Genomic DNA, 72,089 nt, shown 5'->3' on the forward strand with positions numbered 1-72,089 from the left:
TTTTAAAAAAGACATCAACAAACTGGAGCAAGTTCAGAAAAGAGCAACCAGAATGGTGACCGGTCTGCAAAAACTATCTTATGAGGAAAGGTTGCAGGATTTGGGATTGTTTAGTTTGCAAAAGAGAAGACTGAGAGGAGACTTATTAGCTGTCTACAAATATCTAAAGGGCTGTCACACTGTAGAAGGATCAGCTTTATTCTCATTTGCACAAGGAAAGACTAGAAGCAATGGGATGAAACTGAATGGGAGGAGACACAGATTAGATATTAGAAAAAACTTTTTGACAGTTAGAGTGATCAATGAGTGGAACAAGCTGCCACGAGAAGTGGTGAGTTCTCCTTCAATGGAAGTCTTCAAACAGAGGCTGGACAGACATCTGACTGGGATGATTTAGCGAATCCTGCTTTGAGCAGGGGGTTGGACCAGATGGCCCAGAAGGTCCCTTCCAACTCTAGGATTCTATGATTCTATGATTAAATAATGTAAAATAATAAACCAACATATACTCACCAGTCTGCCATAGTCCATGTAATCTCAAGTGTCCCACAGTGATCTCATGTGTAGAACATGAGCGGGTGTGTGAACTGGCAAGAGGTAATCGCTCCCACAGTGTATCACTGAGCTACTGTGAGAGTTCACCGGAGTTCATCAACTGATCAGCTCCAGCTCCGGTGCTCTCACTTACGGCACCGCTGTGTGAGAACTTTCCCATGCAGCAGTGGTGCCATAAGGGAGATCACCGGAGCTGATCAACTAATGAACTCCGGTGGCTTCCCAGGCTATAAATATCTGCCCCCAGATGTCACTGCTCCAAGACTTCCTCTAGAGCTGTTATTTAAACACAAGACCATGTGACTCCTTCATTATGTGACTGATCACATGATCTTGACATCACACGGGTCTTGTCAGGACTCTACATGTGGAGATACGGCGAACCTCCTCCCTCCCACTCTATGAAGATCCACTAAAACCAGCCAATATCATAACTTAAACTCCACAACACGTAGTATGCGGGAGTAAAATACTCTGGTTTCATATCTCTGACGCCATTAAGCGCAGTGACACATATCTCCCTTCTATTACATTACCAGTGACTTTGTCACAATATGTATGTACATTTTGGGGCAATTCCTTTCTACATCAGTAATTCAAATTATGTGTAATATTCAGAAATAACACAGGGAGAAAGTATTGAACATATGAAGAAAGAAAGGTGCAGAAAGTCATGATACCAGCTGAAATGTATCAATAATTAGAAAACAGTGATGGATTTCAAAAGTCGGGATGCCAGTTGGCTCACACAAATTTCTACAATTTTTGGGGATTGTACAGATAAGAATAATGATATTAATATTGGTAATTTTGAGATGGACAAGCAGCAGCTAAGGGATTTATTGCTAAAACGTACCAAGACTTGGAATAGTAAAACGCTAGAACAATATATACAAAAAGGCCTTATCCCACGTGGCCTGAGAATACAGGCATTCCCTTTTTTCCCAGTAGAGGATAAAATTGTTGTACAGAAGTGGGAAGAGGCATGTCACAAATGCTCCCAAACATTTTTTGAATTATTGATTTCTCTTGATCATAAAAAACTTGAAATATTAGAGAGTCAAATACACTCAATACAGGATAAATTAAAGGAAAAATTATCCCTTAATGAGTTAACTATTTTTGAGGGAGATCTTAATAAGAGTTTTTCCAAGTGGGAACAAGAACTTAAGGAATCCAAGACCAGCAAGTTTCAAAGAGATCAAATAGATTGTCAAAATAATAGAGCATATAGGTGGAAAACAAAACAAAATCGATCCCGTTCTGAATCAATCAAGTCAGCCTCAAGCAGTTCATCTTTGCAGTCTATGGATATCAGCGATAGAGAATCCTCGACTAATTTTAGGTGATATAATACCCGTCAGGTGACATATGGATGGAGAAAAAATAAATGCCAGGATTTCAAGCAAAGTGATGAACTAAAGGTAATTAACCTTTCCCGATGTTGCACTCACACCAGCACAACATTCGGTAATGTCTTTGAGGCTTACTTTTTGTCCTATGGCAAATATGGATACGTTTATGGTTGCTAAAGATATTTTTCTTTTTGCCCGCAAATTAATTTTAAAGAAGTTTCATGATAAGCAGTCATTGAATACACCTTTTTCAACAGAGGTAGAACTGGAAGCACTCCGGATATTAGAGGAATTACTATTAGAACAACAAGATTCTTCATCATCAAGTAAGTTTCCTAACTTTATCAAAAAGAAGTCCAAAAATTTCCCTCCCATCTCTTTAAATTCGTCAGTGGAAATATTTGTCAGGATGGTATGTAATGAGTTATATCAGTTACAGGTCAAAAGACCTTTTGACAACTTGACAAAAATCGAACGGCAGGCATTGCAGGAACTCAAGGATATGAAACAAGTCATATTTAAACCGGCAGATAAGGGTGGAAATTTGGTGGTCTGGCCAGTCTCACAATAAGAGAAAGAGACATTTAGACAGTTAAATGATGATAAATGTTATTGTAAGCTACCTGCAGACATCCACCTTTCAACAAAAACTGTTTCATGTCCTTGATGTTGCATTGGAGAAAGGATACATTAATAAGAATATAGGGAAGGATTGCACACTTTTTATCCAGTTGTACCTACCATATATTTTTTACCTAAAGTGCATAAGAGCTTAGTGAATCCACCTGGGAGACCGATTGTGTCAGGATGTGGTAGTTTAAACGAACCGGTTTGTCGGTTCCTTGATTATTATTTGAAGCCATGTGTCAATGAATTACCATCTTATATTAAGGATTCTGGAGATGTACTACAAAGATTACAGGGAGTGACAATTGAACCAGATATGCTGCTTATTACCGGGGATGTAGAATCCCTTTATACCTGTATAGATCATAAGAGGGGTATTTCAGCAGCTCGCTTTTTCTTGGAAAATAAAGACATGGATTGGGATTTATTGCAGCTTCTTATTGATTTATTGGAGCACACATTGACCCATAACTATTTTACGTTTAAGGATCGCTTTTATGTACAACAACGGGGCGTGGCGATGGAGGCGTCTTCATATGCCAATTTATTTATGGGATTATGGGAACGAGAACATATGTTGCCCTACCTATCTGATATACAGTGTCCATCAGTTATCAGTTGGATGCACTTTATTGATGACGCCCTCTTTATTTGGCAGGGAAGCTAATTGGATTTGGATATTTTTTTAACATATCTAAATTCTAATGATTGGAACATAAAATTAACCTTTAACATCACTAAAAAGGAGGTGAAATTTTTGTATCTCCATCTAACTGTTGACCAGGTGGGCATTCTTCATAGTACAATTTTCCAAAAGGAAACAAGTACTAACTCATTATTACATGCTAGTTCTGCACATCCCAAACACATGATTAGAGCAATTCCGAAAGGACAATTTATTAGGGCAAGAAGGATCTGTGACTCCAATGAGGAATTTGAAATACAGGCAAAGGATTTGACGAATAGATTTTTATGTCGTGGTTATAAACAATCAGACATTAACCAAGAATACCAGCAGGCTAAGGAAATGGACTGCAGTAAACCTCTTATTAATAAGATATCAAAAAAAGAAGAAATGGGTCTACGAGTTATTACCAACTACCATAGTAGATGGAAGGATATGAATGATGTATTAAATCGTTTCTGACCCATATTGAAACAAGATCCTGAGCTCTCAAAGTTTATTGAGGATCAGCCACCTGTTGTTGCCAGAAAAAATAAAACTATTGGTGAGATGATAATACATATTCATTACGTATCCCCTTGGTCCAACTTTATCTTTAATTCCAAAAGTCCTGTTTGGGGTTCGAGATCATGTGGTGACTGTGGTGCATGTAAATATCTGGTCAAAACTGATATTGTTCCTAATTCGACAAATTTGCGTGTTTTCAAGATTGTTCATCCAATAAATTGTAAAACTACATTGGTGATTTAACACTTAACATGTCCATGTAGATTAATCTATATAGGCCTGACCTCAAGGCAGTTACGTGTTCGTATTTTGGAACACGCAAGGGATATACGGGCTGCTAGATTGATTGATTCAAATAATAAGGGAGATATTGCTAAACTAAAAACTTTGCCCCTGCATTATCAGGATTTTCAACCATCTGGCCCTATCAACTTTGAAGTGAGAGGTATTGATGTGGTTCATTTGGGGATCTGCGGCGGACACCTTATGAATAAATTGGCACAAAAGGAATGCCGCTGGATCACTATTCTTAGAACCATGAAACCATTTGGTCTTAATGATCAATGGGGTTTCTCTAGTTTCTTGTGAGAAATATCTCTGCTTGGTTGCTGTTTGTCCATTATTTGATAATTAATGATAAATATTCTTGAAATTTAATTATCTCTATAAATTTACATGTATTTTATATATTATTTTTTATTCTGTTTTATTTTTTGTTTTTAATTTTTATTGGGGTTTGTACAATTGATATTATGTTGTCATGTGGGTAATCCTATTTTTGGATGGTTGTGATACCTCATGGAAAATGAAATCCGCAGTGCACACGGTGGGGAATTTTCTGCGTGCATTTGCTGCGGTTTCAAATCTGCAGCATGTCAATTCTTTGTGCGGATTCCGCTGTGGTTTGGCAACTGCTCCATGGCAGGTGTCAAACCACAGGGGAAACCCGCAGGCTAAACCGCAGAAAATCTGCAGATAAACCGCATATCTTTTGACCTGCGGATTTAGCCAAATCCGCGCGGAAAATTCAGCAATAATAAACAACAGAAAAGGCGGCACAACGAGCTAGAAATAAATAACATAATGTATGAAAAATCATAAATAAAAGTAATATAATAGAATAATACCCCAGCTCATTGTAGCACAGTGTAGGACATGCTGAAAGCATGCCATTAAATCAGGAGGAAAAACCAGTGCAAAGATGTCCAAAATAAGATGTAATAAAATCACAAATCTTTATTGGAGACACAGGTAAAAATTGACAGTTAGTGAATACAAAAGTGACACAAGAAAACATGCAGGGTGTAGATGAACAGTGCACTTCAGTAAAATGGTATACAATCTGGTTGTATAAAAGAGTATAGATAGCATATGGTCACAAGAAAAAGCTGCAGGGGTTTACAGCGTGTGGTGCTCAGTGTCTCCTCTCCCTGGTATATGTTGGAACCATAATACTTGTCTGGCCACAATGTTATTTTGGAGTTATACTTTCTAGTATGGTGACCAGCCTGGAATTTTTCCTTCACTTCATTTGTGCAGGCCATCCATTTATTATTAACTCTTGATGCTCCCTTTTCTTGTGACCATATGCTATCTATACTCTATACACTTTTGTATTCATTAACTGTCAATTTTACCTGTGTCTCCAATAAAGATTTGTGATTTTATTACATCTTATTTTGGACGTCTTTGCACTGGTTTTTCCTCCTGATTTAATTGGAAAATTCCGCAGCAGAATCCGCAGCGTGTGCACACACCCTTAAAGCTTTCTCAAGACCTTCGCAATCTTGCTTTTGCAAGCACACTGATGTAATTGGTTACAGAAACATTTCCAAACTACTGAATGGTTCAGTGAGCACTGTTTGGGCCATAATCCGGACGTGGAAAGAACATAATTTCACCATGAACTGGCCATGACCAGGTGCTCCCCACAAGTTTTCAGACATAGTAGAGAAAAAAAAGAAGAGTTGTCTTAGTGCCATGGGCCACCTGTAGAGAGCTATGAAAAGACCTGGAATCAGCTGGTACAATTGCTTTAATGAAAACCAACACCATGGCCTGTATACACACATAAGTTACCACAGAGGACTCCATTGCTGAAAAAAATCATGTTCAAGAGTATTTAAAGTTTGCTCAACAAAATTTAGAGAAGCCTGTCTGGTCAGATGAGACCAAGATTGAATGCTTTGGATGTCATAGTACATACCATGTTTGGAGGCGAAAAGTCACTGAATATCATGTCAAAAACACCATACCAATAGTGATGTTTGGAGATGGGAACATTATGGTGTGGAGCTGTTTTTTTATCATATGTCACTGGCAAACGTCATACAATTGAGGGAAGGATGAATTGGCAAATGTACCAAGACATTCTTGACAAAAATCTGCTGCTATCTACCATGATGGTGAAGATGAAACAAGGATGGAAATTTCAGCAAGACAATGATACCAAACACACAGCCAAGGAAACTCTCAATTGGTTTCAGAGAAAGAAAATAAAGCTGCTAGAATGTCCCAGCCAATCACCTGACCTGAATCCAATCGAAAATGTATGTAAGGAACAAAAGCCCAGAGTTCATAGAAAGAGCCCAAAGAATCTTCAGGATTTGAAGAGTTTTTGTATGGCAGAATGGGCCAAAATCACACCTGAGCAATGCATGGGACTAGTTTCTCCATACAGGAAAGATGTCATCACCAACAAAGGCTTTTGTATGACGTATTAATTACATTTCCGTAAGCTTGTTCAATACTTTTTCCCCGTGTCATTTCTGATTATTACATCTATGACACCCCTTTAAGCCGCCTCCTTGTGCAGGGTGTCTGGTAGTTTTCACCTTAATGTGGTGCAATGCCCCCACTCAAATTCTGCTGTGAGCTCTAGGGTAATGCAGGAGGATTTTCCTCTTCTGCCAGGTGTCGACTTGAGAAACTACTGTCCAGGCTCCATACACACGCACAAGAGATGAGAGTAAAGCAGCCCAACAAGTTTATTGTGCAAGGAACTGTGACCAAAGGATATCACACAAACAAAGCAGATAAGCAACCCTCTTAAAGGTAAAGGATGTGCCTTGCAGCCAGCTTAGGTGCTGTGATAGCACATAGCAATCACTTTGGGGGTACAACAGTACATCAATTACACATAAGTTCCCCGATTCTACCTACGCTGCTGGAACTCAGATAAGATTGGCACTTTCCCTTTAAGCGACCACAAGGACACTTCTAATAACACATAATCCAATAATGGCTGCAGCAATGCGAGTAACAGTCCAAATATGGGGCCCAGTTGCCATGGATGTTAACACACATACAGGAACCGTTGGTGCACTTTAATACCACAACAGAAAAAAGTTATTTCAGCAACAGTTCTCTTATTAACTCAACAATGGATCCACAAGTCCTAGCAATAGGTACTCACAACTTGATGTAGCAGGTTTGGGATTACACTGGGATCCAGCTTGGGGCTATAGGGTCTGGATGCTGGAGACACAAGGAATGGATTATAGACTCATTATTTTAGTTAAACCAGATGGTGATGGACATCTCCTGCCAATCTGACTAATCGGCAGATGTATTTGGTTGCAGGATTATCTTCTCCCCACACACACTAAGTGGACCTACTATTGGCACTCACTCTGTGCCTCTGTCTCCTGCTCTCCAGGATAAGACTCTCACATGTCTGAAATGGACGATCACATACATTTCTCTGTCTGCTAGCTCAGCCCTTCCTCTCCATCCTGCTCAGCCAATCAGTTCCTTCCCCTGCTACTCCTCCTCCCCTATGATGCAGAGAGAATCAATGTCTGCTTGGAGTTGTAGTCCAGGGCAGTGCAGAATGAGAATCATTGACCCTTTCCCAACATGCGCCATATATGTATTGTGCTGCAGGAGCGGTGTTCCCGCAATGCAAAATACATATACGGCGGCACCACTATTTACTGAGTTTAGATGACTGTTGTCTCTGACAGAACCATTCCTGCATGTTGCCCCGGGGGGCTGTACCAACCCCCTGCATCGGCGATCTCTTTGATTGGCTGATCAATTCTGACCAGCCAATCACAACAATATCCCAATAAAGTTGGCGGAAAAGAATCAATGTGACATGCTATCAATAACCAATCTACATACCATCTTTACCTCAGAGTTGGCATGCAGAGTGGTTATATACCTCCTCTGCTACCTGAGTGAAAGAAATTCATTGGTGGCCAGTGCGATTTGTTTCCTGCAATCTATTGTCTCCTGTGATGTGCTGTCTTTGTGCTAGCTGCTGTGTGACCTATCTGTGATCACAGAAGCAGCAGTCTCCTAATCCCTGTACTAGTTCGTCCTCCTTCCCCCCACTTCAAAACCTCCCCACTCACAATGGTATTTTTGGTGCACTTATTTGCGCTTGTACTGTGCTGAGCATCAGTGCTCTTCCCATGGCCGCTGTGCTGCTGAGTGCTGATCAGAGTCTGCGCTGAGGGACTTTTTAATTTTTTTGATGCAGTTAGAGTAGCAGACGACACAGTGTAAATGAAGTCTGGTTTTCTTTTCGAAAAAATAATAGTAGTAGTACAGAGTAGCTTTATAGGTAGGGAGGTGGCGCATTAAAGTAGCGGACGTCGCAGTTTTAGTGACGTCTGATTTTCTTTTAGAAAAAAATAGTAGTTAGTACTGAGTGGATTTAAAGGTAGGGATGTAGTACATTACAGTAATGGATGTCACAGTGTAATTGACTTCTGATTTTCTTCAGAAAAAAATAATAGTATTTAGTGCAGTATGTACACATACTGTATGTACATACGTACCTTAATTTAGGGACATCTATGGTTGGATTTCTTTACCTGTTACCAACACCTGATGGGAATTTAATGTCAATAGCACCTTTAGAAATATATTTACTTAGAATATTAGTGATGTGTTCAATTGTTCAATACTTATTTCACCCGCTATATTAATATATATACAGTATATATAATACATATTATATAGATATGTATACTTTGCTTTTGCAAGTCATCTCTTATGACAGCCAAGGGAGTGTCTGTTTCAGTAAGAAGTGGGGATTTAGGAGTGTGGGGCAGGTGAGGCATGTGCTGGTAGTGGAGGATTCAATTATTAAAGTAAAAGATGAGGCAATATATCCCAAAGACCAGATCTTCGACCAGTGAGTTGTCTTCCGGGCACCCAAATTTGATGTATCTCAGATTGGGTTGACCGATTACTAGGAGGGGCTGGTGAGGATCCAGCTGTCATGCAGCACACTGATACCAATGACAAAGTTAGAGGTAGTTGGCGGGTCCTCAAAAGTGATTTCAGAGAATTAGTCCATAAGCTTAAAGGGTCTGTCCTGCCTATATTGATAAGTCTGCAGCCACTCTTTGTGAATATTTCCAGCGCACACACTGTGCACTGCAAGGCTTCACCGGTTTCTGTGCTGGGATCGGCGGTTACGTATGCGTTATGTATACTCCTGGCCACAGCCCATCTGGTGGGCGCGACCTCATTCCATACACTTGTAATGGAGCAAATGGGACACTTTTAATACCATACTGTATTGGAAGAAACAAGCTAGAAATAAGAGGAAACCATTATGGCTAAATAGAGCTGTAGTAAATGACAAAAAGAGTGTTCAGAGAACTAAAGAATGTGGGTAGTTACAAGGAAGTAATAATTAGAGAGCAAAACATGAATTGTGTAAAAATAAAATCAAGACAGCAAAGATTGAGACAGAAAGACTCATTACCAAGGAAAGTAAAAATCACCAAAAAATATTGTTCAACAACATAAATAGTAACCATCACCATCAAAATAATCTGAAACTAAAAAAAGTGTTGTCTCCATCAAATAATGTCAAAGAAATGGTGAAGTGAAGGCCAGTTTATTCAATGCCTTCATCTCTATAGCTTTTCCACAAGAAAATCCAATGATTAGTGATGAGCAGATCTTTTGAAATTCAAATTTGCCGACTTTGATGAATTTTCTTGAAAAATTTGAATTATGTTGAATAAATTTGAACGAATCTTAATACTGAAAAGCTTGTAATTGCTCGGAAAATACTACGGAAGAGAGAGCGAGAAGACGGCACTGAAGAAGAGAGCTTACATGGTGCAAGAAAGAGAGACAGAGAAAGAGGGAGAGAGGGGAAGAGAGAGAGAGGACCCTGCTGACTAAAAGAGCTTATTCCCTACAGGAGAGACTTACCCAGTGACTTTGGAAATGGAAAATGACTCTGCCGTACAAACTGTGCTCCTCTGGGAACCTGTGATCTGTAATGACCCTGGTGCTAACCACCACTGTACCTGTACAAGGTATGATAATCCATAAGGTGTCATAGATACAGGGCATTATGGGAAAACCTGCACAGTAGTTCAATATGACATTAACCTGCTATCGACTGCTTTAACAGTGCAGGAAATAGTAACATAGAATTCTTTATTTTTTGAAACGCAAATTGAATCTCAACGTGTATATTAATTTGTGCATGGTTGACAGCTGAGCTCTGTATGGGCAATGGGGATAAGACTATGCTTTAATATACAATGAAATTAATCTACAATGCATTGAAAAAGTATTCATAGCCTGTGAACTTTTGAAAAAAAATTTCACATTACACCCACAAACTTGAATGTATATTATTGGGATTTTATGTGATAGACCAACACAATGTATCAAGTGTTTGTTAAGTAGAAAGGAAGTATTATATGGTTTTCTAAATATTTTAACCCCTTTCTGACATTGGGCGTATAGAATGCGATGAGCTCATATCTTTTCCGGCACATGTCAGCTGTTTCGAACAACTATGTGCCTCTAACAGCCGCAGGTGGAATCGCAATCCACCCGCTTCCACTCGCTGTCAATCTCTGACAGCGGCATTTAACTCGCGCTTACCGGAAGTGCTCTGGAAATCCCGCCCATCGGTGATCCCGTCATATGATTGTGGGTCACCGATGGGTTGGCATGACAACCAGAGGTCTCCAGCAGACCTCTATGGTTTTCATAGCTGGATTGCTATGAGCACCGCACGGTGATTGGCGCTTATATCAAGTGAGCATTTCTGCTGCACACAGGCGATCTGATCATCGCCTGTGTGTACCAGAGGCGATTGGATTATCGCAGCTTCTAGTCTCGCATTGAGACTATTGAAGAATGCAAAAAGTGAAAAATAATGTTTTTGAAAATATAAAAACATTAGAAAATAGAGAAGTTCAAATCACCCCCTTTTTGCCCCATTAAAAGTAAACAACAAAAAAATCAAATATACACATATTTGGCATCACCACATTCAGAATCGCCCGATCTGTCAATATAAAGAAAGGAATTAACCCGATCACTAAACGGCGTAACAACAAAAAAATTCAAAATGTCAGAATTAAGTTTTTTCGGTCAGCGCTAAATTACAATAAAATGCAATAAAGGCCGATCAAAAGATCAAATCTACACCAAAATCATATCAATAAGAACTACAGCTCAGCGCACAAAAAGTAAGCCCTCACCCATCTTCAGATCACGAAAAATGGAGACACTACAGGTAAGGTTTTTTGCCAAAGTATGTAGGAACGTGACTTTATGTTCAATAATAATGATCGGCATTGATAGTACCTGTTGTTGTCCAGGTATGCAATGAGTGCAGAGAGCAGCAGTCAAATCTTGCAATCGGCGGTATACAGGGTGGGCCATTTATATGGATACAACTAAATAAAATGGGAATGGTTGGTGATATCAACTTCCTGTTTGTGGCACATTAGTATACGGGAGGGGGAAAACTTTTCAAAATGGGTGGTGACCATGGTGGCCATTTTGAAGTCAGCCATTTTGGATCCAACTTTATTTTTTTCAATGTGAAGAGTGTCATGTGACACATCAAACTTATTGAGAATTTACAAGAAAAACAATGGTGTGCTTGGTTTTAACGTAACTTTATTCTTTCACGAGTTATTTACAAGTTTCTCTTTGTTTACAGCCATTGACATGTCGCAGAGGTTAACACATGAGAAGCAGATAGAAATTTTGTTGATGTCTGGTGAACGCAGTACACGGGTCATTGCAGCAGATTTCAATGCAAGACACACTATGCAAGAAAACTATCGCCATTCCCATTTTATTTAGGTTTATCCATATAAATGGCCCACCCAAAAAAGTTTGCCTCATCACTGAACATAATGTTCTGTGTAAACTGAGGGTCCGGTTCCAATTTTTGTTTTGCCCATTCTGTACATTCAGCGCACTTATCTGGGTCACCAACCATTCCCATTTTATTTAGGTGTATTGATATAAATGTCCCACCCTGTTTGAATAACAGGCGCGTCCTGCAGTGCACGTGGTGCCAGTGATCACCATTCAGGCAACGACTGTCGGATAGGGCATAGAGTTTACGGTATTCCTGTGCTCTAAACAGAAAGAAGCACAATGTGTCAGAAAGTGCTAAATGAGTGTGATTTCTTGCTTAGTAATAATAAACGATAATGATAGTACCTGCTGATTTAATAGATGCAGAGTGGAAGATTCACAAAAGGTCCGGATGGACTTGAGGAGAGCAGTGCTGGTAGGAAATCTTGCAGTAGGCATTTGCGCATGATTTGGATTACACAAGGTGCCGGTGGGCGTGTAGACACACTTCGGCACCGGTCCACACTTGTGGTAAGGTGATTAAGCTTGAAGCAATCATACGCTGTAGATGAGGAGAGGAGAAGTCTAAAAGGGGGTATTGAACTCACCAGATACTGCACTCCAGTGGTATTATAGATCCCTGTCGCTGATGCAGTGTATCTATTTGGCAGGTATGAAGTGAGAGTTCAGATAGGCACCATAATTAAAAAGTGGGCAGAATCAGACGCTGCTCCGGCCGGTGGCAAGCGTGATAACAAACTGCTAATAGTTCTGGGCGGATTAACACTTCAGAGGATGGGGTAGTGGCGTCACTCCCAGACCAAAGGTTGGGTCTGTTGAAATAATTTATGCACAATGTAGTTAGATGTTGGAAGATCTATTTCACACAGGGCAGGATCCTATCAAGCTAACTGACACTGTCAAGAGCAGCTTCTCTACACTGTGACACTGAGAAAATGGTGCCAGCAAAATAAGATGGCCAGGGACATGTGACTTTGGCAGCCAATCACAGAAGACCTTGTTTCATGACGTTGTGGATTTTCTCTGTGCCCTAATTTCCTGCCGATATCAACACATATAAGGTTAAGGGAAATCAAAAAGGACATCTCCACAGCCCCTCCCCTCATCAAACAAGTCCCCCTCCATTCCCCACTCATCATACAGCACCACTATGCTGGCCAAAGTAATAACAAAAGCATTAGTGGAAACGCGATGATTTACCGAACTCTGACTGAATTTTGCCGACTGAGTAAAAATGCTCGTGAAACCGAACATGAATCTGAATGTGCTGCATTCTTGCCTATTTGAAATTAGCAAACATTTTCTGAACAAGTTCGCTCATCTCTAGTACTGACTATTTTTTAACATGAGTTTAAATGGGATTGGTTACTTCTGAACACAGCCACTTCCACAATTATAAGTTCACACTTCTGCAAGCAAATTCTTTTAGTTTTTTTACTTTCCTTCTCAAAATGATTTTAGTTTGTTTGTCAATGGATTTGAATAGATTATGGGTGACATTAAAGTTGGAAAATGTTTTGAAATTATTGTTTAGAATTTTCAAAGTTGTTGAGAAGTCTAAGTCAGGATTTTGCTATAAAAAAATTCCAATCTCTTGTGATCCCCCGATACACCATCAAATTCGTTATGATCAAATGGAAAGACCATGGTACCACAACAGGGCCGCCCACCAAAATGCTCTATATAAGCTGCCAGAGTTCTCAGGCAGAAACTGGAGTATCTTTCCATTTGACCTGAATAAGCCGTACGCTCCATAGAGGTGGCCTTTATGGAATAGCTGGCAGAAAAAGCCTTTACTTACACACAAAAATTGTAAGGGTAATTTTGAGTTTGCCAAAAGAGACTCCCCAAAGGTATGGAGAAAGGTAAGTGGTCAGATGAGACCAAAATTGAACTTTTTTACCACCAAGGAAACTTCTGTGTCTGATACCAAACCAACACAGCTCATCACTCAAGAACACCATCCCCACAGTGAAACATGGTGATTGTAGCAACTTGCTATTGGGATGTTTTTTGGCAGCAGGGAAAGCGAAAATGGTACAAGTTGAGGGAAAGATTAATTGTGTGATATACAGGGATATTCTTGAGCAAAACGTGTTTCAGTCTGTCAGTAATTTGAGACTGGGATGGAGTTTCACCTTCCAGCAATAGAATGACTCAAAGCATACTGCTAAAGTAAAACTCAGGTGGTTTATGGGGTAAATGTGTAAAATTTGGAGTCAAACTCAAAGCCCAAACCTTAATCCTATTAAGATTTTAAGATTGCTGTTCAGAGAAAATCATCTAACTTGAAGGCTCTGCAGCAGTTTTATCTTGAGGAATCGTTTAAGACAATTCCACGGCACTTTAAACTGTTTCACAATTGTGACAGTAAACTAATTCGTTTTAAAGGTATTGATACGATAGATGTAGGCATTAGGGGTGGTAAATTGTCTTCTAGATTAGCGCGCCTCGAGTCCCGGTGGATCTGGACGCTCAAAACTGTGCATCCCCATGGGCTTAATGAAAATTTGAGTTTCGTCCCATTTTTGGAGTAGGAATCCAGTTTGTGGCATTTTTCGATTTGTAGCTGTTGCCTTGCCATATGGTTTTAATTTTTATTTTTAATAATAAATATTTTTTATATCATTTTTTTAGTGATGTCTATATGGGTATTCTTGGAGTCTAAGATGCTTGTTGGCCTACGGATGAAGTGAAGCTGGATACGCCTCTTCATCTGGATTTATCCTGTCTTTGAAGATTGATTGTTCATCAAGAATATGTCATCTGTGTGTTTCAGACATTGTATATGTGGCACTGGACATGGCCCATGATTACATATTGTGTGTGTTCACTTGATATGGTTTGTTGCATTTTAGGGAAGACCTATATATGGCTATCATATTCCCCATATGAGGAGAGCTAGATATAATTGAGTTTTACCTTTGTGTATCCTCCTCTGAATATGATAACTCATATATACAGTGGGGAAAAAAAGTATTTAGTCAGCCACCAATTGTGCAAGTTCTCCAACTTAAAAAGATGAGAGAGGCCTGTAATTGACATCATAGGTAGACCACAACTATGAGAGTCAAAATGAGAAAACAAATTCAGAAAATCATCTTGTCTGATTTGGCAAGATTTATTTTTGCAAATTATGGTGGAAAATAAGTATTTGGTCACTTAAAAACATGCAAGATTTCTGGCTTTCACAGACCTGTAACTTCTTCTTTGAGAGGCTCCTCTGTTCTCCACTCATTACCTGTAGTAATGGCACCTGTTTGAACTTGTTATCAGTATAAAAGACACTTGTCCACAACCTCAAACAGTCACACTTCAAACTCTACTATTGTGAAGACCAAAGAGCTGTTGAAGGACACCAGAATCAAAATTGTAGCCCTGCACCAGGCTGGGAAGACTGAATCTGCAATAGGCAAGCAGCTTGGTGTGATGAAATCAACTGTGGGAGCAATAATAAGAAAATGGAAGATATACAAGACCACTGATAATCTCCCTCGATCTGGGGTTCCACTCAAGATCTCACCCCGAGGCGTCAAAATGGTCGCAAGAACGGTGAGCAAAAATCCCAGAACCACACAGGGGGACCTAGTGAATGACCAGCATACAGCTGAGACCACTGTAACAAAGGCTACCATCACTAACACACTTCACCGCCAGGGACTCAGATCCTGCAGTGCCAGACATGTCCCCTTGCTTAAGCCAGTAAATGTCCGAGCCTGTCTGAAGTTTGCTAGAGAGCATTTGGATCATCCAGAAAAGTATTGGGAGAATGTCATATGGTCTGATGAAGTCAAAGTAGATCTGTTAGGTAGAAACAAAACTCGTTTGGAGGAGAAAGAATGCTGAGTTGCATCCAAGGAACCCCATACCTACTGTGAAGCATGGGGGTGTTAACATCATGCTTTGGGGCTGTTTCTCTGCAAAGGGACCAAGATGACTGATCCTTGTGCATGAAAGAATGAATGGGGCCATGTATCGTGAGATTTTGAGTGCAAACTTCCTTCCATTAGCAAGGGCATTGAAGATGAAACATGGATAGGTCTTTCAGCATGATAATGCCAGGGCAACGAAGGAGTGGCTTCGTAAGAAGCATATGAAGGTCCTGGAGTGGCCTAGCCAGTCTCCAGATCTCAACCCTATAGAAAACCTTTGGAGGGATTTGCTGCCCAGTGACAGGCCCAAAACATCACTGCTTTAGAGGATATCTGCATGGAGGAATGGGCCAACATACCACCAACAGTGTGTGCCAACCTTGTGAAGACTTACAGAAAACACTGGACCTCTGTCATTGCCAACAAAAGATATATAACAAAATATTGAGATGAACTTTTGTTAATGACCAAATACTTATTTTCCACCATAATTTTCATAATAAATCTTGCCAAATCAGACAAGGTGATTTTCTGGATTTCTTTTCTCATTTTGACTTTCATAGTTGTGGTCTACCTATGATGTCAATTACAGGCCTCTCTCATCTTTTTAATTGGGAGAATTTGCACAATTGCTGGCTGACTAAATACTTTTTTTCCCCACTGTATCTATTTACTTTCTGGTGACTTTTGCTGGTTACACGCCATGTCTCTGCCTATATATTGTGCCTTTTTCACCAATTTGATTTGGTAACATGCATCTATAATTAGGCAATCTTTTTATACATCTTTTCTGGCTCCATATGAGGCCCTTGATTAATGGTATACAGTAGTTATGTGTCATGTGCCTATACACATTATATAGCGCCATCTGGAATATTAACTGTAATGTTTATTTGTTTTTTTCATTGTTCTTATGTATTGGTCAGTCTCTTTTGGACATTAGTTATTTTATATGCCCCTTTGTGGATGGTATAATTGTACCGCTTTGTTCCACACATGGTGGGCACTAGTGCCCATAGTAAATATGGCGCTTTTGTTTATTTTATTCTTTTGCGCATGCGCGGTTCTCTCTGCTCAGTGCGGCCAGATGATCCGCCCCCCGACCGGCGCATGATGGCTTTGGTCGTCCGGTCACGTGGGGCCCCGCGTCTTCCGGGCGTCACGGCCATTCGTGTGCTGTGCGGAGGGGCGGATCTATGGTTGCCGGGGCAGTGATGACGCACATCCGGTTATTACGATCGGAGTTTTTCCGGCCTCTGTACTATTTATAGCACGTCCGAATACCGTACTACAGCGCCCCCTGACGAAGGTTTCCGAAACGCGCGTCGGGGCGGGCACCGGACCTCTCATGCTTGTCTGCGTGCACTTGCACTGATTTGGTATGTAGGATGTTTACCATTTGATACAGGATTAACCTCTACGCATTCTTTGTGCTACTATTGTTCTAATTGAATGTATTATGCCTTGCCACTTTATGGGTAATAAGGGATATACCTTTTTACCCTTCTTACATGGGCTATATTGAAGCACTTTAGGGGCGGGCACTGGCACCTCTCACATCACTTGTGTGCTATTGCACATTTGTTAATATGTGGGACGTATTTATTGCCCCTAGTGCTTTTCTGTGTTACCATGGTTCAATTGAATATGTTATAATTTGTTATATGCAATGAGGGTTATATTTCTTTGTCCTTCTTATATATTGGTTGTACTGAAGCAGCATATGTAGATTACGGTGCCTTTTTGTGACAAGCTATCAGCTATAATTTTTAAACCTGTATTTCCTTGCCCTGTGTCCAATAAAGCAATTTTACCTATAAAATTTGACCTTTAGTGTTGTTTTGGAAGGTTCGCCTTCCCTCTCCTCTTATGTCAGTCTGACAACTGGTCTGTGTACAGTCCACAGCACTGTGAGTATTATGGGGTATTTGATTGTCATACTGTCTCTATTATGATATATTCCCCATATAACAGATTTGCTGGAGTTTGTCGTTTTTTTCTTTATCTTGAAGGCTCTGCAGCAGTTTTATCTTGAGGAATTTGCAATGAATTTGCAAAAATCCCAATGGCAATATGTGAAAAGCTCATAGAAATGTATTCAAAGCATCTTACAGCTGAAATTGCCATGAACGGAGGCTCTACAAAGTACTGACTTTAGAGATGTGAATGAATAGTTATGCACACTGATGATTTCAGTTATTTTGTTCTGTTTGTTGTTTGCTTCACAATGAAAAGAAAAACAAATGTTCACAGCTGTAGGCATGTTCTTTACATGAACTGATTCAAACCCTCAAAAAAATCAGTGAAATTCAAGGTTGTGAGGTAGCAAAACCCGAAAAAATGCCAAGGGGGTGAATACTTTTGCAAACCATTGTGCATATATATATATATATATATATATATATACACATATATACATACATATATATATATATGATAGTGATGGTAATTACTATAGTGTTATCAAGAGGTTCTATGTAAATTGAAACTAGAAAGTGCTCAAAAAGAGGAATGAATCTTATAGCAGAGAATGAGAAATGTTCTGTGGATTTGACTTGGTGCTAGATTTCTAATTTCAGGGTCTTATCCTTTATTTATCATTTGACCATTTAATCCATTGTATGAAATACCCCAAATCTCTATGCCAGTAGTACTGTAAGCTGTTATGGTCAGCGGGGTCCTCTCTCGCTCCTGAAGAGTGTAAGCTTTTATGGTCAACAGAGTCCTCTCTCTCCTGTAGAGTGTAAGCTCTTATGGTCAGTGAGGTTCTTTCTCTCCCCTATAGAGTGTAAGCTCTTATGGTCAGCAGAGTCCTCTCTCTTTTCCTCTCCTGTAGAGTGTAAAGCTGGAGTCACACATAGCGACTTACCAGCGATCCCGACAACGACATCAACGTGTCAGGATCGCTGGTAAGTCGCTATGTGATCGCTGGTGAGCTGTCACACAAACAGCTTCACCAGCGATCAGCACAGCGATGCCGAGCGCCCGGCATCGCTGTGTTCGTTAGCGCTGATGCCATATCCCTGTAAAAAAATAGAATTAAAATAAAAAATATTGTTATTCTCACCTTCCGACGTCCCGCGCAGCATTCCCGCCTCTCTCCACGCTTTGGTCCCAGTAATCCTTTGCGAGAATGACCACGAGAATGTCACGGTCTCGCGGCAGTGCGACGTCTCGCGGTCATTCATGCAAAGGATCACCGGGACTGGAGCGTGGAGAGAGGCAGGATGGCTGCGTGGGACGTCGGAAGGTGAGAATAACAATATTTTTAATTTTTTTTATTATTTTTTACAGCTGATCGCTGGTCTCCCGCCTGTCACACGCAGCGATGCGTGCTGCCCAGCGGGAGACCAGAGACGAAAAATATGTCCAGAGGTTTCTTGCAGCGATCAGCGATACCGGCAGGGGGACCGGTCGCTGATTGCTGTCACACACAGCGATCTCGCTGGTGAGATCGCTGTTGTGTCACAAAAGTTGTGACTCAGCAACGATCTCGCTAGCGAGATTGCTATGTGTGACTCCCGCTTAAGGTCTTCTGGTCAGAATGGTCCTTTCTCTCTCATCTTTTAGGTGTAAAGTTTTATGGTTTGTTGGGTTCTCTCTCTTCTGTATAGTGTAAGGTCTTATGGACAGCAGAGTCCTCTCTTTCTCTTTCTCTCCTGTAAAGTGTAAACTCTTATGGTCAGCAGGGTCCTTTCTCTCACTTGTAAGGTCTTATGGTCTGTTGGGTTCTTTCTCTCTCCTGTAGAGTGTAAGGTGTTATGGTCAGCAGAGTCCCCCTCTCTCTCATTCTCTCCTATAAAGTGCAAGCTCTTATGGTCATTGAGGTCCTCTCTCTCTCTCACTTGTAAGGTGTAAGGACTTATGGTCTGTTGGGTCCTGACTCTCTCTCTTTCCTCTCCTCACATGCATCTTTCGAGCAAGCTTTTGAGTGCTGAGATTTGCACAAAATTATTCACTGTAAATAGAATTTTTTGGTCGGCAAATTCAGCCAAATCTCATCTCAAAGACTGTTGTATGATTTTAGTACAGTTTGTGGTTGTGTTTGTTGCACCAAATCCTAATTCTATTACTCAAGGGTCACATGATTAATTCTTTCATAGTTCAGAATTTACAAGCTACGACAAACCTCAGATGAATGGTTCTTGGGAAATCAGAAGCAGTTTTATCCTAGCAGAGCACCAATAAATCAACTCTTATTATTCTATATTAATTTAATCCAGTGACATTAGTCAGAGAGACCTTTCTGTAGCCTAATAAACAGAGGCAGATGTAGTTTTTCATTATGTGAGCAGTTGTTCATCCTAAATTAGAGCCAGTGTTAAGGAGACAGAACTGACCACAGCAAGATTCAAGCGTACCCTGTAATGAACTGGAAAACAGCATTAAAATGTTGTCTATGTGCACAAGATATAGGAACCTCATCATTTGACTGCAATTATACCTTATGCTCATCTATTTTTACTATACAGATTACTTGAGCTTATATACTACGTTACCAATATATATATATTTTTACTATTAGCCTATCATCAGCAATTTTATCATCAAAAAAATAATTGAAAAGCTTCTCTCACCCATGGAATGTAAAATACATACAGCATATACGCGTAGCCCATTCACTATCTCCATCCATCCTTCACTCCTGCAAGAGAGCTGGACCTTCATTGTAAATACACCATTGTAAATACACACCTGTACTCTGTATCTCCCTCACCTCATTGTAGATTGTATGCTCTCACGAGCAGGGTCATCTTATTTCGTCTTATTTTGCTTTAATTATTGTATTGTTAGCGTTGTTACTTATGACTTGTGTTTTGAAACTGTTAAACTGTAAAGCGCTGCGGAATATGTTGGCGCTATATAAATAAAGATTATTATTATTATTATTATTACATTACACACTGATGGTCTCCATGTGCTGTCTGATTTTCTCACAACCTGCAGATTTGTATGATTGATTTTGATCACTTACTTGGATCATACATTTACAAGTCTTTGTAACTCTTTTCGTGGCACTTGATCCACAAAAAAAACAAACATGCGGATAGTATCATAGCCTATAACGTTATCTGTGAAAACCATGTATGATGGTCTCATCGTCATACAATTACAGACAAAAAAAACCCTTTACCTGTGGCCAAACATTTCTGTGATCCAGGACACAACATAGGCAATATGAAAGTTGTCATTTTAAAAGGCAACTTTAAATCACAGAAACACCGCAGGGTGTGGGAACATAAATTCATTACAATCTTTGATTCTATTCACACAGGACTCAATCTGTCAGAAGGTTTTATGGTCCATTACCATATCTGAGTTATTTCCTCCAAATAGCCCTTTGATCTCACAGACCTTTCACACCTCTGATGTAATCTTACCTAATTAAGGATTCTCTCTTCAAGCTCATTGTTTGTTTATTGAAATGTCCATGTGTCACACCATGCCTGTGCTCTTTACTGTATATAATTAGGTTTCTTCAAATATTTTGTCATATCAGCCTGATGAAGGGACGTAAGCAGTCCCGAAAGCTTGCTTTGTAACATCATTCACTATTATTTGTTAGCCATTAAAAGGTATCATACCCACAAGATTCCTATTTTGTTTCTCTCACTGAGAGCACTTTATATATTTTTTTCTACTGGCTACCACGGTACCAAACCACTTTTTTCATTTTAACCATGTATAGAACACGCATTTTAAAAAACGGATGTCTGAATGAGAACTTACTGTGTGATGACCGAATTAAATTTATTTAACAAACATGCACTTTAGTTTTGTAAAGACAGTGGATTACTTAAAAATATAATTAAGGTATTTGGGAGCTAATTTCAATGGCCTTTCCTACATACAGTATATACAAGGACAGTTAAAGTATGGTTTCCTAAGATATTATACATAGCTCCATGCTTAAAGGGGCCAATGCCTTCATGTTCAATCCTCAATCCCTGCTTTTTCAGACTATTACCCATTGTTCAGACTTCCAGCTGGAATTTGTGGTGGAAAATTCCTTGTAATACTCCTATATACTTGGTTAGCTTTTTGGTGCTCAAAATATACTACGGGGAGACTAAAATATAATCATATCGACATAACTTCATAAACTATAAAGGCTCATATCTTTAATGCTGTTTTCAATAATCATAGTATTTGCTTTTCAGAGCTACTCACTGTAGGGACACACAGTTGCTGAGTGCCCGCCTCCTTTTTGGGATGCTACATCACAGATCTGTGGGTGAGGGCTGCTCTTTGCTTCTAGAACAAGCAAGACCCCAGGTAACAGCTCCTTCTGACTGCGGTTATACCCATAGTTTAAACATAACCTTTCCCTCTTAATCAATACAATTAAAACACAAACAATGACCTTTGATCTTTTTGTGGACGGGGTCGGCCACGGCTTTTATTATTATCTTTGTTTATCTACAAACTTTTAACCTTTCTCTCATAATTCCATCAACTCTTCTTTCCTTATTATTTCAAAATTGACATAGAAGAAAATGAATCAAGAGAAAAGCATAACATCGAGTTTGTGCAGGGAGGGAGGGAAACGCTGTCAGTGGTAGCCGGTGAAAAGGGAAGGCACAGGGATGGGAAGAACCTTATACCCCAAACTATTCCATATAACTTAAATGGGCCGGGGTATAAAAGGGGAGGACAAACAAAAGGGGGCATCAATCCTATAATAACATACCACCCAGTAACTCTGTCTCCTCCCCCACCTTTACACAGATGAAATCACCCAATTTAACTCATCGCATACCTACACTTACTAGAGAACTGAGGAAAAGTGGGGTTATCTCGCACTTTACCCACAGTCAGGGACCACATCCTTACACAGCTCGTGGTCCTACAGGGCAGACACACATCAGGGGGCATGGCTTTTTGTGCATCTAAGGCAAGCCAAGCCCTCATTCATCCTTCTGTCCTTCCTTCTTTTGCGCCCTGTAATTAATGCCTCCTCAACCTATTGTAATCTATGCCTGCTGCTATCTCACATTTTTTTGTGACTATCAGCGTTTCCCTCCATGTTCTTGACACAAAGAAGCTGTGCAGATGCAGGCTGTATTCCTTCATAGTCTAGCTGATAATAGCCCTAGGGATATGAGCTTGTATAATTATGTCAATTCTGTTAGGGCAGCACGGTGGCTCAGTGGTTAGCACTGCAGCCTTGCAGCGCTGGGGTCCATAGACTTAACAAGAGGCACTATATTTTGAAGTTTAAACCTGGGCGCTTTAGTACTGGGATGCTGTATCTCCTTCCAAGAATGTTACCCCATAATTAGGATTGTCGATTTTTGTTTTCTTTTATGTTGTTATTCGATATATGTTATTCTATGCCTATTTGTGGGTTCTCTAGTTTTTAATTTTTTTTCGGTACCTGTACAAGGTTGTTTATTCCCCACTCCCTTCCCTCCCTTCCTACCTTCCTTTCCCTATCCTGTTTATTTCTAAAAAAACAATACAATTATTTGAAAACAAATCCCACCAAGGACAACATCTGCAAGGAGTTTGTATGTTCTCCCCGTGTTTGCGTGGGTTTCCTCCGGGTATTCGTTTCCTCCCACATTCCAAAGACATACTGATAGGGAATTTAGATTGTGAGCCCCATCGGGACAGTAATGATAATGTGTGCAGACTGCTGTGGAGTATGTTAGCACTATATAAAGATTATATATAATATTATTATATATAATATTAATTATATTTTATTATTTATTTATTATATTTTAATTATTATTAATTAAAGTATTTAATTATTATTAATTAATTAATTATATTTTATTATTTATTATTTATGCTTTTCTTTATTAATAATATTATATATACTAATATTATATTATATTATATATATATATATATTATATATATATGTTAGCACTATATAAAGATTATTATTATGTCAGCAGTTTTTTGCTATTTAAAACATTAATATAGCACAGAATATTTCCAGATTGGGAACATAACACTAGTTTTGCGCTCCCCCTATAAGTAAAGAAGGATGAAAACTGGGTGGAACACTCCTATAGAATTGCTGAACCCAACAAAAAAATTTTTTTAAATGAAAAACAGCTAAAAGAAATAGTACATGCATAATATAATAAAGGGGTCTAATAATAAGGAAAAAGTGATGGAGGAACATCAATATACCATAACACACAGATCAAGCATGATTACATATAATTCATGTTGCAATAGTATGGTGAATGAGTGTCAGGAATCCACTAGGACATATATCATATATTGTTATTTCTTTTAAATTACCATGGGCATACACGTAACAAAGGAAGATTTTCTCAAGGGGAAATACTTTTTCCTCCTTTTTGGATCACTAAATAATACATGCACTGTTTCTTTTAACTATTTTTCAATAAAAAATATTTTTAAGTTTTTCTGGTGGTTTGTGACTACTTCAGCAGTAGTGTTTTTGGGTTCAACTGTTTAGTCTGAGAGTAGCATAATTTAGGACATGAGACCGTGATTCCAGGGATGTATCACTTTGCTGTAGTTTCAATGCAAACAGTGTTTTGTCTGCAGGAGATTAACACTACAGGACTACATCTCATGGGCAGAGCAGTCCAGCTAATACAACCCCTGGCAAAAATTATGGAATCACCGGCCTTGGAGGATGTTCATTCAGTTGTTTAATTTTGTAGAAAAAAAACAGATCACAGACATGGCACAAAACTAAAGTCAATTCCAATGGCAACTTTCTGCCCTTAAGAAACACTAAAAGAAATCAAGAACAAAAAGTGTGGTAGTCAGTAATGGTTACTTTTTTAAACCAAGCATAGGGGAAAAATTATGGAATCACTCAATTCTGAGGGAAAAAAATATGGAATCATGAAAAAACAACAACAAAAAACACTCCAACACATCACGTGTATTTTGTTGCACCACCTCTGGCTTTTATAACAGCTTGCAGTCTCTGAGGCATGGACTTAATTAGTGCCAAACAGTACTCTTCATCAATCTGGTTCCAACTTTCTGGGATTGCTGTTGCCAGATGAGCTTTGCAGGTTGGAGACTTGTCATGGACCATTTTCTTCAACTTCCACCAAAGATTTTCAATTGGATTGAGATCCGAACTATTTGCAGGCCATGACATTGACCTTATGTGTCTTTTTTCAAGGAATGTTTTCACAGTTTTTGCTCTATGGAAGGATGCATTATCATCTTGAAAAATGATTTCATCATCCCCAAACATCCTTTCAATTGATGGGATAAGAAAAGTGTCCAAAATATCAACATAAACTTGTGCATTTATTGAAGATGTAATGACAGCCATCTCCCCAGTGCCTTTACCTGACATGCAGCCCCATATCATCAATGACTGTGGAAATTTGCATTTTCTCTTCAGGCAGTCATCTTTAGAAATCTCATTGGAACGGCACCATACAAAAGCTCCAGCATCATCAACTTGCCCAATGCAGATTCACAATTCATCACTGAATATGACTTTTATCTAGTCATCCACAGTCCACAATTGCTTTTCCTTAGCCCATTGTAACCTTGTTTTTTCTGTTTAGGTGTTATTGATGGCTTTCATTTAGCTTTTCAGTATGTAAATCCCATTTCCTTATGGCGATTTCTTACAGTTCCGTCACAGACGTTGACTCCAGTTTCCTCCCATTCGTTCCTCATTTGTTTTGTTGTGCATTTCCTGTTTTGGATATGTATTGCTTTAAGTTTTAAGTCTTGACACTTTGATGTCTTCCTTGGTCTACCAGTATGTTTGCCTTTAACAACCTTCCCATGTTGTTTGTAGTTGGTCCAGATTTTAGACACAGCTGACTGTGAACAACCAACATCTTTTGCAACATTGCGTGATGATTTACCCTCTTTTAAGAGTTTGATAGTCCTCTCCTTTGTGTCAATTGACATCTCTCGTGTTGGAGCCATGATTCATGTCAGTCCACTTGGTGCAACAGCTTTCCAAGGTGTGCTCACTCCTTTTTAGATGCAGACTAATTATCAGATCTAATTTGATGCAGGTGTTAGTTTTGGGAATAAAAATTTGCAGGGTGATTCCATAATTTTTTCCCTCAGAATGGAGTGATTCCATAATTTTCCCCTATACTTGGTTTAAAAAAAGTAACCATTACTGACTACCACATTTTTTGTTCTTGTTTTCTTTTAGTGTTTCTTAAAGCCAGAAAGTTGCCATTTGAATTGACTTGTGTCATGTTTGTGATCTGCTTTTTTTCTACAAAATTAGGCTAGTTTCACATTAGCGTTTTTTAGCGTTGTGCTTCATGCGCAATAGAAATGCATGCAAAAAACGCATCATGCATCATGCATTTTTCATGTGTTTGCTTTTTTTAGGCGCATGAGTTTTAACCAGTTTCTAGCCATGTTAGCTCTTAAAATGCATGCGATTTTAAACGCAGGCATGCGCATGTCCATGCACATGCCTACGTTCCCATAGACTGTAATGTGTTATTTTGGCGCATTCCGTGCGCATGCGTTTTTGTGACACAGGTTGGACAGACCAAAAATGCAACAGGTTGCGTCCAGCGGACCTAGGCGCACACTACAAAAAAACACATGTGCACAAAAACACATACAAACTAGTGCAAATGCCAGACCGTGCTCCCCCATGTTAAACATAGGGGTGCATGGCGCATGCGCATGGACGCGCACAATGCGCTGAGCTAAATAACGCTAATGTGAAACCAGCCTTAAACAACTGAATGAACATCCTCCAAGGCCGTTCATTCCATAATTTTTGCCAGGGGTTGTATGTGTAACCCCATCCCCACCACTGATTGGCAGCTTGCTCACAATATACAGTATACACAGGAAGCTGACATTCAGGGATGTTGGTGGGGTCATGCACAATTTGACTCTTAGCTTTGAGAGCTAGAGTGGTTGCTGGAGGACAACCAGGCAACCCTAATACAATGTTTGGACAACTGGGACCATGAACGACCACATGAGGAGGGACCACAGCCCAGGGCTGTAATCCAGATGGCGGAGGATCGACTGACTTATCTGAGGCAGATGCTGGATGTGCTAGGAGAGCGAGCCACGGAGATAAAGCGGGCAGCAGTCTTAAGCTAATATCTAGGTGTACATGTAGCAGTACTCCTACCAGCCCCCACGCAGAGGACAGTGAATAACAGGAGAGATGGGCCCAATATTATAAGTACCGAGATGTGCCACAGTTCAATGAGGACATCTCGGATATTGATGAACATTTACGGTTATTTGAGAACCTCTGCCCACTGCATGAGGTATCAGTCAGTGACTGGCCCAAGTTTCTGAGTGTTGACCTCACCGGAAAAGCAAGAGAAGCTTTTAATAACTTGTCTTCTGGGGACCATAGATGTACTCTACCATTCGCAGCACATTACTAGAGAGATATGCTTGAAACCTATCAGAGGAATTTTTGGAGACTGACAAGCCCAATGCACACACACTCCAGGCGTTTACCAACACATTACGTACAGCATGTGTATAAAAGGACTGGGGACTAGGGAAGAAGAACATGTCTTGGATATATTCATGCTGAAACTATTTATGCCCAAGCTCAATGTGATTTAAAAGATTGCATGGAAGATAGAAAACCACTCAACCTGGATGAGGCTGCAAGATTGGCTGATGATTGATCTGCTAATCGACCTGGGCTACATGGAAGTACTGCCCAAGTGAACTGTGAACAGGAGCTTACAGTGAGGCCAGTAATATCCATTCAGCAGCAACAGGAGGAACATCGGGGATTTCGGACTTCACAAAGAGGGTAAAGTTTTCCAAGTCCCTCAGAGCAACCCACGTCAGGGCGAGTAAGGTTATGCTGCCATAACTGTGGACACACGGGACACTTTGCTAAGGCATGCCAGGAACATTCTAGCCCCCATCATTTAGGTCCCCAACCAGTGAACACTGTGCTGCAATGAGGCTGGAATGCTGAGGAAGAGAGGATCCCACTACCTTGACCAGAAGAGGAAAAGGCATATGTGGTACAGGGACAAGTGTCCTGTACTAGATGGGACACCTCAGCAACTATGAACCAGCACCTGCAGCCAGTCTGGGTAGAGGGCGTGGAGGCTGCAGGACTCTGTGACTCTCGAGCCTTGATCACATTGATCAAAGAACATCTAGCACCGGACCAATGTATTGTTTCCGGTAGCTGTATGTTAGTCAACGTAGCCGGAGGAGAATTTTTGAACATTAGGAGAGCCTGACTACATTTAGACTGGGGCCACAGTAATGGAATGGTGGATATAGGAGTAGTGCGGCACCTAGCAGTAGATGTGTTGCTGGCAAACAACCTAGGAGCAGGTTTGGTGTGCCACTGGGCCTTGTTGCAACCCAAGCCAAGGACCGGTTCACACTGCGACAGCCGAGAAAGAGCAGGGCGATGTCTACATGTCGACTACCCCCCTGCCAGTGGTGAGTAATGCACAAAAGCTGTTACCATGAAGGAATGTTATCTGGGGAGGTAAATGACATCAGGGTGGAGGCTCAGGGACTTTGGGACACTAGGTCTGCCATCACCCTGGTCAGCCCAAATGCTGTCCCCAAAGAATATTATTTACCAGGCTGACAAGTGACCATCCACCTAGCTGGGGGTCAGCGCCCTGGGGTTGGACACAAAGGCCACAAGTTCAGTTCTCATCGGCTACGTGTGGAGTTTCCCAGGACAACCCGAGGATCAGGGGGAGGATATAGAGGACCCCAAGGGAGAAACAGACCCCTTTCCCAGCGAACTGAATACAGAGTCCTCCTCTCAGTGTTTCCCCCATCAGGGAGTTGGCAGGATCTGAAAGATCGTATAAGACAAGCTGGAGATGTCTACTTTGCTTATGTACACCAGAGTGGAATGGGACTGTGGAGTTTATTCTCAAGGACGACATGGAATATGCCTTGAGGAACAAGATGATACAAAGTTTCACTCTCATGAAGGTGAAACCTCTTACATTTGCATCTGTGCTGAAAAAAGCGTGGGAGGAGTGGGAGGAGCTGGCTACGGACTACGGACTATTGAACCAATGGATGTAGTACACGGCTCTATGGGATACAGACTTTTTCCAGCATGGAGCACCAGTTATAAAGATATTATTTTTTTATTGGAGATTTGCTTGCTCGTCAGTTCATCCTCAGGAATCAATGTTTTCATTCAGTGATAGCAAGCAGAGAAAGATGTGCAGGCTAGTTCTTATGTATACCTAAGGTCAGACAGGAGATTGCTAAAGGTAAATGTAAAGCAATAATTGTATTCTATTAATCTCATATCTGTATCTATAGATATAAAGCCATTGTGTTCCCCTCAGCTAGGCCCATTGTGTGGATGGAAATAGTAGATCCAGGCGAGTCATCACCACAGGGGGTCTCACATGCAATCCCAGGTGATGGGGCTCAACCTGAGTGAGACAACCCCACCAATGCACAGTTAGCTTTGGGAGGGGAGTGTTTCCCAAGGGCCGGGCTAAATTTCGGGAGGCGGCTTGGGGTATTGAGGACTGACGAGGAAATGTTGCTGTTGTTGGAGTGACGTGGAGAGGATCCAGGCTAAGGTGGATAGATGGATGACCTATGGAGTTTTGGAGATCGATTGATGGCTGTGCTGGATCCCCCTGCTACAGTTGTGGAATCTGTCATCTGGATTTCACAAACTTTCTTAAGGCAGCCATTTTCCCGGAGTCCACCCCACAGTAGCGCATGTAAGTCCTGGGGCTCTGAGCTTTCACAAAATGTCGGCAGAGCCCCCACACCACCGAACACCTGCAGCGGCGCACATCAGAACACCTCCTCTCCCAGACTGTGGCCTGGAGCAGCGCTCTACTCTTTCCTCCTCCAGAAGCGACCCCGGGACCCTCCTCCACCATGGCCGGTAAGGTATTTCTGCATTATAAGATGCACCCCCATTTTCCCTCAAAATGTTTGGGAAAAAAGTGTCTTATAATCCAAAAAATATGGTATTTAGAGAATATTCTGCAAAGTCAGCTAATTTGAACTTCAAAAGATGTGCTCACCTTTAGGCAAAGTGAGATCTGTAACAATGATCTTATTATGTCCCAAGTATTGCAGATTTTGATAAAGTTGCAAGAAAAAAAATATTTTGGGATTTTTTGATGCCAGATTAATCAGCAGTGCCCATTCTGAGTTGTGTGTCATATGTTGCATTGACAATTCAAATGTTAAAAAAAATTGTATTTCATACCTAATTTGCAAAATTTTTTCAAACACAATTGCTGCATCAACTATAGGAACAGGAGGAATAGAACTAAGTAACAGCACGTGTGAAAAAGACTTGGGTATACTAATAGATCACATACTGCACATGAGTCAACAGTGTGATGCAGCAGCAAAAAAAGGCAAACACGGTTCCAGGATGTATTAAGAGAAGAACAGAGTCTAGATCACGTGAAGTAAATATCCCCCTCTACACAACCTTGGTCAGGCCTCATCTGGAATGCTGTGCCCAGTTCTGGGCACCTAATTTTAAAAAAGACATTGAAAAACTAGAGCAAGTTCAGAGAAGAGCTACCAAGATGGTAAGTGGACTGCAAAGTATATCCTACGAGGAACAGTTAAAGGATCTGGGAATGTTTAGCTTGCAAAAAATACTGCTAAGAGGAAACTTAAAAGCTGTCTATAAATATATGAAGGGATGTCACAGTGTAGAACGATCATCATTATCCCCATTTGCACATGGAAAGATGAGAAGCAATGGAATTAAATGGAAAGGAAGAAGATACAGATTAGATGTATGAAAAAACTTTTTAACAGTGAGGGTGGTCAATGAGTGGAACAGGCTGCCATGAAAGGTGATGACTTCTCTTTCAATGGAAGTCTTCAAACAGAGGCTGGACAGACATCTGTTTGAGATGGTTTAGTGAATCCTGCATTGAGCAGGGGGTTGGACACAATGACCCTTGGGGTCCCTTCAAACTCTAACACTCTATGATTCTATGAACACAAACTATGCTGTAGAAATAACCCTTCTCCCTGTAGTTTATGTGCACATTACACATACTACTATGTAAAAGTGGTCTATTTCTGCAAGACATGTTTAGTCTTATGTTCATAAATATGATAAAGATGCCTTAATTCCAAAAATTATTCCAAGTTTGCCATAAAATATTGCATAAAATAATAAAAAAGAGAGAGACTCACCAACCCAGGAGCACTGACCATCATATGGATTGCGTCAATTAACTAGAGGATTATCAAAAATAGACAATTAAAAAAAAAAATGAGAAATGGTCTTCCTGATCAATATATGTAATAGATTTTCAGATCAGAACCTTCATCAAGTCATTTCAGCTTGTGACACTTTTAGAAATAGTGACTCTGTAAGCTACCAAACATCATTCAGGTACTTATCTTTTTAACATAAGCAGGTGTCTTGGTTCCCATACTAATGAATATGCTAACTATGTTGATGAATATGTTAATTTTGTCCCATGTTTAGTTTTTTCTGCAGTGATTTGTCAGTTGCATTTATATATAATTTTGATGTAATTTATACATTAGAAATTACTTAAGGCCCCGTCACACACAGCAAGATCGCCGATTTTGTGACGCCACAGCCATCTCACCAGCGATATCGCTGTGTGTGACATGTATCAGCGACCGCCCCCCCCTGCCGGGTATCACTGATCTCGCTTTTAAACGTCCTGGGCCGCTTTTTGATCATTGGTCTCCCACTGGCATCTCTGCATGTGACAGCGAGAGACCAACGATCAGTGACGCTGGGAGCTGGTTTTCCAATGTAAACAGTGGGTATCTAAGAGCCGCATGGCTCTTACAGTAGATACCCACTGTTTACCTTGGAAACCAGCATGCACTCTGGTTACCAAGGTAAACAGCTGGTAACTAAGAGCCGTGCGGCTCTTAGATACCCGCTGTTTACATTGGAAACCAGCTTGCTCGCTGGTCCTGATCACTGGTGGGTCTATCTTTGTGACAGCTCACCAGCGATCAGCTAACTATATCCCAGCGATCCCATCCACGTCAGATCGTTAGTGGGATCGCTGGGACATTGAAGCATGTAATAGGGCCTTTAGGCCTCATTCAGTCGTCCATGTTTGTTCACGTTTACAAAAAAAATGGTCCCAGTGTCATCAGTGCTTTGGATGAGTTTTGTCAGGGCTTGGTCACTGTCTCAGCTTTTACCATCAGAATTTCAACAGTGATTTTCTTTAATAGATAAATAAATTATTAAATTACAAAGTTTTTTCTATCCTTTGCAATGTTATTGACGGACACTACAAGGACTGTACACTGGTGCCATCCGTGTGCTGTCTATGATTTACATGGACACCTAGACTTGCATTGGTAATTTTCATTTGTGTGGTGGTAAAAAAGGACATGTCTCCATGATAGAGACTATAATGGCAATGTGTTTTATCTATGAAAAAATTGGACAGAACAGATACATGAACCACGAATTTCTTAACGAGGCCTGGTTAGCACTGAAGCACCTTTTTTTTTCGTCTTCAAAAATGTCCAGAAATGTGTTTTTTTTTTGTTTTTTTTTAATGGGCTAAATACAATTTTGGAGTTTAAACTTTTTTTGGTGCAAGGTTTTGCCATGTATTTTTTGCCTTAAAAAAATTGCAACTGTCTCCAGGTAATTAATTTTTAATTAAAGGAAACCTGTCACGTATTTCATTCTGCTCAAACCGTGGGCAGCATGAAACAGCGCCTGGTTGCATGATTGCAGATATACAAAAACTTAAAGGTAGGGTACTTAGTAAACACTTTTTTTGATTGAAAAAGCTCAAAAGCCATCACATTGCGACAATCTTTTTGTATGTTAAATGGCCACAGTGTAAACATGCTCTTATACATTGTATGTATACCTACTTGTACTCTAGCTCAATTATTTGGTTTTTATTATTACAGCCAGATATATAATAGTTTGAAATGTTCTGACATTTCAGAGAAAATATATTTTAACCCCTTCACTACCAAGGGTGGTTTGCACGTTAACTACCGGGCCAATTTTTACAATTCTGACCACTGTCCCTTTATGAGGTAATAACTCTGAAACGCTTCCATGGATCCCGGTGATTCTGACAATGTTTTCTCGTGACATATTGTACTTCATGTTAGTGGTAAAATTTCATTCATATAACTTGCGTTTATTTGTGAGAAAAACGGAAATTTGGCAAAAATTTTGAAAATTCCGCAATTTTCCAACTTTGAATTTTTATGCCCTTAAATCACAGAGATATGGCACACAAAAAAGTTAATAAGTAACATTTGCCACATGTTTACTTTACATCAGCACAATTTTGGAACCAAAATTTTTATTTGTTAGTAAGATATAAGGGTTAAAAGTTGACCAGCGATCTCTCATTTTTGCAACACCATTTTATTTTTACGGACCACATCACATTTGAAGCCACTTTGAGCGGTCTATATGATAGAAAATACCCAAAAGTGACACCATTCTAAAAACTGCACCCCTTAAGGTGCTTAAAACCACATTCAAGGAGTTTATTAACCCTTCAGGTGCGTCACAGGAATTTTTTGAATATTTAAAAAAAATTAACATTTAACTTTTTTTCACAAAAAAAATTACTTCAGGTTCAATTTTTTTTATTTTACCAAGTGTAACAGGAGAAATTGGACTGCAAAAATTATTGTGCAATTTGTCCTGAGCACGCTGATACCTGATATGTGGGGGGGAACCACTGTTTCGGCGCATGGCAGAGCTCAGAAGGGAAGGAGCGCCGTTTGACTTTTTCAATGCAAAATTGGCTGGAAATCTGATCGGACGCCATGTCGCGTTTGGAGAGCCCCTGATGTACCTAAACAGTGGAAACCCCCCACAAGTGACCCCATTTTTTAAACTAGACCCCCTAAGGAACTTATCTAGATATGTGGTGAGAACTTTGAACCCACAAGGGCTTCACAGAAGTTTATAATGTACAGCGGTACAATTAAAAAATCATATTTTTTCCACAAAATGATCTTTTCACCCCCAATTTTTATTTTCCCAAGTGTAACAGGACCCTAAAAGCTATTGTGCAATTTGTCCTGAGTACTCTGATACCCCATATGTGGATGTAAATGACTATTTGGGCACATGACAGAGCTCGGAAGGCAAGCAGCGCCATTTGACTTTTTGGCTGGAATTGAGATAGGACACCATGTCGCGTTTGGAAAGCCCCTGATGTACCAAAACAGTGGAAACTCCCCATAAATGACACCATTTTGGAAACTAGACCCCCCAAGGAACTTATCTAGATGTGTGGTGAGAACTTTGAACCCCCAAGTGCTTCACAGAAGTTTATAACGCCCAGGCGTGAAAATAACAAAAAAAATTTTTTCCACAAAAATGATATTTTTGCCCCAAAATTTTTATTTTCCTAAGGGCAACAGGAGAAATAGGACCCCAAAAGTTGTTTTGCAAATTGTCCTGAGTAGGCTGATACCCCATATGAGGGGGTAAAACACTGTTTGGGCACATGGCAGAGCTTGGAAGGGAAGGAGCACCATTTGACTTTTTCAACGCAGAATTGGCTGGAATTGAGATCAGATGCCATGTTACGTTTGGAGAGCACCTGATGTGCGCAAATAGTGGAAACCCCCAATTCTAACCCTAACTCTAGCCCTAACCCTAACCCTATCCCTAGCCCTAACCCTAACCCTAGCCCTAACCCTAACCCTAGCCCTAACCCTAGCCCTAACCCTTACCCTAGCCCTAACCCTAATGGGAAAATGGAAATAAATACATATTCTTTTTATTTTATTATTTTTCCCTAACTAAGGGGGTGATAACGGGGGGTTTGATTTACTATTTATGGCGGTTTTTATGTTTGGCAGCTGTTGCACGCTAAGAGACGCTTTTTATTGTAAAAATAGTTTTTGCATCACCACATATTGAGAGCTATAATTTTTCCATATTTTGACCCACCGAGTCATGTGAGGTCTTATTTTTTGGGGGACGAGTTGACGCTTTTATTGGTATCATGTTCGGACATGTGACATTTTTTGATCGCTTTTTATTTCGTTTTTTGGGACGCAGAATTTACAAAAACCAGCGTTTCATGAATTTCTTTTGGGTGGTGCGTTTGCGCCGTTCCGAGTGCGGTAAAATTTATAAGGCGATTTTATTCTTCGGGTCAGTACGGTTACAGCGATACCTCATTTAGGTCTTTTTTTATGTTTTGGCGCTTTTATGCAATGAAAACAATTTTATATAAAAAATAATTATTTTTGCATCACTTTATTCTGCGAGCTATAACTTTTTTATTTTTTCACTGATGATGCTGTGTGGCAGCTCGTTTTTTGCGGGACAAGATGACGTTTTCAGCAGTACCATGGATATTTATATGCGTCTTTTTGATCGCGCGTTATTGCACTTTTTGTTCGGCGGTATGATAATAAATCATTATTTTTTGCTTCGTTTTTTATTTTTATTTTTTAAGGGGTTCGCTTAAGGGGTTAACTATTGGGACAGTTTTATAGGGTGGGTCGTTACGGACGCGGCGATACCAAATATGTGTACTTTTATTGTTTTTTTTTTTTTATTTCCAAAAAATGAATTTATTGGGGAATATTTTTTTTTTTTTTTTAATTTATTTGGCGATTTTTTTAAAATTATTTTTACACTTTTTTTTAATTTTTTTTTTACTTTATTACAATGTCCCAGGGGGGACATCACTGTCCTGTGACAGATTGCTGATCTGTCACATCAGAGATCACTGTGACAGATCAGCGATCTGTCACAGGCACTGCACAGGCTTCCTCATGCCTGCGCTTTGCAGGGACTGAGGAAGCCAGCTTCCTGCAGGCCCCCGGAGGTCCCCGTCGCCATATTGGATCCGGGGACCTGCAGGAAAGGAGCCCCCCGTAGCAGCGCTGCACATTGCGCTGCCGTGGGGGGCTCAGGGAAGCAAGGAGGGAGCTCCCTCCTTGCCGATGCTTCCCTTTAACCCCCGGTACACCGCGATCGTGTTTGATCGCGGTGTGCAAGGGGTTAACATGTCCGTGACCGCCCCTGACATATTGTGCCAGGTGTCAGCTATGATAATTAGCTGACACTCGGCCGCGATCAGCGGCGCTCACCACATAGGCGCCGCTGATCGCAATGACGTAATATTCCGTCCATGGTAATTAGGTCCATGGTCACATGGACGGAATATTACATCAATTGTAGGTAAGGGGTTAAAGATCTGACCAGTTACCAAAGGCAGTAATGAGACTAATTCGGCTCCTCTCCCAGCTTTCTCTTACTACCTCTACTAGAGGTCATTGACACATCTCTCAGGCTAACCACCTCTAACAGCATTGGGAGACGCGCAAGGTCTTTAAAGTATATTTTCTCTAAAATGCAAGGGCATGTCAGTCTAGAATATACCTGGCTGCCATTGAGCAGCCAGGCTCTGATCCATGCTGCATACAGCAAAGGCAGCATAAATCAGGTGACAAGAAAAATTGCATAATGTGAGTGCTTGCTAATGTAAATTCTACTAACCCATCCCATTGCATTTTACAATGTGGGAAGAGTGTAATGGGTGTGTCAGAGGCTGAAGACCATCACTCTGCATCTGACTGCAGAAAGTTTCAGCAGTTTGCTTTGCAGGCTTCTTTGGGCCTTCTGACTCTAGGACCCAGTGGCAACCTTCCCCTGGCTCTACTTGACACTCCTGGACTGGGGAGTTTATAACTTCCAGCTGGTTGCTGGAAGTTGCAGGTGAATTTATATTTCCATTTCCCTGTTGCAGCTTGGAGGTATTACAGTCGGCCTTGGTGTTGTTGGAGGACGTCTGTGTTTCTCTCTGCGTCTACTCAAGCTAAGTGTTCCCCCTTGTTTGTGTATCTCATTTGTCTTTATTGGTAGTGGGGATTATCTAGGTCACATTCTGTCCTTCCCTATGCAGGGCTTATTACCAGGGTCAGGCAGGGATTATGCACCCTGCTCGGTGATACGTGCGGAAACTATATAGGGACAATAGTGCAAACAGGGTGACGTTAGATCTATCAAGGGGTCTCCACTACCCCCTTCTCTAGTGCTTGGTACCCTTTCCCTGATCCCTTCATGTTGCACTTTGTCTTCCTTCACTGTGCATGACAGAGTCCTGGCACAATTTCTAAATTAGGAAAAGTAATCGAGTAATAATTTCATCCATTCATTTTTCATTTACTTTGTTAAATTTATATTCATTTGCAAAAATCTTCCTTTTATCATTTTGAGAAAATTAGTATTGAGAATCATAGAATCATAGAATCATAGAATTGTAGAGTTGGAAGTGACCTCCTGGGCCATCTGGTCCAACCCCCTGTTCAAAGCAGGATTCGCTAAATCATCCCAGTCAGATGTCTGTCCAGCCTCTGTTTGAAGACTTCCATTGAAGGAGAACTCACAACTTCTCGTGGCAGCCTGTTCCACTCATTGATCACTCTAACTGTCAAAAAGTTTTTTCTAATATCTAATCTGTGTCTCCTCCCATTCAGTTTCATCCCATTGCTTCTAGTCTTTCCTTGTGCAAATGAGAATAAAGTTGATCCTTCTACAATGTGACAGCCCTTTAGATATTTGTAGACAGCTATTAAGTCTCCTCTCAGTCTTCTCTTTTGCAAACTAAACATTCCCAAATCCTGCAACCTTTCCTCATAAGACAGGGTTTGCAGACCGGTCACCATTCTGGTCGCTCTTTTCTGAACTTGCTCCAGTTTGTTGATGTCTTTTTTAAAATGTGGTGCCCAAAACTGGACACAATATTCCAGATGAGGTCTGACCAAAGAGGAGTAGAGGGAAATAATGACTTCACGTGATCTAGACTGTATGCTTCTGTTAATACAGCCTAGAATTGCATTTGCCTTTTTTGCTGCTGCATCACACTGTTGACTCATATAAAGTCTGTGATCTATTAGTATACCCAAGTCTTTTTCACATGTGCTGTCACTTAGCCCTATTCCTCCCATTCTATATATGCTTTTTTCATTTTTATTGCCCAGATGTAGTACTTTGCATTTCTCCCTGTTAAAAACCATTCTGTTAGTTGCTGCCCACTTCTCCAGTTTATTTAAATCTTTTTGAATCCTCTCTCTCTCTTCTCTAGTATTAGCTATCCCTCCTAGCTTTGTGTCATCAGCAAATTTAATCAGTTTACCCTCAATTCCTTCATCTAAATCGTTGATAAAGATGTTGAACAATACAGGGCCCAGGACAGAGCCCTGTGGTACCCCACTTGAGACATTCTTCCAACTGGATGTGCAGCCATTTACGACCACTCTTTGGGTCCGATCACTAAGCCAGTTATGAATCCACCTAACAGTTGCCTTGTCCATTCCATACTTAGTCATTTTTTCAATAAGGATTGTATGAGAGACTTTGTCAAATGCTTTGCTGAAGTCAAGATATACTATATCTACAGCATTTCCTTGATCCACCCAATCAGTGATACTGTCATAGAAGGAAATTAAGTTAGTCTGACATGACTTATTAGTTACAAACCCATGCTGACTCTGTTTAATCACTTCATTCTTATCCAGGTATTGACATACAAGTTGTTTAATAATTTGTTCAAAGATCTTTCCTGGTATAGAAGTCAGACTCACCGGCCTATAGTTGCCTGGGTCCACCTTCTTCCCCTTTTTGAAGATAGGAACAACATTTGCTCTTCTCCAGTCTTCTGGGACTTCTCCTGTTCTCCAAGAATTTTCAAAGATTATGGAGAGGGGTTCAAAAATTTCTTCTGCTATCTCCTTCAGTACTCTGGGGTGTAATTCATCTGGACCTGGAGACTTGAATTCATTTAGGTTAGCTAAGTGTTTCCTCACTATCTTTCTGTTTATAGATATCCTGGATTCTTCTATTCCCTTAATAGGACAGTGAATAACAGTTGATGTTACATTTCCTTTCTGAGAGAAAACAGATGCAAAATAGGAATTTAAAAGTTCAGCCTTCTCAACATCCTGTCTTACCATTTCATCATTTTCATCCTGTAAAAATCCTATAGCATCTTTGACTTTTCTTTTACTTTTGACATATCCCCAAAATCCTTTATTATTGCTTTTGACATCTCTTGCAAGCCTCAATTCATTTTCAGCTTTAGTGATCTGATTTGTGCCCTGCAGGTTCTGCAGACAGCATTATATTCTTCTTTAGATATGCCTCCCTCTTTCCATTTTATAAACATTTTTTTCTTCCTTTTTAGCATGTGCTTAAGTTCTGTGTTCATCCATCCTGGTTTCCTTAAATGCTTCCTATTCTTCCCTCTTTTCGGAATTGTTAACAACTGTGCTTTGAGAATTTCATTTTTCAAGATTTCCCATCCTTCCTGGACATTTTTGTCTTTAAGGATATCCAGCCATTGGATCCCTCCAATTCTCTTTCTGAATCCCTTAAAATCTGCCTTTCTGAAATCTAACCTTGACGTCTGAGTCTTCACAGGTCTTCCGCCTCTAGTTATCCAAAATTCTAAAATAGCATGGTCGCTACCTCCTAGGGTCCCAGCCACTTTTACCTCCTCAACCATTTCCTCCCTGTTTATAAGGATTAGATCCAAGGTAGCAGTTCCCCTTGTTTTCTCCCTTACCTTTTGGAAGATAAAGTTGTCAGCAAGAGAGGATAAGAATTTCCTTGACCTGTTAGTTTTGCCTGAGAGAGATTCCCAACAAATGTCTGGATAGTTGAAATCTCCCATGACAACTATGTCATATTTTTTGGAGAACTTGGCCATTTGATGCATAAAGAGTTCATCCATATCTTCAGCTTGCACAGGCGGCCTGTAGTAAATGCCTACAATGGTGTCCTTTCCATTGTTCTGTCCTTGTATTCTTACCCAAACAGTTTCCACAGAACTCCCAGTCTCTGAAGCTTCAATCTCTGTGCAGATATACAATGCGACACCCCCTCCTCGTTTATCAAGTCTGTTTCTTGCAAATAAGTTGTATCCTTCTAGTCTTGTATTCCAATCATGTGTATTGTCCCACCAAGTTTCAGTGATTCCAATGACATCATATTTCTTTTCCTGTGTTAGTAGTTCCAATTCTCCTTGTTTGTTGCCCATGCTTTGTGCATTAGTATAGAAACATTTTAGTTTGTGATTGGTTTCTCTTTCTCCAATATTTTTATTAATTAGATTCTTTTGTCTTTGTTCTTCCTTTCCACTTCTAATAGCAGAGTTCTCAATAGCATTTGTCAGGTGTATGGCTTTTTCTGGTCTTTTGCTTCCCTTCCCATGTTGTTCTAGTTTAAAGCTCTCCTTACAAGTGTAGCAAGGCGACTTCCAAATACATGCTTTCCAGTCTTCGTAAGGTGCACCCCATCTCTAGCAAGTAGTCCATCGTATAAGTAGTTCACTCCGTGATCCAGAAATCCAAATCGTTGCCGACGGCACCATCGACGTAGCCAGTTGTTCACCTGCAGAATCTTATTCCACCTCCTTGTTCCATGGCCATCCACTGGGAGGATGGAAGAGAAGACCACCTGCGCTCCCAGTTCTTTCACTTTCTTGCCTAAGTCTTCAAAGTCTCTGCAGATGGTTTCCAGGTCGTTTCTTGCGGTGTCATTTGTCCCCACATGTAGTAGCAGGAATGGGTAGTCATCTGTAGGTCTGAAGAGTCCTGATATCCTGTCAGACACATCTTTAATTTTTGCACCTGGAAGACAGCACATTTCTCTTGAAGTTATATCCGGTCTGCAGATAGCGGCCTCTGTTCCTCTCAACAGGGAATCCCCCATGACCACCACTCTCCGTTTCTTCTTCACAACATTTTTCTTTCTCCATCCAGGAGGACTCTGAAGGCGTACAAGGTTGCTGTTTGTTGGCAAAGTGTTATCCTGATGTATTTCTTCATCGTTTTCCTGCGTGAGAGCCTGGTACTGGTTTCTGAGCAGTATGGGTGCTGACTGCCTCCTGATCCTCCTGCTTCTCTGGGTCACATGTCTCCATTCCTCTGTTTCTTCAGGTGCACTTCGAATTTCTTCTCTTTCTGTAACATGAAGAGATAATTCTGCTCTGTCCAAGAACTCTTCATCTTCCTTAATGATCTTCAACGTAGCTAACCTCTCATCGAGATTTTGCAACTTTTCCTCCAACAGGGACACAAGCTTGCATTTGTGGCATGTGAAGTTTGGCTTTTCCACTGGTAAATCTGTGAACATGTAGCAAGAAATGCAGCTCACCAAATGGCTCCTGGCCTCTTCCATTTTGAGATTTCTTAAAAACTATGAAAGATGAGCCAAAATTCGGCGCGCAGTTTTTCCGATTTCCTCTTTTCAGCTGCAATGGCCAAAACCCAGTGATCGTTGAGCTCGTGGAGACTCTTCACTTATCCCAGAAGGCACTGGGAATATGCAAATGATCTCCTCAAGACTCTTCCCCTGGTTTTCCGATTTCCTCTTTTCAGCTGCAATGGCCAAAACCCAGTGATCGTTGAGCTCGCGGAGACTCTTCACTTATCCCAGAAGGCACTGGGAATATGCAAATGATCTCCTCAAGACTCTTCCCCTGGTTTTCTGATTTCCTCTTTTCAGCTGCAATGGCCAAAACCCAGTGATCGTTGAGCTCGCGGAGACTCTTCACTTATCCCAGAAGGCACTGGGAATATGCAAATGATCTCCTCAAGACTCTTGCACTAAATTAATAGCATATAAGGGTTGTAAAAACCCTTCAAATAAATATACAGTGGGGAAAAAAGTATTTAGTCAGCCACCAATTGTGCAAGTTCTCCCACTTAAAAAGATGATAGAGGCATTTAATTGATATCATAGGTAGACTACAACTATGAGAGTCAAAATGAGAAAATAAATCCAGAAAATCACCTTGTCTGATTTGGCAAGATTTATTTTGCAAATTATGGTGGAAAGTAAGTATTTGGTCACCAAAAAACATGCAATATTTCTGACTCTCACAGACCTGTAACTTCTTCTTTAAGAGGCTCCTCTGTCCTCCACTCATTACCTGTAGTAATGGCACCTGTTTGAACTTGTTATCAGTATAAAATAGACCTGTCCATAACTTCAAACAGTCACACTCTAAACTCCACTAAGGTGAAGACCAAAGAGCTGTCAAAGGACACCAGAATCAAAACTGTAACCCTGCACCAGGCTAGGAAGACTGAATCTGCAATTGGCAAGCAGCTTGGTATGATAAAATCAACTGTGGGAGCAATAATAAGAAAATGTAAGACATACAAGACCTCTGATAATCTCCCTTGAATTGGATCTCCACGCAAGATCTCACCTCGTGGGGTCGAAATGATCACAAGAACAGTGAGCAAAAATTCCAGAACCACATGGGGGGACCTAGTGAATGACCTGCATAGAGCTGGGACCACCGTAACAAAGGCTACCATCAGTAGCACACTTCACCGCCAGGGACTCAGATCCTGGAGTGCCAGACGTGTCCCCCTGCTTAAGCCAGTACATGTCCGGGCCCATCTGAAGTTTGCTAGAGAGCACTTAGATTATCCAGAAGAGTATTGGGAGAATGTCATATGGTCTGATGAAACCAAAGTAGAACTTTTTGGTAGAAACAAAAATCGTCGTGTTTGGAGGAGACAGAATGCTGAGTTGCATCCAAAGAGCACCATACCTACTGTGGAGCATGGGGATGGCAACATCATGCCTTGGGGCTGTTTCTCTGCAAAGAGACCAGGTCAATTGATTTGTGAACATGAAAGATTGAATGGGGCCATGTATCGTGAGATTTTGAGTGCAAACCTCCTTCCATCAGCAAGGGCATTGAAGATGAAACTTGGATGGGTCTTTCAGCATAATAATGATCCCAAGCACACCACCAGGGCAGTGAAGGAGTGGCTTCGTAAGAAGAATATGAATGTCCTGGAGTGGCCTAGCCAGTCTCCAGATTTCAACCCCATAGAAAACCTTTGGAGGGATTTGAAAGTCCGTGTTGCCCAGTGACAGGCCCAAAACATCAATGATCTAGAAGAGATCTGCATGGAGGAATGGGCCAACATACCACCAACAGTATGTGCCAACCTTGTGAAGACTTACAGAAAATGTTTGACCTCTGTCATTGCCAACAAAGGATATATTGAGATGAACTTTTGTTAATGGCCAAATACTTATTTTCCATCATAATTTGCTAAATAATTCTTGCCAAATCAGACAAGGTGATTTTCTGGATTTGTTTTCTCATTTTGACTCTCATAGTTGTGGTCTACCTATGATGTCAATTACAGGCCTCTCTCATCTTTTTAAGTGGGAGAACTTGCACAATTGGTGGCTGACTAAATACTTTTTTTCCCACTGTAGAGTAATTCATTATTGATAGTAGTAATATGAGAGATTAGTTTTAAGCTTTCCCTATAGCTCCTTATTTCATACATCTCAGTTTAACAATGACATAAATTAGACAGCTATGATTGCATCTACTTTCAATGATTAATGATTACAATATAAAATTCTATATTTAAAGGTTTTAGATATTATTATTAAGGCCAAAACTTTTTTCTTTGTGCACAGTTTCATTAGTTTCTAAAGTACAGCTAGTGAAATTGGCTTTCATCATTCCATTCGGTATCTTGCGGTGTTATACGCTGTATAATGAAAGGGGAAAGCAAGTGTAAATCACCACTTCATGTGTAATTAGCATTAGTAATCAGTAACAATTGATTTTTATTAATATCAAAGTAAAATATTCCAAATAGGTGACACAATTTCACTACATTTAGCAACAATAAATCCTAAGCAAGAACACAATTAGGAATTAAGCAACTAACCTTATATTTAGAATACATGGTAATGATAAAAAACAATATTTAATAATAAGAAATATATATAAAGAATTATATTCTACTCTTCTAACTTTTTACTAAGCAGAAATATGGATGTAATACAAAAGAGAGAACGGCACACCATGTAATAAAATAAAGAAGATGAATATCAACATAGAGAGGTTTGCAAGAACTGAAAATTCACTTTCCTAGTAAAGTAATGTGCAAGAAACTCAATTACAGTGGCTTGCAAAAGTATTCATCCCCTTGGCTTTTTACCTATTTTGTTACACTATAACGTGTGTTAAATATTTTTGCAATCCGGCTTGTATGTGATGCATCAGCAATAAATTGTCTATGTTGGTGACGTTAAATGTGAAAAATATAGGCATAAATTAAATTTATGAGATCAAATAACTAAAAATTGGCATGCGCATTTGTATTCACCCCTTTAGCTATGAAGACCCTAAAATTTCTGGTGCAAGAAATTACCTTCATAAGCCACATGCTTAGTGAAAGGAAGTCCACCTGTGTGCAATCTAAGTGTCACATGGTCTGTCAGTATATACACACATTTTCTGAATAGCCACAGAGGCTGCAACACCATTAAGCAAGAGGTACCACTAACTAAACACCATGAAGACCAAGGAGATCTCCAAACAAGTAAGGGACTAAGTTGTTGAGAATGACAAGTTAGGGTTGGGTTATAAAAAATATTCCAATATCTGATGATCCGCCCAAAGTACTATCAAATACATTTGTCAAGACTCAAATCCAGCAGCTCTTGTGCACAAGGTGGCAGCTCTTCCATCTAAGCTATTCAACTAGCTATTCAACTTTCTTGTTAACTCAGTTGCTAGTACCTGTGTTTCTGATTGTCCCCACCCTGAGTTCCTGATTTGCAGCACCCTGTAATCTCCTGATTGAACACAGTACTTAAACCTGGCATTGTACTTCCTTCCTTGAGAGATTATTGAGTTCCCAGCTTCCCTTTCACCTGCTGCTTCATTCAGGATTACACTGCTGCTACCATGTACCGACCTCTGGCTTTTCCTGACTATGCGACCTGCTGATCCTGTAACTATATTGCTGCTCCTGTGTACCGACACCTGGCTATCCTTGACTATGCTACCTGCCGGTGATGCCCCTAGTGGTTGCAATACCACAACTCCAGCCCAGGTCAGTCCATAACACCCAGATCATTAAATGGAAAGAAAATGGTACCACAACAAACCTGTCAAGAGAGGGCTGCCCTGACAATGATGGCACTAATCAGAGAGGCAGCACAGAGACCAAAGGTAACCCTGAAGGAGGAGAGACGGCAGTATCTGTCCACACGACTACAAAAAGGCATGCACTCCATACAGGTAGCCTTTATTAAAGAGTGGTCAGAAAAAAACTTTTTTTACACACAAAAATTGTAAGGATCTTCTTGAGTTTGCAAAAATACATGTGGGAGACTCCCCAAATATACACCATGAGCAGAATTATTAGGCAAGTTGTATTTGAGAGGATTCTTTTTATTATTGAATAACAACTATGTTCTCAATCAACCCAAAAGACTCATAAATATCAAAGCTTAATATTTTTGGAAGTTGGAGTGGGTTTTTTTTAAATTTGGCTATCTTAGGAGGATATCTGTTTGTGCAGGTAACTACTACTGTGCAGAATTATTGGGCAACTTAATAAAAACCAAATATATACACATCTCACTTGTTTATTTTCACCAGGTAAACCAATAGAGCAGCACAAAATTTAGAAATAAACATTTCTGACATTCAAAAACAAAACAAAAAAAATCAGTGACCAACATAGCCACCTTTCTTTACGATGACACTCAAAAGCCTTCCATCCATAGATTCTGTCAGTTGCTTGATCTGTTTACGATCAACATTTCGTGCCGCAGCCACCACAGCCTCCCAGATACTGTTCGGAAAGGTGTAATGTTTTCACTCCCTGTAGATCTCACATTTTATGAGGGACCACAGGTTCTCTATGGGGTTCAGATCAGGTGAACAAGGGGGCCATGTCATTATTTTTTCTTCTTTTAGACCTTTACTGGCCAGCCACGCTGTGGAGTGTTTGGATGCAAGTGATGGAGCATTGTCCTGCATGAAAATCATGTTTTTCTTGAACGATACCGACTTCTTTCTGTACCACTGCTTGAAGAAGGTGTCTTCCAGAAACTGCCAGTAGGTCTGGGAGTTGAGCTTCACTCCATCCTCAACCTGAAAAGGTCCCACAAGTTCATCTTTGATGATACCAGCCCATACCAGTACCCCACCTCCACCTTGCTGGTGTCTGAGTCAGAGTGGAGCTCTCTGCCCTTTACTGATCCAGCCTTGAGCCCATCCATCTCGCCAATCAAGAGTCGCTCTCATTTCATAAGTCCATAAAACCTTAGAAAAATCAGTCTTAAGATATTTCTTGGCTCAGTCTTGATGTTTTATCTTATGTTTCTTTTGAAAAGTGGTCGTTTTTCAGCCTTCCTTAGCTTGGCCATGTCCCTGAGTATGGCACACCTTGAGCTTTTTGATACTCCAGTAACGTTGCAGCTCTGAAATGTGGCAAAACTGGTGGCAAATGGCATCTTGGCAGCTTCACGCTTGATTTTCCTCAATTCATGGGCAGTTATTTTGCACCTTTTTTTATCAACACGCTTCTTGCGACCCTGTTGGATATTTGCCATGAAACGCTTGATTGTTCGTTGATCACGCTTCAAAAGTTTGGCAATTTCAAGACTGCTGCATCCCTCTGCAAGACATCTCACAATTTTTGACTTTTCAGAGTCCGTCAAATCTTTCTTTCGACCCATTTTGCCAAAGGAAAGGAAGTCACCTAATAATTAAGCACACCTTATATAGGGTGTTGATGTCATTAGACCACACTCTCCTCATTACAGAGATGCAAATCACCTGATTTACATAATTGGCAGTTGGCTTTCAAGCCTATAAAGCATGGAGTAGGACAACATGTATAAAAAGGATGATGTGATCAAAATACTAATTTGCCCAATAATTCTGCACCCAGTGTATGGAGGAAGGTGCTGTGGTCAAATGAGACAAAAATTTAACTTTCTGGCCAGCAAGGTAAACAATATGCCTGGCACCAAACCAACATGGCTCATCACCCCAAAAACACCATCCCCACAATGAATGATGGTGATGGCAGCACCATACTGTGGGGAAGTTTTTAGCAGCAAGAACAGGGAAAATGGTATGAATCGAGGGGAAGATGGGTGGTGCAAAATACAGGAATATTCTTGAGCAAAACCTGTTTAAGTCTGTCAGTGATTTGAGATGAGAGAATAAACGGCACTCCTTAGAGTAGGTGCACAAGCCGGATCCCAAAACTTGTAATGTAAAGATAAACTTGGCACTCAAGTAGTAGATATCAAAAGAGTAGGCTTTAATTCAGGTATTACAGGTGTTAATAGACGTTCCAGCAAGAACTCAGCAAACCAGGGTTGGAGTAAAATGATGCTTTTCTTTATTTCTTCAACAAGGTTAAAAAGACGACCCACAAGGATCAGGAACCAGAGTGCATGGCAGAAATAAACGCAAATGGGACTACGCGTTTCGGCGACCTAATCTGCCTTCTAGAAACAACCAAGGTATATACAGTAATCAAATAGTTATGCATGAAATTCCTGGAAAGAGGATCAAACAGTCACAGTGTTCATATCAATAAAATATAATGGAACATGCAAAAAATGGAAATGGAAGGAGGAAAATAAGCTCATACCACAGTAATTTTTTTTTTCCCAAGAAATTTTTCTAACTGTCCAGGTTTAATTATACAGTCTCTAATCAATTCTCTCTTTCCTTACAGAATCAAGTGTAGATCACCGTTCTCTGATTTCACTATTCACCTTTGACTACTTACATATTACTTGCACCGATAGCCTTAGCTGATCCTTACCAGCCACCACACTTTCACCATTTAACTACGCTGTGGAACGCATCTTCTGTCTGCTGGCACGCAGACACTGCATTCTGGCAGCCACACTGCCGTATAGAACCTGACTGCATCACTCGTGACGTCACTTCCGGTCATGTGCCCGCATCCTTTTAGTCTCAGTTTTCACTGCTGTACATTAGCATGCCTCAGAACAAGAGGTGAACACCGCGTTCGTGCCGCTAGCACTGCACTGTGCTATCCAGGATCACCACATGGTTGCTTATTGCCACCCATCTTTTCTCACAGCTTCTGCTGTAGGGTTGAGCAGGTTCGCAGGATGCAGTGACGAGACACTAGATGAATGATGGTTTGCGAAATAGCTTTTATCTCACTTTAGCCGCTTGGCTTGGCTGAACAAACATAAAATTAAGAACAAAAACAAACAGTCCACGCAGGGACTCAACAATCTTAACCAAATTATAATGCCACTTAGCCTTCCAGGGACTGCTGGTTTCGTGAGCGTGGCCACGTAGAGGTCGCTGAGGCGGCTGTCCTGAAGTCTCGCTACCCCGGGTAGAAATGGGGCTCAACAGGCCCTGAAGAAAGCGATGACGGTGGGGCGCAACAGGCCCTGAAGAAAGCGATGCCGGTGGGGTGCAACAGGCCCTGAAGAAAGCAATGCCGATGGGGCGCAACAGGCCCTGAAGGAAGCGATGCTGTTGGGGCGCAACAGGCCCTGAAGGAAGCGATGCCGGTGGGGTGCAACAGGCCCTGAAGAAAGCGATGCCGTTGGAGCGCAACAGGCCCTACAGAAAGCGATGCTGGTGGGGCGCAGCAGGCCCTGGAGAAAGCGATGCCGTTGGGGCGCAACAGGCCCTGAAGAAAGCGATGCCGTTGGGGAGCAACAGGCCCTGAAGAAAGCGATGAAAGTGGCGCGCGGTGATGACGCAGTTCCCCAGATGACCTGTAGCCGTCCTTTACCAAGGAGTCTCTCCCAAAGCCGGGCCTTTTATCTCACCTGTGATGAGGTGGCGTATCTTCAGGCCGGTGACGGCCGGGTCGGCGTGATGGGGGAAGGCTGGGGGGAAGTGCCCAGGCCTCTGTGGCCTGGTTACGGGTAGTCACGGCCACAACCTGAGGTAAAGTTCCTCTCTCACCAAGGCGAGGGGCAGCAGGGATGATTCTCTCAGAACGGGGGCGGGGAGCAGTCTCTCGGAACAGTTTCTCACATCTCTCTTGTCGGTAAATCAGCAGCTTTCTCCTCACAGGCTCCTCTCGGTGCCCCTGCAAGTCACCCTGCGTCCTGCCTTCACTCTCACTCTCCCCCAACTGCCACTGCAGCGCGTCCCCTGCTCCTTTTACCCTAGCTCCGCCCCCTGTTGCCCTGACAACTTCAGTCGCATGTCTCCCTTTGTAATCCTCCTGATGTGATTCCTTCAATAACCCTGATGGCGGTCCCCTTGGTTCTGGCCCAATCACTATATGGGAGTCCTCCTCCCCACACTGCCATTTGGACACTGCATCTGTCTTACCTACAATCACTACAGTGTGCTATGAGTTTATCTACTAGTTTATCTTCCTCATTCCATTTCTATTTTTTGCATGTTCCACTATTTTTTAATGATATGAACACTGACTGTTTGATTCTCTTTCCAGGAATGTCATACATAATTACTTAATGGCTGTATACACTGTACCTTGGTTGTTTTCTTTTATTTTTCTTGTTTTTGTATAAAATGTATTTAGTACACTGATGGAGGTCCATGCCGACCAAAACGTCTGTTAACACCTGTACTGTAATACCTGCATTAAAGCCTACTCTTTCATATCTACCACTTGAGTGCCAAGTTCATGTTTACATGTCAGTGATTTGAAACTGGGATGGATGTTCACCTTCCCACAAGACAAAGACCCAAAGCATACTGCTAAAGCAATACTCGAGTGGTTTAATGGGAAATGTGTAAATGTTTTGGAGTGGCCTAGTCAAAGCCCAGACCATAATCCAATTAAGAATCTGGGGTTAGATTTGAAGATTGCTGTTCACCAGATGAAACCATCTAAGGGTACCGTTACACTTAGAGATGCACCAGCGATCCCGACAACTAAATGGATCGCTGGTGCATCGCTAAGTGGTCGCTAGTGAGCTGCCACACAGGCAGATCTCACCAGCGACATAGCAGGGGTCGGGGGTCGCTACTTACCTGTCAGACGCGGCGATCCAGACGTCCTCCGCCCACGTCCACGCGTCGCTCGTCAGCGCCACAGGAAGCCCAGCAGGAAGCGCCAGACGAGAAATGATCCTGGACGTTCTCGCGCAATCAGCGATGAGCAGCGGGGAAGCCGGTCCGAGGAAAGTATCACATGTAGCGATATCGCTAGCAATATCGCTATAACGTCACAAAATCAGTGATGTTACAGCGATATTGCTAGCGATATCGCTATGTGTAACGGGGGCTTAACTTGGAGGAGCTGGAGTAGTTTTGCCTTGAGTAATGGGCAAAAATCCCAGCAGCAAGATGTGGAAAGCTCATAGAGACTTATCCAAAGCGACTTGCAGCTGTATTTACCACAAAAGGAGGTTCTCCAAAGTACTGATTTTAGGTGGGTGAATAGTTATGCACAGTCACAATTGTTGGCATGTTCTTTACATGAACTAATGCAAACCCTGAAAAATAAAAACAAGTGAAGCTCCAGGTTGTGAGGTAGCAAAACACGAAAAATGTCAGGGGGAAGTGAATACTTTCGCAAGTCACTGTAGGTAAACTACTAATCATAATATCCTAGCAAATTCTAAAATGGTCTACCAGTAAAGCCTTTAAGTTAATAAAAGTGCAAATCGCAAGCTTGGTATCCAATATTCTTTCAAAATGAAGAGGTGACAGTTTAGTGAAAGTGTTTTTTTCAGCCATTTTTATACATCACACTAATTTGGTATCTATACAGCACCATAGAAAGCCAGACTGTTCTGCCTTCTTCCACATATGACGCTGTGTGGATTCCAGCATACGGCTAAACACTTCATCCACTCCCAGTAGGAAGACTGTATGGGTGCTTAAGTCTATATTTATTGGGATGATATGGACAACAAATGGAAGATGATAACCGATGGTATAGTAGATGAGATTGGTGAACACAGTAGTAGATAAAATCAGAGGTTGTTGAACACAATTGTGTATGAATCAGAGATTTCTGTACAAAGTTGTGGATGATTTCAGGTAAAAACTATAAAGGAACAGACAATGCAGAGTGCTGTTATATCAGTAGCATGCATTATACAGAGACTGAGCAATACAACATACACAGCAGTAAAAGAGAAAGAGATATCTTAACAGCTGCCAGCCTTGCATTCACTGAACAGAGGATGCATATAACTAACATGCAGTGTAATAGCATAACAGAAGTTGAACATGCATTGCAAATATCATGATGCATGCACTATGGCCAGCCAACACAGATGCATAACATATATTACATAACTGCATTAAAACCTCACCGGAATCCGCTTGATATAAGCAGTGATCTTGCAGGGAGCTGAGCACACGTGAACTCCTCAGAAATCCGGGAGAAATGGTTACATGTTGTTGACCAGGTAAGGATGAAGGTGCGGTTCTGAACAGAATAACCATTAAAGGGATAGAGGATTCTAAACACATGAATAGGAAAGAGATAGGCAAATATGACATCTAATGGCCATAGCTGGAACAGCACTTAAGAAATGTCTTGCTGCACAGAAAGGGCAGAACACTCCCGCTTGGCATCAACGGATGACATTATTGGGCTCTTTTGTGTTGAGGGCGGTAAATGCATGCTTGCAGTGATGCCAACCTTTGCAAGATCCCTGGCTTGCAGGTGATGCTGACTTGTAGGACTGGGCCACATGAAGTAGACAGGCTATGGCTCGAACAAGTGACTTCCAGGTAGAGAACCTGCTGAACCGATGGCTTGAAATCCCTGTATGCAGAGCAGACACTTGAGGACAGAGCTCTTCGTCGGCATCTGGTTTCACTAGTTTGAGCGTATCGGGCCTGTCGATATGGGGCATCGAACGGTACAAGGAAGCAGGGCCTGTGAAGCATGTAGTGTCCTTAAGGTGACTTGGACCAATGGATCTAGTCGCATGGTCCACAGGATTGAGGTGAGTAGGAACATAGTGCCACTGACTAGGGCAGGTGGATCTTCTTATCCTCAGCACCACCTTGCTATCAGTGTAGAACTCTGCATCTTTGGTCTCCAGATTCATCGCATTTGAGATAAGCTCAGCAAACTCATGGAGTGGTGCCAGTTTAGTCCGGCTCATCACAAACCCAATGTGGCTCTGTTCATTCATGTCTAAGGTTTTGAGGTATGCTACTGCTGCGATCACTTTGATTGATGCATCACAAAAGATACAAAATCTTTGTGTCTTGACTTCTGTGGATGGCACAGGAGCATACGGTCGTTTCACACGAAGATCGGTCAAGGCCTCGAGAGAACTCCTCCACTCTTCCCACAGGTCTGCTTTTTCTGCTGGAAGTGGATCGTCCCAATCAGACGTGTCTTGGGTGAAGTCTCTTAGCATCATTTTTTCTTGGATATTTACTGGAGCTACGAATCCCAGGGGGTTGTTTAGACTATTCACGAAAGAGAGAACTCCTCTGCGCGTGAAGGGTTTCTCCTCTTTGCTGATCTGGAAGGTGAAGGCATCTGTATTCAGATCCCAAAGCAATCAGGTTCCGCTGCATGGGAAGGGAGTCGATGCTTAGGTCTAGGACCTTTAGATCACTGGAATAGTCTGAGAGGGAAAGGCTTCCATCAACTCTCGGCTGCTGGAGGAAATCTTGTGTAACCTTAGGTTAGACTGAGCGAGCATTTCTTGAGCCCTTTTTAGTAGACTGATTGCAGCCTCAATTGTCGGTGTGGACTTCAAACAGTCATCTACGTAGAAGTCCTTTTCTACGAAAGATCTGACGTCTGACCCATACTTTCCTTCGCCCTCTTTGGCAGAATTTCTGACGCCATAGATAGTGACTGCTGGGGAAGGGCTGTTCCCGAAGATGTGCACCCTTATCCAGTATTCTGTGATGTCTTTGTCCGGATTATTTTCACGGTACCAAAAGAACCTAAAGAACTTTCTGTGTTCCTCTTTGACGAGAAAACAGTGGAACATCTGTTGTATGTCAGCCATAAATGTCACTGTATCCCTGCGGAAAGAGAGTAGTACTTCCAGAAGTCTGTTGTTGAGGTCTGGACCCGACAGCAGGACATCATTCAATGAAACATCTTCGCATTTGGCGCTTGAGTCGAATACCAATCGTATTTGACCTGGCTTCTTTGGATGGTATACTCCGAAGATGGGCAGGTACCAATACTCCTCTAAGGGCCGAAGTGCAGGTACAATCTCTGTGTGGTTGTTCTGGAATATCTTCCCCATGAAGGTAAAGAAGTGTTCCTTCATCTCAGGTGACTTCTGAAGCTTGTGCCTGAGGGAGAGGAATCAGCTGTAGACCAGTTCCCTGTTGTTGGGTAGGCGCCTTCTCTGAGGTCGAAATGGTAAAGGTGCGACCCAACTGTTCAATTCATCTTTGACTATTTGTCTATCCATGATGTCCAGGAGCATCCTATCTTCTATGGACATCGCTACCTTGTCGTCTTCCTTTGTCCTGTGGAAGACCATACTTCCCATGTGGCTTAGTTCACCTTCGCAAGAGTGGTCTTTGTTGGTAGGTACTGAGAAACGGCAAGGTAGGGGAGTGCTGTTTGGCAATTCCATTACCAGCTGATTATTCTGACATGGCTGGAAGAGAGACGGATGTCCATTTTCTAGTGTGCTGGTAAGCATACTGTTGACTAAGGCCAGATTGTGTGCTCCTCCTACGCAGACGTCTCCTATGATGACCCATTCAAGGTCATGCCTCTGTGCGTACGGAGCGTTCCTGGAGCCGTTTATACATTCTCTAGCCTTGTGGACTCGTAGTATATCTCTTCCCAGAAGTAGAGCTATTGGGGTTCCTGGATCCATCTCAAGTATCAGGTGGGCTATACGCTTTAGATGGGGGTGATGTGTCGCCACCTCCCACGAAGGTAGTTCCGACATGTTGTCAGGAATCTGGTTGCACTCCAGGATGGTTGGTAATGATAGGCAGGTTTGGCCATCTATGGACTCCACCTTGTATCTGGTTGCTTTCCTCCCCACCGTCTTAACGGTACCTGAACACATCCTCAGAGTGTAGGGAGAACCAGGACCTACAATGCTGAAGTTGTCAAAGAAGATGGACCTGGCTAGAGACCTGTTACTTTGGTCATCAAGGATTGCATATATCTTAAAGGTTTTGTCTTTGCGGCCTGCAGGATAGACTCATACAAGGCAGATTTTAGAACAGGACCTTCCTCCTGTGAGTCCCTTACAGATAGATCTCTGTACATTTAGAGCTGACCTCAGGGGTGTCTTCATCAGTGTCCTTCTGCTTCCCATCGTGCTCCTCTGCTTGCGATAACACTCGTGGAGGTGTTCCACGGTGCATGGCTGTATTGTGATCCATGCTGCTGCATTCTGCACATTTCACGCTAGCTTCACAGTTCCTGGTGAAGTGAGGGGTTGTGGCACAACATTTGAAGCAGATGTTGCTCTCCTTGAGGAAACCTTTGTGATCTTCCAAAGACCTCTCCCTGAAGGCTCTGCATTTTAGTAGAAGATGTGGTTTCTTGTGTAGAGGACACTGTTTCCTGACATCCAGAAGGGGGCAGGGGAGGGCACAGCCTGATAGAAGCCCCCATGACTGCAATGGGCTGGCAAGTTTTTTAAATTTGTTTTGGCTGCCGTGACATTAGTGGCTGGGATAGGGCTAGGGGAGGAGTTCGGGGTGGGGGCAGCCTGGGGCAGTGGGGAGAAAGTGCGGGAAATCCCACATTCATCACCTGAAGCAGAAGGAGTGAAGACTCACCCACCCTCCCTGTTAGATGGTAATATGGGGAGGTACTGTTCGGGGATACCTGTAAAAAAAAAACAAAAAACCAACGAAACATGGAATTGGTGGGATCTATACGGATCGTTTGTTATTGCTGTCGTCACAGTGGCTAGGGGGCGGGGGTGGGGTTCTTGGAGTTGACGATGATTGGTCGGGGAAGGATTTGGAAGTAATATTCCCGACAGTTTTAAAATGGTATGGGGGATCTGGCTTTTTGGGTATGGGCTCTGGACGGGGTTTTTACCTCGGGAGCTCTGGTGGTTAGTCTCCCGGAACGGGAGTTACGGTGCCCTCGAGCTGGGGATGGATGGCTGAGGGTAACATGGTGGTCGAGTTTTTTGCATTGGTTTTGGGCCAAAAGGTTTTATAGCCAGATCTTTTAGCTCCAAGAACCCTCCCCTCATATTTGCATTATGATTAATAATGATGTTTATTGTTAATGTTATTGTTTGTTAATAAAATTGGCCGCTGTGGCCAAAATTATCCAAAGAATTAAAAAAAAATTGTAGTGTGTGTTATTTCGGGAGTAGAGATATGGGAAGGAGACGGGTAGGTATTGGAATATGGAAGAGGGAAAAAACTGGAGTCACCATATGCTGTCATGAGGCTTGTTCTTGTCTGGAGGGGGTTTATTCACCTTGTGAGGAGGGCCTGTGGAATCAATGTTAGTTTTGTGGACTGCCACGGGTGTCTTACCGTGTTGGACACCAGGGGCAGTGGAACATGACAGAGTAAAGTCAAAACTAGGGTAATTTCTGATCCTAGACTGTTGGGGGACAAAATCAACAAATACAGTGAAAGGAGGGAATGATACATTATGATTTTGTTTATACCGTGAACCACATGTAACCCACTTTTCTTGTAGATTGTAAGGAAGTTTCTGTACTATTGGATTGATACCCTTAGCAGTGTCTAAGAATGCCAATCCAGGCAAGTCTCTATCCTCCTGGGCAACCTGTAACTCTATCAATAAATCACTCAGTTCTCTAAGCTTTTGGTAACCTTTCGGTCCTATCTTAGGAAAATCATCAATTCTTTTATATAAAGCATTCTCTATGACTTCTACTGTCCCATAGCATTCATCAAGTCTTTCCCACACTTTACGTAGACCTGTGTGTGGATGCTTTATATTAATATCTCTGATACTTGCAGGGACCAGGTAAGCATTGGCACAGGAGCTGCATGTGATTGGGGAAGATAAATAGTATGTATTTTACTAGTAATTTTTAAACTAGTCTGAGCCCTGTTAAAACTAACTGTTAGACCTTTTATACAGTTACCATACTACCTGCCAAACTGAGCTAAAGGAAATTCTAACACCACCTGAACCAATAATTTGAATATAACTGCATGGCATGTTTTGATATACAGTCATGGCCAAAAGTTTTGAGAATGACACAAATATTAATTTTTTACAAAGTCTACTACTTCATTTTTTCTAATGGCAATTTGCATATACTCCAGAATGTTATAAAGAGTGATCAGCTTAACAGCAATTACTTGCAAAGTCAATATTTGCCTAGAAAATGAACTTTATCCCCCAAAACACATTTCAACATCATTGCAGCCCTGCCTTAAAAGGACCAGCTAACATTGTTTCAGAGATTGCTCCATTAACACAGGTGTGGGTGTTGATGAGGACAGGGCTGGAGATCAATCTGTCATGATTAAGTAAGAATGACACCACTGGACACTTTAAAAGGAGGCTGGTGCTTGGCATCATTGTTTCTCTTCTGTTAACCATGGTTATCTCTAAAGAAACACGTGCAGTCATCATTGCACTGCACAAAAATGGCCTAACAGGGAAGAGTATCGCAGCTAGAAAGATTGCACCTCAGTCAACAATCTATCGCGTCATCAAGAACTTCAAGGAGAGAGGTTCCCTTGTTGCTAAAAAGGCTCCAGGGCGCCCAAGAAAGACCAGAAAGCGCCAGGACCTTCTCTTAAAAGTGTTTCAGCTGCGGGATCGGGCTACCAGCAGTGCAGAGCTTGCTCAGAAATGGCAGCAGGCAGGTGTGAGTGCATCTGCACGCACTGTGAGGTGGAGACTCTTGGAGCAAGGCCTGGTCTCAAGGAGGGCAGCAAAGAAGCCACTTCTCTCCAGGAAAAACATTATGGACAGACTGATATTCTCAAGAGGTACAGGGAATGGACTGCTGAGGACTAGGGTAAAGTCATTTTCTCTGATGAATCCCCTTTTCGATTGTTTGGGACATCTGGAAAACGGCTTATTCGGAGAAGACCAGGTGAGCGCTACCACCAGTCTTGTCTCATGCCAACTGTCAAGCATCCTGAAACCATTCATGTGTGGGGTTGCTTCTCAGCCAAGGGAATGGGCTCTCTCTCAGTCTTACCTAAAAACACAGCCATGAATAAAGAATGGTACCAGAATGTCCTCCAAGAGCAACTTCTCCCAACCATCCAAGACCAGTTTGGCGATCAACAATGCCTTTTTCAACATGATGGAGCACCTTGCCATAAAGCAAAGGTGATAACTAAATGGCTCAGGGAACAAAACATAGAGATTTTGGGACCATGGCCTGGAAACTCCCCAGATCTTAATCCCATTGAGAACTTGTGGTCAATCATCAAGAAACGGGTGAACAAACAAAAACCTTCAAATTCAGACAAAATAAAAGCATTGATTTTGCAAGAATGGACTGCTATCAGTCAGGATTTGATCCAGAAGTTGATTGAGAGCATGCCAGGGAGAATTGCTGAGGTCCTGAAGAAGTAGGGTCAACACTGCAAAAATTGACTTGCTGCATTAACTCATTCTAACTGTCAATATAACCTTTTGTTACTCATAATATGATTGCAATTATATTTCTGTATGTGATAAAAACATCTGACAAACACACATAAAAACCAGAGGCCAGCAGATCATGTGAAAATATAATATTTGTGTCATTCTCAAAACTTTTGGCCATGACTGTACAGTATAAGCGTATTGAACTAGACAGACCTCTCTGTAAGAACTCAAGTACTTTTGTTTTTTTAAGTAGCAAGAACATTGCAATCTTCAAATGGCTAGATGAAGATAAAACATAAAAAATACTTTTAACTTTCAAAGTATATTCCCATTTATGAAAAGTGAAATTGCTGCTTAAACATCTTAAGTGAATTAACTTGCATTTTCTTCTGCATAGTGACATTTGCTAGTATTGATTTAAAGCAACCTCTTTCTCTTCTCAGTATGAAGAATGGTGAATAAACTTTTGTATGAATATTAGAAACACTCTCCCTCACATTTGTATACTAATGAAAAAACTCTTCTTAGTAAGGGGAACTGTTTCAAATTTTTTATTTTTAAAAAATGAAAGTAAATTACATAATGCTACTTTGCAGAATCCAAGTAAGAATGCTATCGGTATGGAGGTGATTAGAAGAGCGCAACGATTATGTGAGTGCTCCCCCTTCCCTCTCTTTATCTCTGCAGCTGTGTATGAAAGCCCCTAATCGACCAATGATGTACTGTATAAAGTGGCTTGCAAAAGTATTCACCCTTTTGGCTTCATATCTATTTTCATTTTCATCAGCACTACATAGTCTAAATTGGTGAAATGAGAAAAATATAGGCATAAATTAAATTTATGGGATCAAATAATCAAAAATGACATGTGCATATGGATTCACCCCTTTTGCTATGAAGCCCCCTAAAAATTCCAGTGCAAGCAATTAGCTTTATAAGTCACAAGCTTAGTGAAAGGAAGGCCACCTGTGTGCAATCTGTCACATGGTCAGGGAATAGATACACACCTTTTCTGTAAAGCCACAGAGGCTGCAATACCCTTAAGCAAGACGTACCACTTATCAAACAACACCATGAAGACCAAAGAGATCTCCAAACAGATCAGGGACAAAGATGTTGAAAAGTACATGTAAGGGATAGGTTATAAAAAATATCCCAATCTCTGTGGCTCTCCCACAAAATTTTAGGGATAGTCTTGACCAAAACTTGTTTCAGTTTGTCACTGATTTGAGACTGGGATGGAGGTTTGCCTCCCAGCAAGACAACAACCCAAAGCATACTAGTAAAGCAACACTCGAGTAGTTTAAGGGAAAATGTATAAAGGTTTTATAGAGGCATAGTCAAAGCCCAGACCTTAATCCAATTGAGAATCTGTGGTCAGACTTGAAGAGTGCTGTTCACTATGGATAAGCAAACCCGAGCTGGAAAGTTCGGGGTTTGTACCAAATTTCTAGTGTCCGGTACCTGACCCCGAACACGGATTACTTACTGTATGTCTGGTTTTCTGCTAGGGTTCATCATCCTAATAAAGCATGTTGAAAAGCTGCAGCACATTCAATCAACAAGTTTCAAGGCTCTGGACACTTCCAGGTCCATCACAGTCATGTTAAGTAACGACATGGCTGTGATTGACTGGCTCAACATGTGACCTGGCCTGACTTTGCAAAATAGATATATAATTAAAAAAAATTATGTGTGGTACCCATCTTTTTTAAAACCAGCCAAGGGAAACCAGAGAGTTGAAGGCTGGAGCTATTATTTTGGTAAGGGGCCAATATCTATAAAGGTTCCCAGCCTATTAATATCAGCTTGCAGCTGTCTGCATAGCCTTTACTGGTAATTTAAACGGGACCTAAAAAAATGATGTGGGGTCTCCCTATATTTAATATCCTGCAAAGGCTAAATAAATAGCTGATATTAATAGGTTGAGATGGCGCTATGCTTATTAGCCCCCTCCCAGAATAATAAAACGGACCCTCAGCCACCCCAGAAATGGCACTTCCATTAGATGCACCATTTCTGGCACTTAAACTTGTCTCTTCCCACTTTCCTTGGATTGTATCCTTTGTTATCACCTCAAAGTCCATTTGCATAGTGTGCCACCTTTGGCCAGTGCCCCAAGTGCTACCTCCCCATAGGTCCATAAGTCTTAGCTATGCCCATAATGAATATCATGCCTGCACTGGATGGGATCAATGACCCCTCAGACCCTGCCCTCCAGCTCCTCCCCAGACACAGCCCAAATAGATGCAGCAGTTATACATCAGTCTTTTGCTGCCATCTGAGACTCACAATTACTCAGTTAAGGTGACCAGCTCATCCCAACCTCTGCTGCTTGCTCAAATTGCTATCAGCAGACCTGACATCTCATTCTCGAGGACCAGATACTGTAGAGCCCAAGGAGGGTGTGTTGCATCCATGGAATACTATTGAAATACTGGCCATGATGAGTAGAATACCACACCCTTAAATGTTCCAATGTCATTTGCTACAGAGGTTAGAAAAAAATAGAAATGCTTTCTCCTGTTGTTTGTGAGATTTATTTGGCCTGGTGTCAGCAGGCAGGGGATACCTTCTTTCCTTTGTGGCAGGGGCAATAGGAGCCCCACCTGCAGACGATACTTCACTAGATTGGGGGAAAGATGTATATCTTTGTACCGTGTTAGCCAGTAGATAGAAAAATATTCAGAATTGAGAGTCCTCAGTGGTTGATACCTTTTAATGGCTAACTGAAAAGATGGTAACACATTGCAAGCTTTCGAGACTACTCAGGTCTCTTCTTCAGGCTAGACTAATACAAAATCTGAAGAGTCACATATTTATGCACAATACAATACTGTGTTGTATTGTGCATAAATATGTGACTCTTCAGATTTTGTCTTAGTCAAGCCTGAAGAAGAGACCTGAGTAGTCTCGAAAGCTTGCAATGTGTTACCATTTTTTCAGTTAGCCATTAAAAGGTATCAACCACTGAGGACTCTCAATTCTGAATATTTTTCTTAGATTGGGGGAAGCAGTATATGAGAAAATTCACTCAGTCTGGTCAGGGCAGGTTAACCTCCCAGTCAGCCATTCTTCGCGAGTCAAGCTCGTCTAGTGTTTAAATGTGCAGCTCAAGTCCAAATCCACTTCCGGACTAGGCACTCCCGGATATGATGTGTGATTGTCATGATACCTGGGGACACACAACTGATGCGCATGTGCAGCAGCTCTCACCCAAATAAATACTTGGAACAGACATGGCTTTTGATGGTACAGATCATAAAAAAATGGTGCCATGATGATAACTATGGGGGATTAAGAACAATCCTCAAACAATACATTTTTTTGTTTTATAAGTTATAGTATGAGTGATCCTTGGTATTAGTATGCCTCTTTCTCTTCCTTTTTCCCATTTTCAATTGATCACAGCATACTACAGGTGATCCTTGTCCGGAGTGGTGCCTTCCGCCCTAGCTTAGAGTTGTATGTTTGAGAGGGAATCCCCTCTGTTTCCTGGAGTGTTGGCACACTTGGTTAAATGGGAGTGCCTAGTGGAGAAGTGGATTTGGACTTGAGCTTTGCGGTCCGGTATATGATGCCATAATTGTGACATATCTGGTCATGCGCAATTAAATACTAGCCGAGCTTGACTCCGTGTGGAACGCACACATATTACTCTAACTTCCGGTGTTACTAAGACAACATTACTTCACTTCTGGGATCGCGTCCATCATGGCTAAGCCATTACTTGACGATGTTTCTGTGCCTCCAGCTGCGACGAATACATCTTGATAATGAAGATATTTATACGACATATCCTCCATTCCTCCCTTACGGCCCCTGAAGAAGCCATTTTACTGGCGACACGCATCGGGCATCTTTTTGTCCATCTCCCCCCTCCTTGTTCCACCTTCCCAGCTTCATAACTTTTGACTGGAACCTACATGGTTTCATCTTTATATATTAGGCGCATCCGAGGGGACTGGTAGAATTATTTTGAATTTGGGTTCATTGCCCAATTCCACTGCTCCATTTCATATGAGTAACCTGCCTTCCATTGTAAAATTTTGCTTGTTTCATTTTCTATTTGAACTTGTGTTTGGTAGAGATGAGCGACTTTTCCTTTTTTCGGGTCGAGTCAGGTTTCATGAAACCCGACTTTCTAAAAAGTCGGGTCGAACGAAATCGGCCGACTATAGGGAAAAGTCGGGGTCCAACTGAAACATGAAACCCAATGCAAGTCAATGGGGAAGCAAAGTCAGCAGGGAGTGGAGGACAGTAAACACACCTACAGTGCCCATTTCAATGCCAACGACATCAATTCTTATTACTTAAGCTGGGCAACCTTAATTTACTTTATAATAATAGTTACGCATTGAAAACTGGGGGTTATTTGGCTAAAGTTGTGGGGGGTAGGGCTGGCGCCAGGTTTTTGTGTGCCCTGGGCCAAAGAGTGTCAGTGCGCCCTTTTAACACATACCACCATTTGTAATGCTCCGATACGGCACAGAAATATAGGTATAGTACAATTAAAAATACTTCACTGCTTACATGACATGACTGATATCTATTTTAAATTCTACAATAGCTCAAAAACCGGACAGTATATTACTCCATACAGTATTATGGCCACCACCTAGTGCGCCATACAGAATAATGAGCCCCATATATTTCTCCATACAGAATTATTGGTCCCATATAATGTTCCATACAGTATATGATGAGCTCCACATAATGCTACAGTATATGTTGGTCCCCATGGACGATGCTCCAGTGTGTTATAGGCCCAAATAATGCTCCATATATAATGGGCCCCATTTCTAATGCTCCAGTGTATAATGGGCCCCGTAAATGCTGCTCCAGTGTCTGATGTCCCCCATTTGGAATGCTCCAGTATATGTTGGTCCCCATGGACGATGCTCCAGTGTGTTATGGGCCTAAATAATGCTCCATATATAATGAGCCCCATTTCTAATGCTCCAGTGTATAATGGGCCCCGTAACTGCTGCTCCAGTGTCTGATGTCCCCCATTTGGAATGCTCCAGTATATGATGGGCCAAATGGATGATGCTCCAGTGTATGATGGCCCCATATATCATTCTCCAGTGTATATTGCTCCCCCAAAAATGCTCCCAACATTTAAAAAAATTAAATACCTCTCCTTGCTGGGCACTGCTCTACTCTGGACTCCTCAGCATTGCCATTTTAAAGCTCTCCGCACTTGTACTGTTTCGGTAGAGGGCATACAGACATGATGTCATCGCGCTCTGTAACCTGAATGTCACTGTCAGGAAAGGCGGAAAACGTCACGGCGGTGGAGCAGGGAGAGGTAAGTATTGCAAGTGCTGTGGCCCTGAGCAAGCATGGGGGGCCACATAGTACAACGGTATGTCTGACAGAGAGTGGACCCTCCCACCGGCAGAGAAACTTTTGCGTACTATGAGGGGCCATGTGCCACTGCCGTCGCCCACGAGTAGGACCCCCCCACCTGCTCAGGGAACTGGCACTTTCATCTGCACCTTCCTCTGTGTCACCGTGTAAGGTGGTATAGTATGCAGAAAGGGGAACCTGAGTTTCATCAGTGTCACATTCTGGCTCTGTAGAGTGCAAGGGGAATGTAGTGCTGTGGGTCAATGTTCCAGCAGAATCATCTAGCAGTGGCTGTGCATCAGTGCACTCCATCTCCAATTCATATTGGACTGGGGAATTCAGAATTTCACTTGATAACACAGGCATAGTCTGTGAAAAGAGCTCCATGGAGTAATCTGAAGTGTGGGCTGCTGCATCCTTCACTTGTAGTGGGAGTGAAGTAGACAAGGAAAGGGGTGGTTCCTGACCAAAAGCCTGCTCTGATGACTCAGTGCTTGCATATTTTAAACTTCAGAAAAGGAGGCGATAGAGCTGGAGGTTTTTTTGGCAATGTAAGTCAAAACCAGTTCCTGATGCTCTGGCTTTAAAATCAGTATACCGACTCCCAGAAAAGGGAGCCTTAAAGGCCTTCTTGTGACAGCTGATGACGCAGGCACAACACCTCCTACCTTAGCTGCTATTGTGCTTTTGGCAATACCAGCAGATGCACCACCACCACCATCAGTACCAGCTGGCCCTCCCACACCCACGTCCGCGGCCTCTTCCACCATACGTAATAATTTTTGTGAAAATGGACTAAAAATACCAGCAGATATATGGTACTGTTTCAGAAGCGGACAGCTTTGTACAGTCTAGGGATAATTGTAAATCTCCGTATATATTTCATGAGTCAGACACAGATGGTCACAGGCTCAGTATGGATTAGACAATAATATAAAAATTTGCAAAAGGGTACAGTATCACTAGATACAAGGTATATATAGTATAGTTTAAACATACTGAATCTCCTTATGTGGCGACCACGAAAGGCAACATCCGAGAGTGGACCCTCTGGATCACGGAACTGGAGCTCCTGAGGATGAGCATGCCAGGTGGAGCCGACCCCTATACAGGGACCGTTAGGGGCAGACCCTCAGAAGACAGATACCGTGACAGCTAGAACAGGGACCGCTCAAGGGACCAGAGAGCAACTGGCGGAACAAAAGCACAAGACAAAGTGGAGATACAGGAAGGGTCAGGAACACAGGGCAGAGCACGGAGCGCAGGATGGAGTAAGGAACACAGGACTGGATACATGGCACAGGACAGAGTATGGAGTACAGGACTGAGTACAGAGTACAGGGCGGAGTACAGAGTACAGGACTGAGTACGGAGTACAGGACTGAGCAAGGAGTGCAGGCCTGAGTATGGAGTACAGGACAGAGTACAGAGTACAGGACTGAGTACGGAGTACAGGACAGAGTACCAAGAGGATGTTGTAGGGAAGCCCCCTACAACTCGGCCAGAATACCGCTAGGTGAGGCACACGATAATCAGGCGTCTCCACCATCTTGGAGATGCCTGATATACCATACGCTGCTGGGTGATTGGCGGCCAGGGCCTCTGGGTGGGTGCTGCAGGGTTAAGAATCCAGCAGAGCGCGCGCCGCGGCCTAAGGCACCTGCGCGGGACAGCCACGAGCTGGGAGGATGGGAGCAAGGAGGAGGCGGGCACAGTGTGGCGAGGTGGGGGCTGATGAGTAGAGACGGCGGTGGACCCTGCCACTGCTGGAACAGCGGCAGAGACCACCGCTGATGTGACAGTACTCCCCCTTTACGTCTCCCCCTCCTGAGATTGGTCAAAAACTTCCTTAAAATAAGTGGAGCATCAACATTCTCTTTAGGTTCCCAGGACATAGCCTCAGGACTAAAATCCTTCCAATCGATAAGAAAGAGGGTTCACCCCCAAATTTTCTTCATGGCTAGAATATCACTTACTTCAAAGATGTTATCGGACCCTACTGGCTGAGGGGAAGGAGGTGATACAGGGCGATACCGATTAAGAACAACAGGTTTAAGGAGCGAGACATGGAAGGCGTTAGGGACCCGGAGTGAAGCCGGCAACCTCAATTTATAAGCCACATTGTTAATGCATCCAAGAACCTCAAAAGGACCATTGTACCGAGAACCCAATTTGTAAGAAGGCATTTTTAGACGGATATGCTTGGTCGAAAGCCAGACTTTGTTGCCAGGTTGGTATGGCGGAAGGTCCCTGTGTCTCTTATCTGCATGCCTCTTAATCCGGATACTGGATCTTTGAAGTGTCTCTCTGGTCTCCTTCCAGACCTGAGAAAACTCTGAAGAGATGGCATCGGCTGCGGAAACACCAGAAGGTGTGGAGACAGGCAGCGGAACACCAGGATTCTGGCCAGAAACCACAAAGAACAGCGTTTTAGTGGTGGACTCATTAGGATGATTGTTATGGGCGAACGCTGCCCATGGCAGGAGTGACACCCAGTTGTCTTGATGGGCGTTAGAAAAGTGACGCAGGTAGACTGCCAATGCCTGATTGATCCACTCCACATGCCCATTGGTCTGAGGATGATAGGCAGAGGAGAAATCCAGAGGTATACCCATGAGGGTGCAGAGTGATCTCCAGAATCGGGAGGTAAACTGGACCCCTCGATCAGACACAATTCGTTGAGGGAGTCTGAAAATCTGGTGGATGAAGACCTTGGCCAACTCAGGTGCTGTAGGTAATCCAGGCAACGGGATAAAATGGGCCATCTTGGAGAAGCGATCGACCACTACTAGGATAGTAGTACACCCAGAAGAGCGGGGTAAATCAGTAATGAAGTCCATACCTATCTGTCACCAAGGGGCCTCAGGTGGAGGCAGAGGGTGAAGCAGGCCGGACAGCAGACTCCTTGGTACTTTGTTCTGAGCACAAGTCGTGCAGGAGGCTACGAAATCTGTCACATCTTGACAAAGAGAAAGCCACCAATAGTAGCGAGAGAAAAGGCTGAGAGTTTTCTTGACCCTGACATGTCCCGCAATCTCGGAGGAGTGCCCACAGTCTAGCACATCTAATCTCTTATTCTGTGGGACGAATGTCTTGCCTGGCGGAATGAGGGAAAGTGTCACGGGTTCCACGGTGATAACTTTGGCTGGCTCAATGATATAAGAAGGAACCTCTTCAGTCTCAGGTGATTGCAGAGACCTCGATAGGGCGTCAGCCTTGGTATTCCTATTCCCAGGCCGAAAATGGAGTTTGAAGTCAAAGCAGGAAAAATACAGCAAACACCTGGCTTGCCTGTAATTGAGTCTTTGCGCGGACTGAAGATGCGCCAAATTCTTGTGGTCCGTGAAGATTGTAAATGGATGGCCCGTCCCCTACAGAAGATACCGACACTCCTCCAGAGCCATCTTAATGGCCATTAATTCCCGATCTCCAATTGAATAGTTGCATTCTGTGGGAGAGAATGATTTAGAGAAGAACCCACAGGGCACCAAGTGGCCCGAAGACGTCCGCTGGGAAAGGACCGCCGCTGCTCCCGTGGAGGACGCATCCACCTCTAGGACGAAGGGCCTACTAACTATCGGCCGGTGTAAAATCGGGGCTGTAGCAAAGGACCGTTACAAGGCAAGAAAGGCCTCTGAAGACCAAACATTTGCTTTTGTCCCCTTTCGAGTCAGAGCGGAGATGGGCTTGGTCACCAAGGAGAAGTGAGGGATAGACTGCCTGTAATAATTTGAGAATCCCAGGAACCGTTGGATGGCTTTTACTCTGACCGGACGTGGCCATTTGAGTACAGCAGATAATTTCTCGGGGTCCATCTTCACCCCGGAGTCCGTGATAATATACCCTAATAAGGGCAATGAAGTTTGCTCAAACAGGCATTTCTCTATTTTAGCATAGAGTCAGTTCTCCCGTAGGCGTTGCAGGACCAGCCGAACACTCCTCCTATGGGAGGATAAGTCAGGTGAAAAGATGAGGATGTCATCTAGATATACGACGACACATGAGTACAGCAGGTCTCGGAAGATCTCATTAACAAATTCCTGTAACACCGCCGGGGCATTGCAGAGACCAAAAGGCATGACCAAATACTCGTAATGGCCGTCCCGAGTATTGAAGGCTGTTTTCCACTCGTCCCCGGCACGGATTCGGATCAAGTTATAGGCTCCCCACAGATCCAGCTTTGTAAAGATCTGGGTCCCTCTCATATGGTCAAAGAGTTCAGGGATTAGCGGGAGAGGATACCTATTTTTGACTGTGATACTGTTTAAGCCTCGGGAGTCAATACATGGCCGAAGGGATCCATCTTTCTTCCGGACAAAGAAAAACCCTGCTCCAGCAGGAGAAGATGACTTCCGAATAAAACCCCTGGCCAAGTTTTCCCGGATGTACTCTGACATGGCCGAGGTCTCCTCTGGAGACAGTGGATAAGTTCTCCCCCTGGGGGGAGTAGCTCCCGAAATCAGCTTGATTGGGCAATAGTAGGACCAATGCGGCGGCAGGGTCTCTGCCTCTTTCTTGCTGAAGACATCGGCGTACAAATGATAAGCTGTGGGAAGCCCAGGAAGATCGGCAGAAGTTTGTAGTGATCCAGGACGAGGTACTGACAACAAACAGTGTTCATGGCAGGAGTGTCCCCAGCGTAGGATCTCCCCAGAGCGCCAGTCCAGAATGGGCTCATGTAAGCGTAGCCAGGGTAGGCCGAGAAGTATGGCGTGAGACAATTTAGGCAGGATGTAGAAGGCGATCTTTCCCCGGTGAAGTGCTCCAACTTGTAACTCCACCTCAACAGTGACCATCGTGATGCGTTCAGGTAGCGGTTTGCCATCCACAGAGGCGATCGTGCGAGGATTTTCTAGAGTAACCACCGGAATCCGGAACTGGTCCACCTCCTTGAGCCGGATGAAGTTACCAGCCGCACCCGAGTCCACATACGCCTTCACAGATCTACGCTCCCGACCTAAAACAACTAGAGCCGAATTGGTAAGGGGCAGAGAGGAATCAGTATCACATAGGAAGGCCTCTCTTGCCAGGCCTAGGTGAAGGCGTTTCCTGGCCTCTCTGGGCAAGTGCGCACAAAATGATTGGCCCCGCCTCAGTAAAGGCACAGCCCATGCGTCATTCTCTCCCTGCGTCGTTGCTCGGACAACTTTACTCGGTCCACCTGCATGGGCTCAGAAGCGGAATTACTAGGAGACGCCGGGGAGCGGAGAATGGGCGCTTGATATAGCCTAAAGGGTCTCCTCTCCCTAACTGACTCTCGGGAGCGTTCTTTTAACTGTAAATCTATATGGGTGGCTAGAGATGGGGGCTGGTGACTAGAGACGGCAGCGGACCCTGCCGACGTGACACCATATACATTTCAGGAGGCAAACACAGATGCTCTCATGCCCAGTATGGATCTGACAACAATATAGAAAGTTGAGAAAGGGTACTATGGAGCCCCTGAGTTTACGGTCACCACAGAGGTACTGCACCTCATCCAAAGGTGTGGTATCCCACCCTCAGGTAAGGAGGGATCACCACTCAAGACTCCTAACTCTGCACTCAACACACACACATGTTAGTGAGTGCTTTCTGGGTGTACCCGGCGGGAGGATGGCCTCATCCCAGACTGACTAGGAAAGGGTGTTGGGGGTTAGGTACAGTGGGAGGAGCTTAGGTGGGGAGTGATTGTGGGCATCCAATCAGAGAAAACAAGCTGACAGTTGATGGGTGGAGCTAGTCTGAGGTAAATGGATCTTTCTAGAGAGTTGTCAGTCGATGACAGGACAGAGTAAGAGCAGGATTGCTGTGAGAGGGCTGTGGGTCAGAGAAGAGAGAAAAATCTTGTCCAAGCTCCTAGACTGGAAGGAAGGGGTCTATGGGGCACGGGAAGTGCAATAAGCCACCTGTGAAGCCCGTTTCTGGAGAAGGAAGGACCAGGCCTCGTTGGAGAAGGTGGCTCCTGAAGGTAGTGGAGAAATACAGGGCTTAGCTAGAAAGATGGAGGCTGAGGTAACTTTAAGTGCCTCAGTCGCAGCCGCATTCAATACTCAAAAAGGCAGCAGTTGGAATAAAGGACCCCGAAGCATGACTCACGTCGCCCGGTGTGATCCGTGGCTGCCGGCTTGGGACACTGTTTGCGAAGGCCCACAACAGGAAGGAAGGGAGAGATCAGCGCATAGACACGGCCTAGAAAGGATGCACAAGGAGGAGTCTTGAACAGGTGTTCCTGATCTACCTTTGAGTTTTCCGGACCCCTCCCTCGGATGACACAGTACCAATCGGGTCATCTTGTACACAAAACTTTTGAGGAAAAACTCAGAAACTGCACCCAAGTGTGTCCTTGGTGGCTTTTACAAGTCGCCTGCTACAAACGCTACACTCACCATCACCGTCAACGGCTCACAACCACCATCTCAACTGCCCTGGGATACAGCTCTGCCCATGGAGAGCTTCATCATCTTGTCTGCTTTAACACCGGCACAGAGGATCTGCATTGCAGCATCGGCTACCCTAGCCGAGTACCACAGGTGGCGTCACGATCCCCCTTTTCCAAATTAATTATCATACCATCTTCCCCCTCATCTGAACTGTCATCTTCTTTATTGGACACCCAGGGCCACGGACCGGGTCCCAATAAAGAAGAGAGGCTGAAAGGCCCGGTACTGTGTAACCCCCGGCTCTGCGTGGCGTTTCATTTTAACACCAGATAACAGGGATATATTGTATAGTTTCAACATTATAAATCTATTTATATATTTGAGGAGGCAGACACAGACGCTTTCATGGCCAGTATGGATTCGACAACAAACTAAAAAGTAGAAAAAGGGTACAGTATCACCAGAACAAAGGTATATATAGTATAGTTTCAACATTCAAAATCTCCGTATTTATTTCAGGAGGCAGACACAGACGCTCTAAGGCCCAGTATGGATTACACCACAATATGAAAAGCAGTAAAAGGCGAATGGATCCCAAGCATACTGCTGTATACAGTGTTTGGGTCTTTTTGCGATCTACATATATTTTTCAAGAGTAAGACACAAACTCTCACAGGCTCAGTATGGATTACACCCGAATATAAAAATGAGAAAAAGGGAAATGTATTCGAAACGTACACCAGTGTACAGTGTTGGAGTACTTTGAAATCTTCGTTTATATTTCAGTGTCAATCTGCCAGTCCAGACTCTCCGCTAGAGGAAGGTAGATCGATAAAAGTACAGACGTAAAGTCGAGTGATTTTAGATGTTTTTGAACTTGTAATCACGGGAAAACCTCCTGGGAGAATTCGCAGAGGCGATGCTGACCCTCAATAACTTTAACTGTGGATACAGCTAAAACGCAAATTAGTGAAGAAAGGGTTGCTGTATCGCAGTTGCGTCGATCCCATCACCGTAACTCGTCTCCATCAAATTGTGATCACAGGGAGAGCTGTAGACATGGTCCTCACTGTCTATCATGATCTGTCTGGTCACTTTGGAGTGCAAAACACACAAGCTACAGGCTGTAGGGGATTCTATTGGATTGCCATGACAGGACATATTGAAAAATGGTGGCAGAAATGTCACATGTCTGTGAATATGAAAAATGTGAAAGGTGATCATAAAGCACCATTGCATCCGATTGGGAGTTGACGTCCATTACAAATGGTAGCCATTGGTAATCTGAAGGTAGAGGCCAGCAGGACAGGACATAGCTACATCTTAACCATCATCGATCAGTACACCAAATTTGCAGTTGCCGTCCCTGTGATGGATTTAACTGGCCAGACTGCACAGCGGTAGAGCAGGGAGAGGTAAGTATTGCAAGTGCTGTGTCCTTGAGCAAGCAGGGGGGACCCACTCATGGGCGCCGGTACTGGCACAGGGCCCCTCATAGTACGCCAGTGTGTCTGACGGTGAGTGGGCCCCCCACCGTCAGAGACACTTTATTGTACTATGAGGGGCCTTGTGCCAGTGCCGTCGCCCAAAGGTTGGGCCACACACCTGTTCAGGGCAACAGCACTTGCCCAGGTGCGGCAGGTGTTGACCCCAGGCCTGGGGTGGGGGGGCAGCCCATTTCGGGTGGTTTAAAAAATGGCATATGTTGATGTGTAGGCTGGACTTTCAGCTGCGGCAAATGGAGGAATTGGAGAAGTCAGAGAAAGAGAAGCACAAAAGTGAGCCTTTTTTCTGGCAACCTATGTGCTTTCAGGGGAGGGTGGGACAAAATCTTTGGAAACCCATGCATGGTTCATTTTAATGAAGGTTAGATCATCAACATTTTGGGTCGACAGACGGGTCCTTTTTTCTGTCAGGATTGATCCAGCAGTGCTGAAAACTCTTTCAGATAGCACACTACCAGCAGGGCAAGCGAGCTCCTGTAAGGCATATTGTGCCAATTCAGGCCATGTGTCCAGTTTTGAGGCCCAATAATCAAAGGGGAATGACCTGTGAGGGAGAACCTCGATATGGGAGAAGTAGTTTGTAACCATAGTTGACAACTGCTGTCTCCTGTCACTTGCAATCGATTCTGTATTAGCTGTCGTGAACGCGGGACTTGAGAAATCACAACATGGTCAGGAAACCCCTGTCTCCAACACCAGTTCGACTGTGTGCACCACGAACACCTCTTCCATTTTTTCCCACTACGGCTCGTGGGAGAACCAGCTCTGCTGCTGTGTGCTGGGAATGCCTCAAACAACCTGTTTACCAGAGTTGCTTGTTTGTTAGCCAATATTAGCTCTAGGTTCTCCTGTGGCATGATGTTGTGTAATTTGCCTATATAGCATGGATCAAAGATGCTGGCCAACCAGTAGTCATCATCCCTCATCATTTTGGCAATGCGGGGGTCCCTTTTTTGGATCCGCAAGGTATAGTCACACATGTGGGCCAATGTTCCAGGTGTCAATGCTGCACTGCCAGTGGTGGGTGGAGGAGCACTTTCTGGCAAATCCACATCCCTCCAGTCACGCACAAACTCTGTACCTGACCTTGGCACGCCCACATGTTCTCTTGTCCCCTGAGAAGCATCCTACTCCCCAAAATAATCGTCCCCCTCATCCTCCTCCTCATCTTCCTCTTCTTCCTCCACCTCGTCCACGACAGTTCCCTGAGCAGACAATGGCTGACTATAATCAAGGATTCCCTCCTCCTCCTCCTCCTGTTGCTCCTCAGCTGCAGACGCCAGATCCTTGATGTGCGTCAAAGTTTGCATGAGCAGATGTATAAGTGGTATGCTCATGCTTATGATGGCGTCGTCTGCGCTTACCAGCCGTGTGCATTCCTCAAAACACTGAAGGACTTTACAGAGGTCTCTCAGCTTTGACCACTGCACACCCGACAATTCCATGTCTGCCCTCAAACTGCCTGTCCGTGTATCCTCCCACAAATGCATTACAGCCTGCCTCTGTTCGCACAGCCTCTCAACCATGTGCATGGTGGAGTTCCATTTTGTAGCAACGTCTATGACTAGGTGGTGCTTGGGGAGGTTGAGTGATCGCTGCAGCTTTTGCATACGACTGGAGTGGACGATTGAGTGACGGATGTGCGAGCAAGGTCTTCGCACCTTGTGGAGCAGGGCTGTTAACTCCGGATAATTATTTAGTAAGCACTGCACCACCAGGTTCAAGGTGTTAGTCAGGCAAGGTATGTGTGTGAGTTTTGAAAGGGCTATGGCTGCCACAAAATTCCACCCATTATCACTGACTACCTTGCCTGGCTCAAGATGTAGACTGCCCAGCCATGACTCAGTTTGTTAATGCAAGTACTTGGCCAGTACCTCCGCGGTGTGTCTACTGTCGCCCAAACACATCATTTT

The sequence above is a fragment of the Dendrobates tinctorius genome, unplaced genomic scaffold (genome assembly GCF_039654945.1).
Source record: "Dendrobates tinctorius isolate UK_male_01 unplaced genomic scaffold, ASM3965494v1 ptg000134l, whole genome shotgun sequence".
NCBI lineage: Eukaryota > Metazoa > Chordata > Amphibia > Anura > Dendrobatidae > Dendrobates > Dendrobates tinctorius.